This window comes from Impatiens glandulifera, chromosome 2 (assembly GCF_907164915.1).
Source record: "Impatiens glandulifera chromosome 2, dImpGla2.1, whole genome shotgun sequence".
Taxonomy (NCBI): Eukaryota; Viridiplantae; Streptophyta; class Magnoliopsida; order Ericales; family Balsaminaceae; genus Impatiens; species Impatiens glandulifera.
In genome coordinates, this window is record NC_061863.1 from 5,641,330 (window position 1) to 5,713,418 (window position 72,089).

General features: G+C 28.0%; 3 protein-coding genes, 1 non-coding gene and 1 pseudogene across 4 annotated transcripts; 2 read left to right on the forward strand and 3 right to left on the reverse strand.

Annotated features, from left to right (window-relative positions):
- Positions 1-5,267: 5,267 nt before the first annotated feature.
- On the reverse strand, positions 5,268-7,046 carry LOC124926477 (WAT1-related protein At1g43650). The gene is made up of 7 exons (XM_047466708.1): positions 6,827-7,046; positions 6,695-6,757; positions 6,510-6,626; positions 6,169-6,418; positions 5,932-6,090; positions 5,683-5,834; positions 5,268-5,458 (listed from the first exon to the last, which is right to left on the reverse strand). The coding sequence occupies exons 1-7, from the start codon at positions 6,997-6,999 to the stop codon at positions 5,323-5,325; spliced, it is 1,050 nt and encodes a 349-aa protein (XP_047322664.1). The 5' UTR covers positions 7,000-7,046; the 3' UTR covers positions 5,268-5,322.
- A 17,966-nt stretch (positions 7,047-25,012) lies between these two features.
- Positions 25,013-32,951, reverse strand: LOC124925675 (putative transcription elongation factor SPT5 homolog 1). The gene is made up of 21 exons (XM_047465747.1): positions 32,584-32,951; positions 31,693-31,934; positions 31,467-31,613; positions 30,944-31,105; positions 30,728-30,811; positions 30,345-30,415; positions 29,902-30,256; positions 29,528-29,683; positions 29,342-29,439; positions 29,064-29,112; positions 28,818-28,970; positions 28,590-28,733; positions 28,417-28,510; positions 27,740-27,913; positions 27,604-27,652; positions 27,421-27,515; positions 27,243-27,321; positions 26,476-26,530; positions 26,250-26,367; positions 25,913-26,154; positions 25,013-25,503 (listed from the first exon to the last, which is right to left on the reverse strand). Exons 1-21 carry the CDS (start codon positions 32,900-32,902, stop codon positions 25,255-25,257), a joined length of 3,135 nt encoding a protein of 1,044 aa, XP_047321703.1. The 5' UTR covers positions 32,903-32,951; the 3' UTR covers positions 25,013-25,254.
- Positions 32,952-40,353: 7,402 nt separating this feature from the next.
- On the forward strand, positions 40,354-40,426 carry TRNAF-GAA. The gene has a single exon. It is a non-coding gene; the product is annotated as a tRNA-Phe (tRNA).
- Positions 40,427-43,680: 3,254 nt separating this feature from the next.
- On the forward strand, positions 43,681-45,339 carry LOC124925676 (tyrosine--tRNA ligase, chloroplastic/mitochondrial). The gene has a single exon (XM_047465748.1). The coding sequence runs from the start codon at positions 43,739-43,741 to the stop codon at positions 45,254-45,256; it is 1,518 nt and encodes a 505-aa protein (XP_047321704.1). The 5' UTR covers positions 43,681-43,738; the 3' UTR covers positions 45,257-45,339.
- Positions 45,340-48,488: 3,149 nt separating this feature from the next.
- LOC124924224 lies at positions 48,489-51,529 on the reverse strand (annotated as a pseudogene).
- Between the last annotated feature and the right edge of the window lie 20,560 nt (positions 51,530-72,089).

Genomic DNA, 72,089 nt, shown 5'->3' on the forward strand with positions numbered 1-72,089 from the left:
ATGCTAATTTGAATTTAAGTTCACCTAGAAACAAGATTCATTTATGGTATTGAATTCAATTTATGGTATTGATTATCAAATTGACCATCAAATACACAGTAACAGTGTCATGTTATGTGTATTATAATTAGTCATAGGCATACACAATTCAAATTATAGTAAATAAGAAATACGAATGTTAATCAACACAAACCCATAAGCTTAAGTTGAACTATGTGCATTATAACTTCATCAAAGTTCAAAATTGACAGTATACTGGCATAACCAATCTTATCAAATATGACTATTCTTAAATGTTATATAACATTTTATTCTACTATTTTAGGATTTGGTTGGATCAAACTTGATCTTGCATATTTAGGTACAGCCAACAAAGATGGGAATCGAGTATAATTTGTCAACCATCAACAAAATATATCATTACACTTTTGTTACAGCTCTAGATTATGACTTGTGAGTTCTTATTCTTGCTGGTGTAAACTGTACCTTGTGTCACTCCATCTCCGTAGGCTGTGATACTATTTTCTTTTATTAATTACTAAGAAGGATGTTTTGTTGGTGCTGAGTACCCGTCATGAATTGCAATTTTCCCAGGTTATCAATAGATGTCTACCCACATGTGCTTGCCGAAGAATGTTAGACTATTAGATAACATTATATTCTAACAATAGAATTTGACTCGGGAGCTCAGGATTTTATTAAGATACATTAGATCATCCTTATCTTGATGTAGTTTATAGATACAATACCAAATATCTAAATAAAGTCAACCACACATAAAATATATTATTACAATTGCAAAATCTTGAACACTTTGGTAAGGTTTGATGCTAAATAATCTGTTGACCCTTAGTTCATTATTTTCATCTGCTCTCAATTATGTATGCTAGTTGACGTTCTCTAAATAATCAATTTGTTATATGAAGCTCTTTATCTCCCCCTGCCTACATTTAATGACATCCTTAAGATTTTGAAGTCAGTTTTAAGGAGTGGTGGCATGAAATTACTTATGACCAAAAAATAGCTTTAAAAGTAAATAGAGGTAAAAGTAAGTAATGATCATAATCAAGTTTAATAAATAGTGGAGTCCAGGGTTGACGAAAGAGAAAATTATTGTTAATGAAAAGGTAGATGAGAGTAATATGAATTGTAATATTAAATAGTGAATGAATTAACCCAAATGTCAAATAATTTGGAACTTGCTTTCTAAATTAAAGATCTTGTAAAATGGGCAGGGAAGTAGTATATAGTCTTCTTTGACTTCAAATGCATGTACCGTTTATACTGCATTTGAATTATTTTTTTGTAGTAACTATTTGCAAGTAAAAAAGAAAAAAGCGACATAAATACTGTGCTTGTGATATTGAAAGTGTACAGATAACTAAAATTTTAGTAGATAATTTAATAAGTTCAAGTTGCTTAGAAGTAAAGGGCTTCCTGATCTTAAAGTTTAGATAATTCAATAACTTTATGAGAAGCTTCCAAAATGGATTGAGCAAAAATCTAACAGATTCAAGGGCTTATCAAGCCAAAAGAGGAAGAATTTTTTAATGATAGTTTGTTGCCAAATTAGCTTAGATAATGAAAATGGAGATTGAAAGCACACTTCAATTAAAATTTATTGTACAATTCAATATCTTAAAATGGAAGAAACTCAAAGGCTTCTTGATCTTTTGTGAAGTTTCAATATGGGATGAGCATAGTACAACAGTTTTGTGGCTTTTCAAGTAAAAATAAATTAACAATAACTCTTTTGCCAAATTTCGAAGGAATGGGAAATGTGTCAATTCTTTTAAACTAGTTTACTTTGCAAAACATATTCATACAAAAAGTGGAACTTTCTCGACAGGTACATAGATTCGTTTTTCAAACATTTAATCCACTTCAAGCTAGAAACGGTGAAGTCCTTCCTTAGCTCATTCAAAATGGTGATTCTTATGTTTCACTTTTTCATATTAATTTAGCAAAGGCAACCTACTCTCAATGCTCAAAATAAAAATTTAAGGACTACAAAATTTGGGAGACAAAAAACCATTGAGAAAAATAAAAAGCCATAAACATGATTGCCATTTTACACGAGCAAATGGAAGTTTAGCCAAATAAGAAATCAATGATTCACAAACGACCCTCCATCAAAACGTTAAAAAGGACACAGTTAGCAAACACTTCCAAGAACCAACAACTATATCTTATAAAATTAGTTCCACCTATAGGACAGTTTCATGATACTGAATTTGGATCATTTTATTTTAGTAACTATCACAGGTACATGTATATTTGTGAATCAATTTCTTCATGCAGCGACTGAAATTTATTGTCAAAGAGTCTGCCTAAACTATCAATAAGCTGTGATTGCAAAGTATAAAAGCTTTTAGGCTCTAAAAAGAACAAATGCCTAACATGAGTTCACCATATGGTCATTATACATAAATGAAGCCAAGTATGCAAAAGAGTTGACAATTGAGAATGTTCTCATCGAATATCCAATCAAAAAGCCAGTTCAGAATGGTGACATGTATAGTAATAATCTTCATGCAAAAGAGAAGGAATAAAAGCCGAACATACCATCCAAATACTAAACACCTATTTTTCGGGATCACTGCTGTTTCAGCTGTTTGATAAAAGAATTTCATCCTGCAATACTGCCCATCATAAACCCTGGTCATAAAGAAATTGAGTTGTATCAAATAAAATAAATAAGTGTAAACAATCTCAATAGAGAGAGTAAGAACCCTAAAAACTAATAGGGGATTGTCATTTGTCACAAGAAAATCTACAGATAATGCAAATGCCAAAATGTTTCCTTAATCGTTTACACCTAGTTGAAACTTGATTCTGACATACATTCAACTCTGTCTTATTAACTCGTAAGGAATAAAAACAAGAAAGAGCTAACAAAGATCACAGTATCAGTTTCTCTCTGAAAGCTTCAAAATCAATTAAAATTCCTGAAATCAGTACAGTTAAATGTTCAAAAGCAATAGAACAATTCCTAAGGAGATAATGCGATGGAGAGAAGCATGAAACTGCAAAATTGAGAGACAAACAAGACAACACTCAAAAAACGCGTGTACCTGATGAATGATGATGTATGTCTTCTTGCGTGTACCAATTCCTTCACGTGACTTGAAGAAGAAGAAAGAAAAGAACTCTGAGCAGCTCTGCTTCCTGGAGAATGGAATCGCCATTTTTGTATGACCTTTCCTTATGAGAGCGAGGTTTCAGACTAAATATTTATTTTTCCTTTCTAAATCTATATTGAAACCATGATTTATTTGAATTTTATTAAATAAACCAATTTCCCATCAATAATCACTTTTATTTTATCAAATCATAGACCAATATATATTGTAATATTTAAAAAATTAAATAAACTATTTTTCTTGAATTTTTATTTTTTCGAAAAAAATAAACTCTTTTTATTTAGAGAGATTACAAAACTTATTGATATATTCTCTAATAATTTCTAAAGTGTTTTCAAATAGGGTCATTTCAGCTAAACAAACGTACTTACATGTAAAACTGAAAATAAAAAATATTAGTTGATTATACAGCGAATAAAAGTGTTAAGAAATAGTTACAGCGAGACTAAATTTGGACAGACACAAATTATAAATTTATTAACAATTTAATCAAGAAAGTAGACCTACTTAAAAGAAAATTATTGTAAAAATATAACATTATCTTTTATTTTTTTAAATTTATAAAATTTTAATGATAATTTATTGTTTATATGAGGTAATAACTATAATTCAATATACATTTCATTATGTTTTAATATCTCCTTTTACATCATTTTGTTTGAAATTATTTATTGTATATTTATTTTTGTTTGAAATAGTTAAACTCTTTGAAGAGGTATAAAATGAAAAACTTAACTTTAAGTATAAACCATTCGTATTTTATAATCAAAATTTGAACTATCTTAATATTAATTTAAAATCATCAATCACCTAACTTTTCAACTATGTTGTGTTTCTTAAATTTTAATGGTATATTTTCACTAATAAACTCATTTCATTTCGTCTTCAAATTAAATTACATATATTCTCACTAAAAAATAACTGTCATTTTGGTGTAAGCCTTGTTTAGTCGTCCGATTCAAATATATTACGGGTTTTGTATTACAATATCATATTTATACTTCATAATACATATCATATTATTTACATTTTAATTATATGACTATCGGATATCTTTCCCTCCTCCAACATCAATATTATTTATGTTTATGGATGATTTTGAAGGTATAACACAAACATACAATATCTAAATATGGAGAAGACAAATGAGTAACAAGTTTGTTGCCCCCTTAATATGCAACATCGTTGTCTGGAAATAAAATAAAGCACATGCGTCTTCGTTTGAGAATGTAGTTGAAGAAGCAATTTCAAAACAAATGTGAAAGATTGGTCCGCGGTAAGACTTAGAAAAATAAAAAATGAATATAACATGTATAAGAGGGATGTGTGCATATTTTTCACATAAATTAACGATTGTATAACATTTTAAATTATTTTAGATATTTATACTATACATTTAAACAAAAATAAATGTATAAATGAACCATTTTAAATTAAAATAAATGTATAAGAAATAATTTCAAATAAAAATAAATGTATAAAGAAATATTTAAAATAAGATATGTATAGAAATATATTAAAATCATCTTTTAATTGTTAAAATTTTATTTTTTTTAAAAACATGTTAAATTTTATAATAATAGCTTGCGTGTACTCTTAATGGTTTCTAATAATTGGTCAATCATGAGGTAATATAACTTATTCATTAACATATGGTCAACTTTTAAAATTTGAACAATTCACTTATATTACTATATTTATAAAGAATATAACTAATCAATTAAGTTAAATTATGTTTTTTTTTTTAATTTTAACACTCAAATATTATTTATCTTTATATTGTCAAAGAATTCAAATTAATTTTTGAAAAAAAAAATTATATAAGATTTCTAACTCTGCCCAAACCTTTGAGGCCACAAAAACTGGCAAGCCCAACACCCACAAAAAATTAAATGAACATGAAATCTGAAACCCAAAATAGCTTGTATTTTGCTTTTATCATCATTATAAATGGAGAGTATGTTATTTTAGTACATTGATTTAAGATATAAAAATTAATTAATTTATTTATTTACATTTGTTAGCTAGGTTGAAGTGTATCACAATTAATAAAAATAAAAATATATTGTTTATGTTAGTTTGACTCAAATTTACTACTAATTAATGAATAACATTGATTTATATTTTACAATTAATATATTAATAATTAATTTTGTTTTATATACATATAAATATATAATTAATTTGTTGTAGTAATGCTCTCCAACTCCTTGGTTTCTTCTGTCTTTTGTTGAATTGTTTCCAATTTAATTTCTTTGCTCTTCCCCCATAAAACACCATAGAGCCCACCCACCAGCAAAAGAACTCCACAAACACTGAAAATATTAAAGATTAAAAATAAATAAATGAAATAAATATCTTTTTTAGTTTAAAATGTTCAATTTTGTTGTATAATAATTGAACACTTACATAAACATTGAGTTTCTAATTAATTATTGAGAAAAAATATATATATTTTTTTAATTTGATCACTGTAACGATTCATGACGTTTAAGTGAGAATTGAAATCGTGAGATTAAAACGTTATGTTTGTGTATACCTTCCCAAGTGAAAAATCTCATTCCATAGAAGTGCTGAGAAGATGGCAGTTAAGAGGAGTGCTAATGGAGTGAATATGGCTGTGAAAACAGGACCTCTCTTCTCTATTACCCATACTTGCAACCAATATGTAATTCCAGTCACCACCACTCCCTAAAACATTAGAAAAAATTGAAATATATATTAAATAACATTACTAATACAATTCAAATATTATAATTACATTTCGATTAAAAACTAGTTTACATACACAATATGCGACGGAGAGAAGATGAATATCCCATCCAATCTTCCAATCCGAAACATCTCTAACCATCGCGACCGCGAAAACAGTAGACTGCAAGCAACTTAACAAACATTGAAGAGCTGTCAACCTTAGTTTCATCGGGTATTGTTTGACTATAGGAACCTGAAAAAATTAAATAAAATAACTAATCCATCCTTTTACAAATAAAAACAAAAACATTAGTTAATTAATTAATTAAACCTGAATAACAAGCCAAAAAGACCATGCAGTGTTAGCCAGAAGCATGAGCAATGATCCTTTCACCCATTCATGATCACCTTTTGAATTAATATCATTATTATTATTATTATTCTTTATATTTTGATTGGTCTTGAAAAAATTCAAAGTTGGACCCTTTACAAAAGCAAACACCAAAGCTCCACAAACACCCATAACTGTGCCCATGATCTTAGCCACTCCATTCCATTTCTTGATATTTATGGTTTCCAATCTTAATCAACACCCAAAAAAATTATTAGAATTATTCGCAATTTTCTCACAAACAATTTGAAAAAATAAGTGTATGTGCATGCATTAATTACCCGAAGATAAACGCGATGATAAAGGTGATGGAGGGGATCATGTTTGTCGTGGCGGCAGCATATGTGGCAGATGTGTATGTCATCGCGTAGTAATAAAGATTCAAGCTCAAAGTAATCCTAGAATTAAACCGAATATATGGTCATAAAAGGAAATGAATATAAAGATCGATTGAAAAGAAAAATACCCGAACAAGGAAACTAGGAATATCTTGAACAACAAGGTGAAGGACATGGGACAAGACTTGTTCCTTCAACAAAAATGGAAAGATGTTAATGGACAAATGACTATTGAAAAGAGAATATTGTTTAGATGATACCTTTCAACAAGTAAAGCAAAAGGAGCCAAGGCAGTGGTGGCAAAGGCTTGTCTATAAACAACAAAAACATAAGGGTTCATTCCTTTGGAAATGGCTGCTTTGGAGAATAAGGCCATGCCTGCATAAACACATTGAATGAAGAACACTATAGCATAAACCTTATTTCTCTCCATTAATTATGATCAAAGTTAGTAACTTTTCTTCTTCTCTTCCTCTTCCCTTTTTAAGTTTGGCCTTCTTTGGTGATATATATGGACCTTTAAAGCTAATTATTAGGACCTGTTTGGAATTAGTTTATGTTTAGTTAGTTTTGTTTTGATTTTGTGATGTTCGAGTGATCGATGTGACGTCTTAAGTCGGAAAATCATTAAAGAACAAAAAATAATGATTAAATGTGATATAGCTAAATGTGTTTTGTGAGCCTATAAACCATAAACAAATAATAACATCAATTAATATAAACCATGTTAGGAAATAAATAATTATAACATTAATTATCATAAGTTAATTAAAAAGTAAAAATGGTAAACAAACAAAACCTTGAAGAAAATGAGACAAAATGGACAAACAAAGTCATTAATATTACACCAACTAGAAAATCTCAAATGGATTTTGTGATGTCCATTGTTTTTTATTTTGGTGTTTTCATATTTCAAATGATGAATTTTGTACTTTGTAAACTTGTCAGAATAACAAAATAATTTACATGTATATAAACGCACGTTTAGTGAAAATTCTAAAAATTAAATTGTAACAAGTACATTTAGTGGAGCACAAACAAAAAGGAAAATGAAATTATAAATTAGCCACAACCCGTACTACAAACCCAAAAGAAAAAAAAAAGAAAAAAAAAGTAAAGCAATATAAATTCTGTGGTTTGATGAGTTTGTCTCTCTTAGTTAATGTAAATCTCAACAAAGATAAATTATTTTTTTCAATTTTTAAAAAATGTGCCACCATCCGGTAGCCATGGTTCATGTCCTCACTTTCCTTTACAACATTTTTATTATAAATGGTAAAAAAAATGTAAATAAAACTGAATCGAAATCGTTCAAACCAAACCGAAGTAGTTAAACCGAATTCATTGCGCGATTTCATGCTTATCTAACTAATTTCAACGGTTCGATTTGTCGGTTCAATGTCAATAATACCGTTCAAATCAACCAAATATTTAAATAATACGGAAACAAAAACTTAACTTTAAACCGACAATGATGAGTAATATATATTATAACTATTATGTAATAACACACATTTATACTAATAATAACCAGAAAATATCATTCATTTAAAGACTTTATTAGTAGATTATCAAAAATATTATTAATAGTACAAATTTAATCTCAAAATTTTTAATTTATTTTTTGTGTGATGTTTAATAATAAAAAAATCATTTTTTTTTGGAAATTAGGCTAATTCATTCATTATATTACCGTATTTTATTCATAATATATGTATTTGTTTATATACATCAAAATATATATAGATTGTTATTATATATATATATATATATATATCAAAATTGAACCAATCAAACCGACAAAATGACTGTTTGAAATTTGACGTTAACGATTTGAACGTTCATTTCGGTCAATAAACCGACCAAATCAGCCACTTAATAAATATAATAAAAAAAACTTTGGTATCTAAGAAGGCAATAATTCATTTTTTTTATAATACAAAAGTTTTATATTTCAATGTATATGAAGTTCAAAGCATTTCTATTAAATATAATTGCTTTCCACCGAATAATGTCACTTGAGTGGGACATTTCCCTGTTAGAAAACCACTTGCAAAGGGATAGTCTCAATGCGTTTTATATGTAGAAGTTTCCAACATCCATAAATCCACTGATTTTGTCATCTAAAAAATGCTTACTAAAATAGTAATTAGGTATTTTTTTTTAATTTATTAAAAGATATATAACTAAAAGACCAAATATTACAAATTCGATTCATAAAATTTATGGGGGTAAGTTTTAAGAATGGTCTTAGAATAAAAAAAAAAGTTTTAAGAATGGGATAATATAAATTATTGTGGACTTCACCTCATTTATTTGAATAAATGCTTGTATTTTCATCAAAAATAAATGCTTGTATATACTAAAGTTAAGTTTGTGACAAATTCAATTTTGTAACACACTTTTTCTAAAAAAGCTTCAACTAATTTTAGGATATTGTAAATTTAAAAATACAAATGTATCATCCCATTTCAATTTAAATCATTAATTGTGTTCATCAAAATTAAGACTTTTACTTGAGTTATTAGTGAATTTTGTCTTCTTCTTTGTAAAATTATTATTGTATTTAGAGTAGTCATTTTCCTAAATGCAATTATCATACAAACTTTAAATTTTTCAAAAAGAAAAAAGATACAAAATAAAAGATCTTATAGATCAAAGGGTATCTCAAAATAGATTTTCTTTTGATTGTTTCTCACTTTATTTACCATACAAAAGCTGGTTGAGATTTTAGGCCTAGTGTGTGACTGGACTATCATAAGGTAATTTATTGTTTAAATTTAATTTTGAATGCCAAACATCATTATTTTAAGTGACTTTTCTTTAATTTAATCAACAATAAACATGGAAATCACATTTATAATAGAAAAAAAAAACAAGTCAGATACAAATCATTTATTGCATGAGTTAATCAAGGAAAAGATACAAAAATATCATTCCACTCATAAACTTAACCATAAATAATAAAAAAATTGGTTAGTCTTCCCACTCAAACTTAAAAATAAAACAAATTTAAAAAATAAAATTATTATTAATGTAAAAAACATGCATTAACTATTTGGAAAATAACAATAAAAAATATAAGTCCAATGCTCGCAACGAAAAACATACATACAATCTAACATTAACGAGCTCGGAGTTACTCAAAAAGATCAACGAGTTCCCTCAACAATTTCCACCGATTTTTCAAAAGAGATCTCCCATATAGCGTTAATTCATTCAACTATTAATTCATTATTATTAGGACAATGAATCCGTATATAGGTGAATTCATTTATCCTTTTAAGGATTTTTAGTTCGTTAACGATGATTTTTTAAGGATTTGACAGTGAGCATTTTATTATTTTATGTTTTCATGGTTATTTTCTAAATGGTTAACTTTTATTGTGTTTTAGTGTTAGTTGCATTTGGGATTAATTTAATTTATACCATATTACATACCATCTTTAATTTATATAATTGTGTGGGATATATTTTCTCACACAAATTGCAATGAGTATTAATATATTGTAATTATCAACTTCCTAAAATACATCTACAAATTCTTATTATCGTTTTTCATAATCATTATACTCTCATATAAACTTTTATAAATTTATAGACAATGAATTTAAAAGATTGTAATAATTAAAATATATAAGACTTTTTGTTGATACTATAAAATAATATGATTAGTAATTAAATTGAGAAATATATATGTTTTTATTTATATAAAAAATTTACTAGTTTTTACTATTTCAATATCTATTTAAGAAATATATAATTTTTATTTACTAAAGAAATATCAATTTGTTGTACTTCAGCATAGATCTAGAGGGAAGATGATACATATATTCGAACAAGAAATTATTAATAAATTTTTTTAACACATTAAATTCATGTTCTAAATGTGAAATTTTTGATAGAGAAACTTTTCAAATGAACTCTATATTATAGTTAATCCATTGCCTTTTTTTTCTTTGAATTTTATTTGGCTGGAAGTGACAAAATTTGATTATAACAAATCAAATGTCATTGATTCGATTATCTCTTATAATGTCCTAAATTAAAATACGGTAATACTAACTTTTTAAATTAAAAATAAATTATAATTTTTTTTAACCAATTAAACTTTCAGAAATCACTCTTTTTGCGTAAGTTCAAGTCAATTGATTGAATCAAGGCTTATGGGTGACCCTTGAGATCTATAATCCTTGCGATTTCTAAAGTTTGAGAATAGAGCACTAGTAAAAAAGGGACCTTTACCGACGGTTTTTCCCGAAGGTTTTGTAAACCTCTCCTAAATACTCCCGAGAGGAACAAACCCTTCGGGATTAAAAATGGATTCCGAGTGGGGTGTAAAACCTTCGTTTTTATTAATTATTACCGAAAGTTCAGTAAAGAACTTTCGGTTTTAACATTTCCAAAAAACCCAAAAAAATTCTAAGTGTTGGATGTGGGTTAATTGCGAAGGTTTTTGTCAAAACCTTCGGTTTTGAAATCCCTTGGTTTTTTAATTCCGAAAGTTTTACAAAGAACCTTCGTTTTGGAAATCCCTTGGTTTTTTAATTCCGAAAGTTTTACAAAGAACCGTCGGTTTTGCTCATTAAAAAAAAATCATAATTTTTGAAATTGTTTTTTCCGAAGGTTCTTTAATAAACCCTCGGTTTTGACTAATATCAAAACCGAAAGTTTTATAAAACCTTCGGCCTCAACCTCTATAAATACAAACCCTAACCCTTCTCTTTTTCATTCCGCTTCTCTCCTTTCTCTCTCTTCCGCCTCCGCCGCCGCCTGCCTCCTCCAAGCCGCGGGTTCTTCTCCTCTCTTCAGGTATTTTGTTTGATTTGGTTTTTTTGTTTTGTTTATTGTAAGATTTAGATTTTTCTTAAGTTTGTATATATACATTGTAGATCTAGATTTATTATAGTTTACGATTTTTTGTTTGATGAATATATATATATACATATATCTGAAATGCATTTAGGATATGGGTGATGATTCGACATGGAAGAGACTTCGGCGTACACCGGAGAAACTGCATCCGTGTTACCAGAATCTGATAACACAATCAGAAATTGCGGCACGTGAGGAAGAGGTCAGAAAGATGACGCTGGAAATGGAACAAATCCGACTAAGGGATGCCGAAAGAGGTCGTTTGCTCAGTGAAATCAAAGCGGACCGGGCCGAAATGTCTCAGAGATTAGAGAATCTCGAACAGGAACTTGTCTTGTTGAGGAGTCGACTAAATCAACCACCCCCTCCTTCCACCCCATCTAATAATTAATTTGTAGATTTATTATGGATTTATTATGGGTTTATGACAGTTATGTTTTAATATTTATGAATTATTGTTATTATGTTTGTTTGGTTTGGTGTAATATGTTTTATTAAATAATTATGTGTTGTTTACTTTTCATATTTTTTAAAAAAAAAAACGCATCGCCAAAACCGAAAGTTTTCAAATAAACCTTCGGTTTTGACCCCTCTTTTAAAAAATCAGATTTTTTTCTAAGTATGGGGAAGGGTAAAAACCGAAGGTTTATTAGAAAACCTTCGGTTTTTACCTTACATTAAAAAAATCAGATTTTTTTCTAAGTATGGGGAAGGGTAAAAACCGAGGGTTTATTAGAAAACCTTCGGTTTTGACCCCTCTTTTAAAAAATCAGATTTTTTTCTAAGTATGGGGAAGGGTAAAAACCGAGGGTTTATTAGAAAACCTTCGGTTTTTACCTTACATTAAAAAAATCAGATTTTTTTCTAAGTATGGGGAAGGGTAAAAACCGAGGGTTTATTAGAAAACCTTCGGTTTTTACCTTACATTAAAAAAATCAGATTTTTTTCTAAGTATGGGGAAGGGTAAAAACCGAAGGTTTATTAGAAAACCATCGGTTTTTACCTTACATTAAAAAAATCAGATTTTTTTCTAAGTATGGGGAAGGGTAAAAACCGAGGGTTTATTAGAAAACCTTCGGTTTTTACCTTACATTAAAAAAAATCAGATTTTTTTCTAAGTATGGGGAAGGGTAAAAACCGAAGGTTTATTAGAAAACCTTCGGTTTTTACCTTACATTAAAAAAATCAGATTTTTCTAAGTATGGGGAAGGGTAAAAACCGAGGGTTTATTAGAAAACCTTCGGTTTTGACCCCTCTTTTAAAAAATCAGATTTTTTTCTAAGTATGGGGAAGGGTAAAAACCGAGGGTTTATTAGAAAACCTTCGGTTTTTACCTTACATTAAAAAAATCAGATTTTTTTCTAAGTATGGGGAAGGGTAAAAACCGAGGGTTTATTAGAAAACCTTCGGTTTTGACCCCTCTTTTAAAAAATCAGATTTTTTTCTAAGTATGGGGAAGGGTAAAAACCGAGGGTTTATTAGAAAACCTTCGGTATTTACCTTACATTAAAAAAATCAGATTTTTTTCTAAGTATGGGGAAGGGTAAAAACCGAAGGTTTATTAGAAAACCTTCGGTTTTTACCTTACATTAAAAAAATCAGATTTTTATTAGAAAACCTTCACAAATACCAATCAAAACCGACAGTTATACTATTCACTTTCGGTTTTAACACTACCTGATTTGTTAAATTATTTTGTTTTAAACCTACTAATCTAGACCCTTAACTAATATAATCAAGTGTGTGTTACATTTTGAAAATGAAGATTGTTTTTGGTGTTAAAATTTTTATGATTGTGTTTGATTATATAAAGAAGTGTATATGTAGGTTTGTGTTTGATGATCATATGAATGTGTACAAATTTTGATCATGTAGATTTTGAAATGTTTGAAGGATATCAAATAAGTTAAAACAATGACCTTCAAAGTCATTAGAAGGTTAAAGACCTATTAATTTAGCGATTTTTCAAATTGTAATTCCGAAAGTTAATTGTATAACTTTCGGAAATAACAATCAAAACCGAAAGTTATACAATTAACTTTCGTTTTTACCTAATTAAATTAAATTGTACACCTTTCAAAACCGAGAGATTTGGACATATCTCTCGGAATGTTAATTGAACAAAACCGAGAGGTTTATTCAAAACCTTCGCAAATACCAATAAAAACCGAAAGTTATACTATTAACTTTCGGTTTTACCACTACCTAATTTGTTAAATTATTTTGTTTTAAACCTAATAATCTAGACTCTTAACTAATATAATCAAGTGTGTGTTATATTTTGAAAATGAAGATTGTGTTTGATGTTAAACTTTTTATGATTGTGTTTGATTATATAAAGAAGTGTATATGTATATATGTTTGTGTTTGATGATCATATGAATGTGTACAAAATTTGATTATATAGATTGTGTAATGTTTTAAAGATATCAAATAAGTTAAAATAATGACCTTGAAAGTCATTAGAAGGTTAAAGACCTATTAATTTAGCAATTTTTCAAATTGTAATTCCGAAAGTTAATTGTATAACTTTCGGAAATAACAATCAAAACCGAAAGTTATACAATTAACTTTCGTTTTTATCTAATTAAATTAAATTGTACACCTTTCAAAACCGAGAGATTTAGACATATCTCTCGGAATTTTAATTGATCAAAACCGAGAGATATATGATTAACTCTCGGAAATTAATCAAATGATCAAAACCGAGAGGTAATCATATAACTCTCGGAAATTAATAGTCAAAAACCGAGAGTTATATGATTAACTCTTGGAAATGACCTATAAAAAAAACATAACCCGCTTTTTTTCCTTTCTTTTTCCCCGTTTTATTTCTCCCCGCTTTCTCTCTCCCATTCGATCTTCTTCCGCGCCGCCTCCTGCCTAGCCGCGTCCTCCATCTATCAATCGAAGACGAAGCCGCGCTGCCCTCCTCCAATTGACGACGCCGCGCTGCCCTCCTCCGATTGACGCCGCCGCAGATTGAAGAAGCATTTCCGCCGCCAAGTCGCTGCCTCCGCTTGGATCGACGCCGTACTTTGCTGCCCACGCTTGGATCGACGACGCCGGTGATTGAAGACTGCCGCCGTCGATTGAAGACAGTCGCCGCCTCCTGCTGCAGCCATCCGATTCAACCTACAGCCGCAAAGGTTAGTTTGATATATAGGTTTGATTTGGGATTTTAGGTTAGATTGATTTTGGATTTTAGGTTTGATTGATTTTGGATTTTAGGTTAGATTGATTTTGGATTTTAGGTTAGATTGATTTTGGATTTTAGGTTAGATTGATTTCTTAAATTAGTGAGATTTTAGGTTATATGAGTTAGATTGTTCAATTAGTTAGATTTTGGATTTTAGGTTAGTTTGATTGATTGTTAAATTAGTTGGATTTTAGGTTTTCTATTGGTTTGTTTAATTGTTAATTTAGTCTGAATTTATGTTTGATATTGATTTGCTTGATTGTTAAATTTGTTTGATTTTAGGTTTGATATTGGTTTGATGAATTGTTAAATTGGTGAGATTTTAGGTTATATGAGTTAGATTGTTCAATTAGTTAGATTTTGGATTTTAGGTTATATGAGTTAGATTGTTCAATTAGTTAGATTTTGGATTTTAGGTTATATGAGTTAGATTGTTCAATTAGTTAGATTTTGGATTTTAGGTTAGTTTGATTGACTGTTAAAGTAGTTTGATTTTAGGTTTTCTATTGGATTGTTTAATTGTTAATTTAGTTTGAATTTAGGTTTGATATTGATTTGCTTGATTGTTAATTAAGTTTGATTTTAGGTTTGATATTGGTTTGATTTGTTAGGTTAGGTTTGTTAGATTATATTTTGTTTGGTATATGATATATATAGTTTGAACTTAGTTGGATTTATGTAAAATTTAAGTTAGATAATATGGTTTGATTTTGTCTGATTTTTGATTAGGACCGTCCGTCTCTTGAAGATCGCCGAGGTTATTCCACCTTCAGCTGCCTCTCCACCGTCGCTGCCACAACTGCTGAAAAAGGTCAGTTTTTACGTATTTTTATGTTGTTAGAATTACATTGGATTTTATGTATTAATAAATTAGATTTTAGGCTAGAATTGCATTGTTTGTATTATATTGGTTAGATTAATGATGATTGGTTTGAAATGTATATGAATAAAATGTTAATGTTTGTTTAGGTGAAATTTGGCTTGGATAATGTTAGATATATTGGCGAGTCAAGCAAAACAAGTATTCTACGCCCCTGATATGTCAGCCCGACCCGGTTGGAAGATTGTGACAAAAATAAAACCGCGGTTTACAAACATATAGTTCAGATTAATTAATTAGGTAGATTTAATAATGTTTTTAACTTTATATTCATTTTTATTACTACTTTATTTCAATTATTCACTCATTTTTATTAATGGTGTGAATTAAGAATGTCAGAAGGTCCTAAAACAACTTGGAAGAGTATGAGGAAGACACCCAAGAAATTGGATAAGAGTTACCAAAACCTACTTGCCCAATCCGAGTTGTTAAAGCAACGAGGATCGTCTTCGAAAGACCAACCACCGATTCCTGTGGTCCCGATAGCTACTGCGCCTCCCTGAACATACGAGACTGAAGACGATATTGATGACTTCGCAGAGTATATAGAGAGCACATTCGCTGATAACCTGCCTACCGATGAGGCTGAAGACGAGGGTCTTGAGGAGCCTATAGAGGAGCAGGATGACGAGGAGGAGCACGGGACCACTCCCGACCCATCATCGACAGGTATTTCGTTTACAAATTAGTTAGTGTTTCAATTGATTGACATATTTAATTAAGATTTTGATAATTTTGAAGAATCTTCTGCCCGTAAAAGACGGGGGAAGAACAAGAATATTGCGCTGTCTAAGAGGCTAGCGGGGACGAGGATTCCTCTAACGTTTAGAGAGAAGGATGGGAGGCCAGGCGGTACAGACGTGGGAAGGACAAGGTGGTCTAGACATGTGGGGTCGATTATCCGGGACCCCGCAGCCGTCTCACACCGTCTTCTCAAGTGGAAGGCTTTAAGTGCAGACCAATTGGATTCACTGTGGACTGCTATCAAGGTAATACTTATAACTTGATTAATATACATTACGTCATTAAATAATTATTTGTAACATTTGGATGTTATTTTTTTCAGGATCCGTTCGAAGCGACTAATGGCGACATTGAGTATTTTCGAAAGACCGGGTTGGGACACGCCAATCAGATATGGGATAGATGGCGGTCGGATTTGAACAAGAATTATATCCGCGTCCACAAAGGAGACGAGGCGGCGGTACTGGCTAATCCTCCACCGGACTACGATCGAGATGATTGGGAGTTTGTGTGTCGCAACCATTTCTTCACAGAAACGTTTAAGGTACGGTTTCATAATTCAAATAAAAGTTGATATTAATTAATCTAACTTCATTTGTTATTTCAAATACAGAGACACAGTTCTACAAATATGAAGAATCGGAAGAATCTAAAATTCCCGCATCGAACGGGAAGTAGACCGTTTGCACAAATTGAAGACGAGTTGGTAAGTACATTATTTGTAATAACTTAATATGTAGATTGTTATTATTTATATAAATCATTTATTTCAATAGGCGATTGAGATGGGACGGCCACCGTCTGTAATTGAAGTATTCAAGAGGACCCGTACACCAAAACCGACACAAGAAAACCCAACACCCGTCCCGGACGAACACGTGCAAGAGAAAATTGTAAGTGAATTGAATAAGTCTAGTTTTTTATTATAGAAATGATATTTTATTTGAATTGTGCAGGCTGAGATGGAAGAGGTTGTTAGTAACGAACCGGGAATATCGGATTTTGAATTGACGGAGAGGGTGTTCGGACAACAAAAACACGGGGTAGTGTTCGGAATGGGATCAAGCGTCCGACCCACACACTTTCGTGAGGATCGTCGTAGTGGAAACAGTTCACAGCGAAACAGTGAGCGATTGTTAGAAGAGAATCAAATAATGAAGCTCAAGCTGGAGGAACTGGAGAAGAGAGATGAAGAAAGAAGGCAGAAAATGGAAGAATTGCAATCGGAAAAGAAAGAAATTGTGGAAAGAATGGAGAGGGAGAAGTTAGAGATTACCGAAAAAATGGAGAGGGAGAAGACAGAGATTACAGAAAAAATGGAGAGGGAGAAGTCAGAGATGAACGCGAGAATGGAGAGAATCGAATTATATATGACGCAACAACCACCTCCTCCCCCCACAAGCTAAGTTTGTTTCGATTATGAACATGTTTTCATTATAGTAGTTACATTTATAACAGATTGTTCGGAATATTTGTTTGTTTTCGAATTTTGTAATGTTCACGATCAATTAATGTGATCGTTTAATGTATGCTGCATTTCTTTTATCATTAATATATTGGTTTGGCTGAACAGGTTTTGGTTAGGTTTGGTTGCGAGCAAAATAATCCGCACATTTTTAAAAATTTAGGGGAAAAAACCGAAAGTAATATTGAAATCTCTCGGTTTTTCTCTTTTTGGAAAAACCGAGAGTTATATGACAAACCCTCGGTTTTTATCCTAAAGAGGAAAACCGAGAGTTATTTACAAAACTTTCGGTTTTCCTCTTCGGGTAAAAACCGAGAGTTTTAATATAACTTTCGGTTTTCTTGAAAAGGAGAAAATCGAGAGTTAGTGGAAAACTCTCGGTTTTACAAGAAGAGGAAAACCGAGAGTTATTTACAAAACTTTCGGTTTTATCCGAAGAGGAAAACCGAAAGTTTTGTAAATAACTCTCGGTTTTCCTCTTCGGGTAAAACCGAAAGTTCTTTGCAAAACCCTCGGTTTTTCCACAGAGAAAAACCGAAAGTTATTTGTAAAAAGAGGAAAACCGAAAGGTCTTTATAAAACCCTCTCTTTTTCCACAAAAGAGGAAACCCGAGAGGTCTTTGTAAAACCCTCGGCTTTTCCAAAAGAGAAAAACCGAAAGTTCTTGTAAAACCCTCGGTTTTTCCACAAAGAGAAAAACCCGAAAGCTTTCATATAACTCTCGGTTTTTCTCTTTGTGGAAATCCCGAGAGAGTCAATACCGAGGGATGGCGAGAGTTACTAAAACCTTCGGTAAGGTGTCTTTACCGAGAGTTATAGGGTCAAAACCGAGAGTTTTAACTCTCGGTTTTGACCCCTTTTTCACCAGTGGAGTAAGTGGTTGCAACTAATAGGGTTAAACCTAGCTAGGTTTATCAATAAGTATACTTTTTTCCAAGAAAAGAAGGGTGGCATCTTTTCATCTTTTTGATGAGTTTATCTTCAAGCTCTTTTAATTAACTGTTGATAACTAAAAAGATGATAATGTTTTAATAAGTAGCCAACAAAGGCAATGTAAAGGATGAAAAATTAGTCCAAAAGAAAATAACTTTTTTTCTTGTTTCCTTTTTTTCCTTCATGATATTTACTTGACCAAAAACTTTATTTTCTTGGTATGAGATGACAGCCATTAAATTTGTGACTAAAAAAAATTAAGAATTGACAACTCCAACACCAATATTACATAATCATTATATTTTCTCCACACACAAAAAAAAAATTGGGATAACAGTAAGCACTCTTACTTTTTTCACAATTTTATTATATTATTCTAAATTCATATTATACACCAATTAATTCTAAGTGACAAATATTCTTACCTAAAAAAAAATAAAACATTTCAAATTTGTAAATCCAGCATGTGTAGTGTGAAAGTTATGTTAGTCATCTCTTAATTGAGAAATGTGGTTTTTTAAATTATCCAAAAATATCAATTAAATGATTGTTTATTTTGAAAAGAAAAGGAGATTTAATTTTGTAAGTTATTCAAAAGTATCAATTTGTATCCAATTAAAGAGCTGTAAAAAGAAATTCAATATTTTTTTATTTCGAGTCTTTTATTTTATTTTTATTAGGTTGAGTTTGAGCATATATGAGTTTATCAAATTATCTAAAATTAACTATTTCAGTAAGATATTTCGTCAAGTTTAGTTGAATTTAGATTGGATTAAATTTTCGGTTGAATTGAGGTTATTCAAATTACTCAAGTTAAATCATTTTGTAATCTTCTAACAGTATTTATTTATTTAATATATATATATATATATATATATATATATATTCCTTTTATAATGTGTAAGTATAACTATAAAAAATTAATTTTTTAGTTGATAAAATACTTTATATTTATTATTTTATTAAAAATAAAGTGTATAATTTATTTAAAATTACAATAATTTTAATACTTTATATTTATTATTTTATTAAAAATAAAGTATATAATTTATTTAAAATTACAATAAGTTTAATACTTTATATTTATTATTTTATTATTTGAAATTGCTCCTAGTATATTTATTTTTATTTAAATTTACTTTATAAATATATAAAATATTATAACACTATTAATTTAGGTCGAAAATACTCACACATTTCTCTAATACGTGGTATATCTATTTTTATTTTTGTAAATTCTATCGCGGAAAAAAAAATCAACTACATCTGTAGATGATTTATTTAACTACATTCTCAAACGACGACGCAACTGTTTAACTTCATTTCTAGACAACGAAGTTGTTTCTCTTTCGTCTCATTCATATTTAGATGTTGTTTGTTTGTGGTGTGTCTCTAAAATCATCTCTAAACAATCAGATAATATTGAAGAAAGCATTGATATTATTTTAATCTGCAACCTCATTGTTTGGAAATGAGACAGAGCAAATGTATTGTCTTGTAAAAATGAAACTGAAGAAGTCATACGAAGAAAGATGTGGGTTTTGCCCACAGTATAATTTTTAAAATATATATATATATATATATATATATATATATATATATATATTATGTATATGAGAAATATATAGATATTTTAATTATAAATTAATGGTGATATGACATTTTAAATGTTTAGAAAGTAAATTAATGGTGATACGACATTTTAAATGTTTAGTAAGTAAATTCAATCAAAAATAAATATGTAACAAGGAATCATTATACATATTATCTCTTATTTAAATAATATATTTAATTAGCCTACTTACTATTTTATAATTTATAAAATAATATTAACCACATGATATTGAGACCTAACAATCCTTAAATTCATCCTTAAATTAATAAATAATTATCCTTTATGACACCTAGAGGACTTGATTGATTTATTTTGTAGGGTAGCAAAATGGGAATTCCACATATTTTTGTCTGATAATATCAAATGACCAAATACATTTGTAACTTATATGTGCTCTTTATCATTGGCAAGTGGAATTAGTGTACATCATTGATTTCATAAGATCCCTTCATTATGTCCCTTGATAAACCTTTTAAAACAATGTCTCAAATAAATTTGTACTTAGTTTCCAACAATCCTAATTTGAAAACACTTATTCCAATCTTCTAGCTAGAACAACCATCAATGAATTATTGAATTCATATACAACTTGTTTGAAAATATGATTTTATCTTAATTGATATTAAATATAACTTAATTTGGTCAAATAAATCAAATATTTAAAAACCCACTTGCTTAGTTCAAGTGGTAAATATCGTGTCTAAAAGACCCATAGTCACATATTGCATTCTCACTAAAAAATATATCTTAAATTAAAGTGAATATCATAATTTAAGATTTTATTAACCTCTTAAATTTTTTTTTTTTTAAATAGCATCATTCTCTGGCTGAATTAAAATGATTTTTTATTTATTTATTAATATAATTCTAGTTAAGCATAATATTGACTCATATTATTCCACCAAGGTAGCTCAGTGGTAAGCACCGATTTAAGATGCCAAAATGTCACGTGTTAGAATTTATCTAGGAGCATTTTGAGTTTAACCGAGAGACATAACTGTGGAGTGTAATGCTAGTTCTTCCTCAATTCAAAAATATATATTGACTTGTATTATTCTGTAACGAAATCAATAAGCGTCTTTTTCTTTCTAACCTGACACCAAGTTGAACCATCATTCTATTTTTTTTTCTTTTTATTAAAACTTGTATTGCTAATTTTTGATCCATCATTGTAACGTTTTTAAATAATAGAACCCAAAGAATTTCATTTGAAAAACCATTTTTTCTCAACAATTGTTTTTGATAAATCAAAATCATGGAATAAAATATCTTTCCCCATAATGTTTAATCATCCAAAATAATGGGATGGAATTAAATGAACAAATGATAAGGTTAACTGACTTTTAAGCTTATCTGAATTTCAACATCATGTAAATTGGAATCCTTATAGGAAAATCTAGAAATATTTCAGTTCGACAAATTATTTTGTAATGGTTTTATCTTTGTCTATTTGTCTCATCGTAAATATATCGTAAACATGGTGGAATCCGCATAGAAAAGTTTGTTTTTTTTTTCGATAGTAATATTTTTTTTCCTTACATGGTCCTTATTAGCAGGCTTAGTCTCATCAACATGTCAGAATTCAAGATCCATTGTCTCGGTGGAATCCTTATTGGAAAATTTTGCAAAATTGGTGTGTCTATAAAAGCCTCCACCATTATGAAAAGACTTTTAAATATGGATTGTGACAAATCAATTTATAAAAAAAGTTGATTAATAAAGATATTTTTATATGATTTTTATAAACATTTATTTTATTTTGTAAATTTATATTTTCTTTTCATGTCCTGTTTGGGGTGGACATAAGAACAACAAAATGTTTGTCTTTGTGTATAACTTTACATGAGATATAAAAATTCAATTGTTGCACTTCAATTCAATAATTTTCTTATTCCATATTAGAACCTTAACTTGTGTGAGACTCACGGAACATGTCAATGTAGGGGTGGATTGAAGATCACTCAAAAAAAAAAAAAAATCACTCTAAAAAAAATCGATAAAAATGTGGTATTACCCAATAATTTCTTAAATTTTTTAATTTAATTCATGATTAGTTTATTTAATTTTAAAAAAAATGGCAAAATTCACATTTATCTATAATTTTCTCATTATTATTTTTAAAGTGTAACTATTTTTTTTCAATTACACCCAACTCAAATTCCTAGATCCTTCCCGGATTAAATTCAATTATTCGGTTTGAACTTTCTGGACAAAGATGGTTATAGGACTTTTTTTAATACAAAAAAAAAAAAAATAGTTATGGATATATATATCCTTAAAAAATAGATAAGCCTGATTTTCCTAATATTATTCTAGTTGAAAATACTCTCAAAATGAATATGAATTTGGAAAAAAAAAATAGACTAGACATAAAGAAAATTATAAATTTTCAAATAAATATTTGTTTTGAAAATGGTTAAAAAAACACATATATATATATATATATATATATATATATATTAACGTGTACATTCTCTAAAAGACTATAACCCAAACAAATCAATTTCTTTTTAATCAAATAATTCTATCATCATAATTATTTTATTAAAAAAATTGTTCTAATAATCAAAAAAAAGAAAAAATCTTATTTTATTTTTATAATATTTTAAATATTAATAGAAAAGATATTAGTCATTGTACTCCAATAACCTATTTTATTTATTAATATTCAAGAATTTTTTTAAAAACAAATAATGACATTATTATGAAAAAAAAAATATTAATTCTATTTTATGCCTGAATTATTACCAAATGACAAACCACAAATCAAAGTTTCACTCAACTTTTATCTTCTTTTCATAAATACATACTGGGTTAGTTGGAAATCATTTTATTTTTTGATAAAAAATATTTAATTATTTTTATAAATTCATAAAAACTAAAATTTTAATAAAAAAATCAAGAATTTAGTAACTTTTTTAAAGATAAATTAATTTGAGTTCCGTAACGATTAGTGATGAAGTAGAGTAAGTCAATCAAACAATATCGAAAGAATTTTTACGAATATAATTTGCAACAATAAAAAATGGTTTTGCACGTGAATTGTTAAACGATGCTAGAAAAAAATTATGTTACGTAAATTGATAACTAAGTGTATGTAATATATATATATATAATTAATTATAATGATTTTTTATTAGACAAACAAAATAACTACAAATTCGTCTAAAGAGGAGACTAACACAACATTGAAAAAATAGCAGTAACACAATTGGTAGAAATTTAAAGTTAGGAGCAATAAATGACCCACACAACGGTTAAATGAAAAAAAAAAAAAAAAACTATACCAATTCTATTATTTAAAAAAATGATTTTTTTATTGAAATAAAATAGAATATTACATTTTAAAAGCTTATCTCATCAAAGTATAAAACAATTTATTAATAATCTGTCCTCAGAATAATCTGGAAGGTTTTCTTTTTTCATTTTTCTAAATGGCCTATTTAAATTGAAGAGAGTGATTGTGGGAAGATAATATTATTTATTTTAGCATGTTGTTTTTTCTGTTTGGAGACACAATCATCACTTCATTGATTAGATAAACTATTTAATATTCTTCAATAATTGGAATCCAAACGAGTCCTACCACTTCTAATTGTAGGTCCTAAAAAAAGAGAAATTAAGTGCTCTTATATAGTTAAAAATATCTTAATTAAAAGTTTAGATTATGTTGGGATAGTTGTATTAGTGACCTAATAGATGCAATATAAATTGAACTGTCTCAAATTTAAATCGCCAAATAATAATAAAAAAAAATATGTTCATTTTAATAATCAAACTCATGAATACTTGTAATTTCTTTTTTAAATAGTTTGTTTCTTAAAAATAATTGACCACTATTTGTGCATAAAATGAATATTAAATAACTAGAGCAAAGGTTGGATCAATAAAATAAAATAAATATTTAATAATCCACTAGAATGAATAAATTGGAATAAATAAATAATATATATATATATATATTATTATTATTATTATTATTATGTAATTTTAACTCTTTAAAAAGTTAAAGTTACTATTTTAGCCTAACGAATAAAAATTGGTTGAACGCGAAAATTAATCGTACTAAGCGGAAACATCTAATAAAACTACTCTTTTAGTCATAAAAATCTGTTAATATCAGCTCTAAACTTTTGCAAATTATTCATATATACAATCAATTAAAAAAAAACATACAGAAAATAACCCAAATTACTTGTAAGTTGTATCCTTGAATTTACCAAATCAAAAATGAAACAACACCTTCCATTTTTTTTTTTAAATTTGAAACTCTGTAATGAAGAAAAACATTAAAAATATATATAATTAAATCATTTTAAAAAAAAATCCTCTAATAGTTGAGAATTTATAAGATATAGAGTTAACTTAAAATTGTAAAAATTCCTTTACAAACTATTAGTTAGTTATATATTATTATTATTTATATATATAATTAGTTATAAAAATAATAAACAAATAACATTAAAAAAATAATAATTATAAAATTAAATAAATAATCAAATTTTGTTAGAATTTATAAATATAAATTCATTCTATTTCTTTAAAATCGAAATAATTCCTATTTAACAAAGGTAGACATAGGCAAGAAATGAAGCAAATCTCATTTAAAAATATAGATGTTTTATTTAAATAGTGAAGAACATGAAAGCATACAATCAATAGGATGATGTATGATAAAAAAAAAATCAAAAAACATGAATTCTCATATTTGGGTACATAAAATGTGAATAAGATATAGAAAAACAGATATGAATATGAATAATGTTGAAAGTAAAAGAAATAACATATATCTGATTATCCATAGAATAGAATATCCAAAACTTGAATTTAAAATAGATGAAATATATATTACTCTACTACCACCACCGCAATAACAAGAATAACAACAAAGGAGGAAGAGATCCCTACAACTCATTTTACACACATAACCCACAAACTGACGACCTATAAGAGAGAATATCATTGATTATATCATCATCATGGAATTGCTGCTGCTTTCGCCAAATAGGTCATGTCCAAAATCTTCACGTCAAGAGTCACATCCAGCTTCACGATTCCATCGCTCCCATCAACTCCGATTAGTTTTCCTAATGCCCCGCGATGTGAACCGCCCAGTATTTTTATCATGTCGTTCTTTCTCGGGACAACTGTCTCAATATCGCCAGCACTTGCGGTTATTGTTTCCCCATTTCCGCTAGACCCCATTGCTATGCGACAACTTCCATCCTGCAGCAAAACATAATTATTATAAATCAATAAAATTGTTGAAATTATTTGAAATCTAATCCTGAACCCATTATTTAAAATGATATTTGTTGATTCAATGTGAGTTGAGTTAAATTAATTCTAAATAACCCATTATCCAATCAACAATCCACAAATCTATATATTTGTACCCGAATAGCTAACCTAATTTTCAATAACCTACATCAAACAAGGTTATTTGAAAATAATCCAAGATCAAACAAGGCCTTGATATTTAGAGTTGTTTCAAAGAACAATGTCCTAGTCACTTCCGAAAACTCTATTAGTACACTTTAATTTATTTTGTAAAACAAAATTGCTAATGGAAACAATCAAAATTGTGCATAAATTTTCACCTGCTAAACAAGTCTTAAAAAAGTGTAATACATACCGAAAGCACATCTTTAATAACTCCAATAGCGGTGTTCTCCCCAGATCTATGCACGTTAACCAAGATATCCGGAAGCAACCATGGCCCTTCGTGCTCTCCACCTACAGCAGGAGACATCATATCCAAACCACCTCCACCTGGCGTCATCGGTTGACCACCTGGAGTGCCAGGTAGATACAAAGCTGAACTTGGGGTCATGGGCTGGCCTGGAGTTGAAGGCAAATAAGGGCTAGGAGCATTTGCTGCACATATCATAAACAAATTAATAATCAAGTCTCTCGATTTCTATTAAGGCTAAAAAATTAACTACGCTAAAGAAAATTATGCAAACGTATACCATAAGCCTGACCACCATCTCTCGGAGTTCCAGCCTCACCATAGTTGCCACTAGGAGTGTTTGCCCAGCCTGAACCGGGAGTAGGGGCTTCATATGCCCTAGAAGGAGGGCTTCCAGGCTACAAATGATACACCAATGCATTAGTAGTTTACCACTAACACTAGTAGTGACAAAAGAAAAGTTCTAACATTTTTTGGAAAGGAAAAGGAAAAAGAATGTCACTGACCTGATATTGTGGACTAGCCCCCCAGGAACCAGGGTTAGCTTCATCCCAGCTATCCCTAATTATTTTTTATTAATGGTTAGCACTTAGAAGCTAGAACCCACAATCAAATGCACAACTTAGAAACACAACCATAAGATTGTACAAGAAATAATCGTTATCTATAACCTTTACAGTTCAAAACAATGGATTAAAAGAACGCAAGGGCAAAATATTTGGGAAAATTTAAATAATCAACACTTTGATTTTGGCTTTCATGGAAAGAATGTGGGATCAGTCAAAAACTACTATCAAAGCTGGCTTCCACGGATGTTTATGTTTCACCATGATAGATCTGTCTGTCCTAGTTTGTTTGTTAGTCTCTCTTTTAGGTTTGTGATTGTCAACCTTGAGCATCATTTCTTTTTGTTTTTTTTACTATGTAATTATTGTTGGTTATTTATTAAAAGAATAAAACATTGACTTTTCCCACAAATTAAAAGATTATGAATAACTATAATAACTACAAGTGTTAAGAAAAAGGGTTCCTGGCAAACTAAGGACTTGTTTGAGTTATTTAAGATTATATCTATATCTAATTTACCATCAGCACATTCAAATTATCAACTAAAATATCCTCCATTTTTTAAAATTGATTTATTCTAAAGTTTTTCTACTCAAATAGCCCTACATCAAACGGGGTTATTTGGAAAATAAATGGTTATTCAAATAACCCCAGATCAAACAAGGCCTAAGTAACAAAACATTGTTTGTACTCTAAAATCACTAACCTTGGTGGACTCATAGGCGTGTAAGGATTCCATGCTCTATCACGCATTGGTGTCCTCATGCCATCATGTATCGGGGTTACTGTTAACACAATTTCAAGCAAGTCAGAAAGAAGTTGTGTTAGTTATGTATCATACACCAAAAATCTCTCTAAAATTATAACCTAGAGCTTAAACCAACCTCCAGAATCTCTCATTGGAGTCATGTAAGGATGTAATGGAGTTCGTGAAGGATGCATAGGAGTCTCACTTCCAGAACCATAACGAGATACCTCTCTGATTTTGAAAAATGGATATCGAAACGTTAGAAAATACTTGCTGGATAAGTAGTCATTGATAACAATTTAAGACTATAATTCATTACCTGTTTGGTGCCGTAATATTAATATTATCAGAAATATGATTGCGGTCCACTGTAAAGTAATCAACATATTACGTCATAATACATTATTAAGAACAGGCTATATATAATTATGGAAATTGAAGTAAATGAAACTTGCCTGTAACAACCTTCATCAGTGATTCCAATTCAATCCTGACAGTGGTTCCTTTAATATCTTTCACCAGGCCACGATATCCCTTAAATGGCCCCAAACGGATTTTTACCATTTTATTAATCAATGAATCATGATGATGTCCCCCTCCTCCAAAACCTCTATTATTCCTTCCACCAGCTAAGCATGAGAACAAGCATCAGCATAAGCAGTCAGCAAACCAAACTAAAGTTGTTGAGTGATCAAAAAATAAATGTTAGAATAAACCAAAAGAAATATATCTCAATATTTTTGGTCAGATAAAACATGAAACTAATGTCGAAAATTTTATTTAATAACGTTTTACACTTATAGTGATGTAACTTAATTAACTTATCGGTTAAAGTTGTCTTTTGCAGACTCTTCTATATTACCAAGTTAAATCATTCATAGAAATAATTAAGTTATTTTTGTGAATATTTTTGTAATTAAGTGTATTAAATGTAGAGGGTTAGACTTGTAGTAGTGGTAATGATATATAACATTGTGAAGGACTTTATTTTACAATTAACGACAAAACACAAATAGAGAGTCTGCTCCACCTCTAAAATAATAGCTAACAAATAAACTTAATTATTTATATCTGCCTAACATGGATGTCTAGACTTGTTGTAACCATCAAAAGAGTAAAAGAAATGACATACAGTCTGATTGAGGGCCTCTAGAAAATCTTCCTGATGATTGGGGTATGCGAGGTGGTTGTCTTAAATTAGAAAATCTTGAGGGCACCTGACCACCCTGAAAATAATAAGAAATAAAAAAAAAGTCTGTTTAGTTTTACACAAAAGGTAATTGGACAAGAAATTAAAAGCCATACATTTCTATCATCATGGCCACGTGATCCACCAACTACCAAACAAGCCTGAGATTTAGCACAAATAAAGCCAGCATGCTCAAGGTGATGTCGATCGTATACAAACAGAACTCCGCGGAAGATATGTTCCACAGGGCCTTGCTTTCCCTGCACAGGAATGTGTTAATCACTCTATTTCACATATCATTAACATATGACAAAGTGAATCAAAGATCAAGTTTCATATCTTACTTTGCATGGACCTTCTAGAATCCTAACTACATCTTTTACCCATATTGTGTTTTTGGATCTATCTTGGGCATGGATTTTCTTATCAATCTTACATTTGATGTCCCTTATTCTAACGAGAGTAACCTCAGCTCTTTCTGGAACGCCTTTTAAAACCTGCAGAAGAAACTCAAGTGCAAGGATGATCAAGTTACCTATAAGCAGAGAGACAGTAACAAACTGCAAAAGTATCATTCACTGTCACTTTACCTGAAAAGCTTCACTTTCAACTCGAATGATAACTCCAAAAGTCAAATTGCTGCAACAGAGTCAACAACAGTTGTCAAAATTACACATCACTTATCAAAAACACTCAAAATAAAGGCCATCAGTTGGAAATAAATTCAAATTTGTTTCTGTAACTGGATCCGGAAACAGAAACAAAAATTTAATGCGTCTCTGCCTAAGTCTAGTTTCCAAACGTATTTGTATCTAGATCAGAAAAACAAATAAAGTGTTTCCAAATGTATGAACAGAAAGTATCTTACTCCAAAAGCACAAGATCGTGAAGCTCATAATCACCAATCCGGGTAACGCCAGCAGTTACCTCTGAACTCTTAACAACGTTGTCTGCAAATACACGAACCTAAAGAACAGCATATATTATTACTGTGATATCCTAGGGAAAAGATGCTAATATTCATTACCATATTAATCACATAACAATGACTCACATGATCCTTCGTAGTGTCTGACAAAATGATTATTACATGGCTCTCCACCTTAACAACCATACCAGTGGCTCCTTCTGATGCACCAGATACAACTTTTACGTGATTGCCAGGTTCGAAATACTTGCAAAGCTCCTTTTCATTAACTGCTAGAGTTTTCTGCAAGTAAACAAAAAAAATCATTTGCTATACCAAATCACTTTCACCTAATGACTGAAATGTCTTTAGTTTTATTGGGCAAGTGATGGTAGTTATAAGGACAAATGGGCCCAAAAAATCAGTTGAAAGATATGAGGGGGAATTCTATAAATTTTTAGAGTAAAATCAGTAATGAGGATATTTATATCATACAAAATGGGATATAGTGTAAAAATTACCGGAAGGCCAGCCTCTTTCGGCCTAATGAAGACGTTTTCTTGCTCAACTTTTTCAACCCATCCTCTTAAATTTTTCAGATCACCCTTGACAACAATAACTTGGTCACCTTTCATAAAATGTCCTTTCTTTCTATTTGCAAACAAGGTGGTCAAACTAGCCACATCTCCATCTCCATTCTCAGGTTGTCGAAACTTCTCCAGCTCATCAAAAGTGGGTTGTATGTTCATTGTACTGATAGATTTCATAGATACATTTTTGTACAAGAAACCATCCTTGAACATCATTCCCTCTATGTTCTCAAAGTAATCACCAGTCCCAGGGTCTCGTCTACGCTCCACACGCAAATGCATTTCTCTGAAGATAGTAAATATACCAATAAATGAAAATGTAAGATCTTACAAGGTTCATTGTGCTGTCAATGAATATAAAAGTTGAAGTTTACCTAGCCTCTTCAACATTCATGAAGCGTGGAGGTGGAACAATAGCCTTTTTCTTTGGAACTTCCCTTCCTTCCTGAAATAGAAAAATAAGAACTTTTAGAGAGGTCCACCTATAGCCTTTTTTCGTGAAACAATAGCTTTTTTGATGGGTTCACCAGCTTTTTGTGCACTCAACAAAAATTTGGATTAATGAAATAAGGTTTCATCCTTTAAAAAAAAAAACTTTAGAGTTGAATGTGTTGGTGTATAAAACTGAACAAAATTCTTTCAGGATTCTCCTTGCTTTTGATATAATGTCAAGTTAATGGAAGACAGTATAATGGATTCTCAAAGCCTTTAAGCCATAAAAAGGAATGTTTAGGAAAAAAACATTGTAGAAGCATACCAATTTATTTGCAAGGGCTTGCAAGTCTATACGTGGAATCAATTTGACAGTAACCCTCTGACGCACATTATCTACATCCACAACCTTCAAGGAACACACATTGAAAGGTTAGAAAAAGAGTATCAGAACAAACAAGACCATTAGCCATAGTAACAATAGAAGGAAAAAATCTCAAACATGATGACATAAAGAAACAAGGGATAGAAACTGTGGTACCTTTGCAAGATCCCCTTTGTACATTCCAAGTTTCATTCTAACCCAAGAATCTCTAGAGAGATCAACTGTTTTGCTCTCTACAGAGAGGACATCTGTCATTTCTTTGATTGGTACAAGGGTTATCTTTGCTTGTGAAAATATTATACGTAGACCTCTGCATGCCTGAAACAGGGAAATATTAGAATTCCATGACACTTAAAAATATGTCAGATTACCCAACCAGCATTATCATGCAGAAATAATACATACCCAGAATTTACATATAAATATATTCTTCCTATATTGGGGGCTGTGGAAGTAAAGGAGAAGTAATAGCATCCTCTTGGTCTAACAAGAATATAATTATTGCTCCCTTACTCTCAAAATCTAATATACACTACGGTCCAAAATATATTCATCAGCTAGGTCTAGAGAGAAGTTATACGTATTACACTCATGCATAACTTCCATACTAAGGTTAGGACAGATAAAGATATCACTTTCCAACTTTGTTAGTTTTAATGATTCAACAATAAGTTCATACCTCTTTCACATGGGCTTCTTTATCAGCCTCTACATAAATAAAATTCTTGAGATGATCAAGGGCTATAGCAGATCGAATTTGCAGTTCAGATCCTTTATCAAGAGATTTCTGCATTAGGCAAACAGCTGCCTCTCGCTCACGACCAATCTAAATGCATATTACAAAATCCTACATTAGTAGATGTAAAAGAAACCTTAAAATAATAACAACATTGTTATATGCATACCGCACATTTCACCATCCATAATTTAGGATCCCTAACGGATGGCAAAAGCGCTTGTTGTTCTACTTCTGTTGTCTCTTCGTCGTATTCTGTGTTGTAACTGGATCTGGCATATCGCGCCTGGATGCTTCTTTCGAGAGCTTCCACGTCTTCCTGTTCATCTTCAGGCCGTAACAGTGGCCTGCGATGCATCCTTCTGTTGTCATCTTCCTCCTGCAATTCCGCTCCACCATCTACTATGAAATCTGCTTAATTCAACATGAATAATCAGTGGCTAGAAAACCTGATATAATTGTGGTTGAAGATAGAATTGAATGCGTTTAAGAAAATATTAGAAATACAATATCATTGATACATGTCGATGCAATTGTACATCCATACCTTGACCAGAGAACAGTTATTATTATGAAATTCTAATATACAGATCTTAGTCGCTTACAAGTTCCCAAGATAACTTTAATTATTACTTGCATATTAACCCTAGGAAAGAACATCTTAAGATCTCTTATATCTTTACCACAAAAGTAGAATGAATTTAATAAGAAATGTGCAATACATCTGCAGTAAATCTTTCAAAACTCGTCTGCAGCTACATTATATGAACGAGGAACAAATTTCTAATAAGTTGTTGGTAAAACCAATTCCCAACATCTTAATAAAAATCGAGCTGTATTCTGAAAATGAATGATCAAGAGGCGTTCAGATAGCTCAGAGTAACTTTTCTATGCAATTAGGAACCAATTTACAGACAAGAATGTTCCATGACCTAATTCTTTACCAAATTGAACGAACAAATCAATCAGCTATTCTATTCGCAATAGAAAACAATTCAATAACAGGCTATCTTCAAGAATGAAAAAATAGAGATGCTATATGAAATTAGAAAACCCTAACCGTCTTCGCCTTCATCCTCCTCTTCTTCATCGTCACTATCCACCTGCGCTTCGTAATCGATGAATTCTGAAGCCGGTCGTCTAGCTTTGGTAGCACGACGGCTTCCGCCTCCTCCTTTTCTGCCGCCGCCGCCACGGTATTCCTCCTCGTCGTCATCTTCTTCTTCTTCCTCCTCTTCATCGTCATCTTCCTCAGCAGCGTCGTCGATAAACTCGTTACGACGTCGCTTACGGCTGCCGTGTTGTTCCTCTTCCTCCTCATCGAGCTCCTCTTCATCTTCCTCGTCGTATTCGTCTTCGACTTGCCGCCGGCGAGACATGACGAATATAGTCCGATGGATCGATGGCTCAACAAAATAAAGCTGCTTGTATTGAAGAAGCGCTCACGCATATCTATTTATATATACGGCAGTATAAGTCTCATCTGATTAAATATTATAAATAATTTTAAATCTTACATTACAGTATAAAATATTTAATTAGCCCTTTTAAATAAATCTATTTCAAAATTAATAGAGTATAAATTCATATATTTTGTTTATTTTTAAAATATGTCTGTAATAATTTTATTTATTTTAATCATATTTTTTATTTTTTTAATTACAAAATTACGGCATTCTCTTGAAAAATATTAAATGCCTGAAAAATATTATTTAGTTAATATTTTTTTTCATAAACAAAAATTAAGTAATGCAATTATTTTTTTGTCATCATACATTAGTATTTAAAATAAATAAAACTAATAATATGTTTTGTTCCCTTTAAAAATCAGATTTCACTTAAAATTATTATTTGTTTTATTTGTTATCTAGATTCTTTTGGTGTAGATTTTGATTTAAATTTAATATATTTATTTTACTTATTTGAGAGAAATATAAATTTTAAATTTGATTCAAATTATAATATGAATTTTAATTTTATTTGACATTTTTTTCATAAATACAAAAAGAACATATAATAGAAAATTTTAAGTTAATTAAAAATTAATGAGAGAGCAAAATTATTAACATTTCATTATTATCGTTAGGCGAGCCTTCCATCCACTTAAAAAAATATTTTTTTTTATAATATTTAAAACTAAGATATAAAACTCTTTCCAAAAATAAACCAACTGTATTAAATAATTTTTATTAAGTTTTAATATTATAATATTATATATCCCAATTTATTTCTTAAAAATACTTAACAAATTTACAAAATAAAATAAAATATTTAGCAATATCATGGTTGTAAAAATAATTGATTGTGCAAATTGAATATCTCCTACAACAGAATTTTCATATTTATTAAGTCATTTATTATGGTTTAAATAAAACTATTATTTTAAATATATATATATATATATATATATATATATATATTTCTACAAATGTACAAGATTTTCTAAAAAAAAACATAATCTCCTTAATATTTAAAATTGCAAGAACTCATTATTTTTTAATTAATTTAATATTTAAATCACTAAGGTTTGTTTGTATTTATTTGACAATTTTAAATTTTATAAAATGTTGCATGTAACGAATTGACCTCAAAATATTGGGAAATCTTAGTTTAGACAAAAAGAAATCACAAAACAAATACATGTCTTATTTTACTCTGAAATAAACCAAGGTTTTGATTTTACAAATCACATTAAAAAAAAAATATCAGCCTAAATTAAATTGTAAATTTTCGATCAAAAACAATACTTTACCCTCAATTAATTAAGTAATGTTGCATTTGTTAAATTTAAGTTAGTTACTCTTCTTCTTATTTATTTTGAACGAGAACATATTATAAGTAGGAGTAAAGGATAAATTTAGTATTTTTTTGTTGAAAAGATTTGTAAAATTTAAAACTCTCATAATTTTTTTTTCATTTAAAGAACTATTATTATAATATTTTGTTATATTGGGTACTTCATTTTAACACTATTAAATTTATTACTATTTCATTTAATTTTAATTTAACATTATTTCTCTTCTTCTTTATTCTAAAATATTTTTACAAGACTACATCAAACCTCTCAAAGAAGAAGATTACCAAATCCAAACCAATTCACTATTTTTATCTCCTTCAATCGTCAATTGACTCTATAAGTAATTATAAGTAAAGTAAAAATATATATATATTTTATGACTTATTTAAATAAAAAAACACTCAAATTTAATATGATTTTTTTCATTTGTTGAAAATCAAAATAAAATGTATTTAATAAAATAATAATCAAACAAACATCTTCACAACATAATTTAAATTTTATTAGCAAAGAATTTTTATTTATTTAGCTATTGCCTAACAAATTTTCATATATATCACATTCTTATACGAAATGAAAATAAAATACATTTAAACTCACTATAATAATAATTTAAATGATAAAAATTGTGTCTATCAAATTTACAAGCCATTGTCACATTATTATTAATTTTTATCACATTTTTTTGACATTATAAAGCAATGACCAAATTAAAAATTGTATCTAAAATTGATTAACATTGGCTTTATTATTAATTTTCTACAAATAAACGTTAGTTAATCATTTATGAGAAAAAGGGCTTTCTATCTTTACCAACATAATAACATTCAAATTCATCATCAATAGCCAATGTTTTGTCCTTTACAAGGAGAAAATTGATTTTTGTCTTTAGGTTGTCAAGTGTGGATAACTTAGTTGGGAGAGTGTCAAAATGAAGATTTATTGATCCGCCTTCACTGTAATATTATTTTTTCGGTGATATCGATCTTTACTAACATTCATATTTATCTTTAAATACAAGAGGTTATAGTTTTAAAAACAAATTGACTCCTCAAAAAATGATGAATGAGTGACTTTGGGATAGTGTCATATTGAAGATCTGAAAGTTAGATGTTCGATTCACCTTCGTCACATTATTTTCTTTCTATAAATAAACGTTGATTGTTATTATTTGGTGTCAAAGAATGACCATTAATCTTCACCAACATCTATATTCAACTTTAAAATAAGAGATCAACCTCCATGAATTGAGTGATTTCTAAATAGAAACGAATACTCCTAAAAAATGATAAGTGATGTCAACCTGATTGAGTAACTTTGATGACTAAGTTGTAAAAGCATTAGATCGAAGATTTGAAATTTTGAATGTCAGATTTCGATATACTTTCATTAAAAGGATTATTAATCTTATTTTTATTGACATTGATATTCATATACCAGGGTGCTTCTTAATTAAACAAATGTAATGAGTTCAATATTTTAATTTTGATTTTAAAAATTAGTCAATTTATAAGTCTCGCCCATTTAATAAATTATAATTCAAAAGAAAAGAAAAAGAATGAAGTTCTCATCTTATTGCGAGAGATAAATGGTAACTCCTAAATAATTGAATATTATATTTACTAACATAAATTTCGTGCTAAGAATATATATAAAATATTATTTATTTATAAATATTTTAGATAAAATTAATATTATTTAAATTTAATAAATTTAAAATTTGTTTTAGATTGTAAAAATTAAGTTTAATCTAAACTTAATATTAACATTTTTTTTATCCTCTCGACATCACTTAACCCCTCAATTGACCATCATCTTGTGACTCGCACTATTTCATACGACTCTTTTATCTCATCGGTAAATCACTTATCAATTTTAGTCGATGTCAATTGATAACACCTCTTATCTCTCGTCAAACTCAATCATCAACCCCTTAATTGACCCTCGTCTTGTGACTCACACCTTTTCATATGACTATTTATCACTCGACAAACCACTCATCAATCTTAGTCGACCTCTCTTTTACTCTCACCTCAACAAATTAACAACCAATCTCAATTGATCACACACCTCTTATTCATCGTCAAAACCCAACCACTAACCCCCCAATTACTAACCCCCAATTATTTTTATCTTGTGACTCACTTTTTTTTATGTCTCTTAATTTATCCCCTCATATGTCTCTTTATTCCCCCGACAAACCATCCACTGATCTTAATCTCGTGACTCACACTTTTTCATATCTCTATTTATCCTTCGATAAACCACTCACCAAATCTTAGACGACATCTCTTTTACTCCCACTTCAATAAATCAACAACCAATCTCAATTGATCACAGACCTTTTATTCAACGTCAAACCAACCACTAACCCTTAATTGACCATCATCTTATGACCCAAACTTTTTCATATGTCTCTTTATCTCCTTGGTCGATAAACCACCCACTACCCGATCTCCATCTCGTGACCTCACACTTTCAAATACTCGTCAAACCAACCACTAATTTCGACCTCACATTCGATAAACCACCCACCACCCCGACCTTCATCTTGTGACCTCACACTTTCAAATATTTGCCAAACCAACCACTAATTATGACCTCACACATTTAAATTTAAATGCATTGTATCCTTTGTTTGCGTCACCATATATTTTAATAAAAAATGCATTCTTGAAATCTATATTTGAATGTTTTGGAATTCGAACCCTAGTCTTAAACATGAGATGTTAATTTTTAATCGCTAAACCACTTGAGAGGATTGAAATAATTTTATTATTTTGTGTATGTATATATATATATTTTGTATTTAATATTTATTATCATTAGTTATTTTTATATTAATCAAAAAATTATTTATACTCATAAAGATAAAATATTATATATATATATATATATAATTAATGAGAGAAAAAATATATGATAAAAGATAATATAAAATTAATAATGAAAAATAATATAATATATATATATAATTAATTAAATAAAAAATAATAAAAAAAATTTAGTTATTATTATTTATTATTTATTTATATATATATATATATATAATGTTATTATATATATAATTATTTGATTAGTGAAAGAAAAAAAATATAAGATAAAATATATTTATATAAAATTAATAATGGATGAAAATATATATAATATAGTCTTTTATTTATATTTTTATATATAAATATATATTTTCTCATTAATTATATAAAATTTATATTTTTTCATTCATAGTTTATATATTTATATATAATATTACATATTTATTTTATTTATATATATAATATTATATATTTTTTATTTATAAATTTATTAATTAAATATTCATATATTTTTTCTCTCTTTTTTTTCATTAATTAAACCAGTTAAATTTATTTTATTCATAGATTTTTTATTATTTTAATATTAATTTTTCTTTTTTATTTAATTTTTTTATCAGTTTTTATTTCTCTTAAAGAAATTTTAACAACTTATTTATCAATTTTGTGTTTTATTATAATATTATTTTTTAAGGTTTCTTTCTTATTTAATTTAATATGAACAAAAATAAAATTAATAATTTTTTTATTTAATTTTTTATTATAACTTATAGTAATAGTATGGAATATTGTTTTTCTAATATTTGAGTATTATTCTTTTTTTATTATTATTTTTTTTTGTTGTTTGATGAATAAATTATTATTATTATCTAATTCTTGATTATTAATTAATTTATTTTTGTGTTGAAGGATTTTTATTATTGAAAAAATAAGTCATTGTTATATTCAACCATTGAGACCAAATAATTTTAAAATAATTAATGTTAATATAAAAAAAACATAAAAATATATAAAATTAAAATAATTAATGATAAATATTCGTATATATAAGATAAAATTAAAATAATCAATAATATATACTCGTATAGAAATAATAAAAAATTTATTAAAAAGATAAAAATAAAGAGTTTATTAATTAATGAAAAAAAAATATTATTTAATTAATAAATATATAAATTAAAAAATAAAAAATAATTATAATTTACTAAAATAGGCTAATGAGACACAAGTAAATAAATAAATTTAAATGAGATAATTGTATAAATAATTATAAGTGAGACAGTTGTATAAGAGGAGTTTTTTTTTTTTTAATAAAATTGTTAGAGGTACTTCTCCTGCATTTTTTTTCTCCCTTCTGTAAACCAAAAGGCTCAAGAAATTGGGGAATTCTGCTGGGAACCTTGGGGAGACAAGGGAATCCCAAAATTCTTGATAGATTAGAGAAGAAGATGGGAGATTTGGGTTTATCATGGACTGTAGTATTGATGTCTGAGTTATCACCAGCTAGAATTGCATTGTTTGGTGATTCTGTTGATGCTTGGGATTCAAATAGCCTGTCCTAGGCTTTCCATAGATTGGGGTGATGCTTTTGTGAAACCACTATTAACACCATTTGAAGCAGAGATTGCTCTTGGTGATCTACATGGCTAGTGGAAAAGAAAGCCAATGGATTGTTCAAAGAATGAAACTTGTTGTCAAGGTAACAATGGAGGTTGTATGAAAGAAAAGGAGGGAGAGGTTGATGGTGATTATCCAATGGATTACTATTCTCAGGATGAAGGGAATGGAATTCGAGCTATTCAAAGAAGCCTTCACAGACTATAAGGAGAAATAAAGCATTATTATCAGCTGGTTAAAAGTATGTTCTAAATTCTTAACCTTGCTGATTTACTTTCATTGTTTTTCAGTTTTTGTTTTTGATTGAGATCGCAATCATGGTCTAAGCCGAAGAAACAAAATAGAGTTCCTTATGTAAGTTGACTCAAGATTGTTGTTTTAATTTCTAGTAACTTATTTGAAAGAAAATTTTGGTTCATCAATTTCAACTTTGTTCTTTTATCTAGGTTACTATTGGTTTGCAGATTGTTATGATCATGTTGGTTGGTTGGTTGGATGTAGTTCAGGGGATTCTGATACAAATTGTGATATATCTAACTATCTTCAACCGATAGAAATGAAATAAATTGTTTCATCTGAAAAAACTATTTCGGTCTGATTACATTTAAAAAAGGAAATTAGTCCGTCCCAAATTCTGAAATTTATTGGCGGTATCTTTCAAGTATGTGGATCTCAGATACACAAGTGTATTGAATATACAGGTTATGTAAAGTCGGTTTTAGGAAGCTTTAGCATCAAAGTGAATAGTTATAAACTTCATATAAGAATCTTCAGCCAAATAGGGAGATAAAAAAACATTATAACCTACTAAACTAAGAAAACTATCTTCATAGAGCTTTCACTATTTTTGTCAAAGTTTTCTTAAAATTTTCTTTTAAACAAGATTTACAAATAAACGTCAGATTGATATCATTTTGTGTGAAAGAATAACTTTGAGGAGCAAATTGACTTCTTGAAAATAATAACTTCTAAAACTCTGCTACCAATTGACATTGTTTAACCAATGTTTTGTTGCTTCTAAATAAAGAATTGTTAAGAACTTTATGAGGTTGCAAACCGGGGATAGCTCAGCTCAGTTGGGAGACCATCAAATTGAAATTTGAAGGTTAAGTCTTTGATCTACCTTTGTCACTATCACCCATTAATGTTGTTTAACCAATGTTTTGTCGTTTCTAAGGTGAGAGTCTTTAAGGACTTTATGTCAGGTGTTCGATTCATGTTCATTGTATTAGTTTTTTTATTACAATTAAACGTCAAATTGTAATCATTTTGCGTGAAAGAAGGGCTATCTATCTTTAGTCATTACCAATATCTAGTCAAAACAATAGCTTTTACTTTGAGGAGCAAATTGACTTCTCGAAAATAATAACTTCTAAAACTTGGCTATCAATTGACTTTGTTTAACCAATGTTTTGTTGCTTCTAAGAGAACTTTATGAGGTTGCAAACCGGGGATAGATCGGCTCAGTTGGGAGACCATCAAATTGAAATTTGAAGGTTAAGTCTTTGATCTACCTTAGTCACTATCACCCCATTGATAATGTTTAACCAATGTTTTTCCGTTTCTAAGGTGAGAATATTTAAGGACCTTATGATAACACAAAGCGGGGATAGCTCAGTTGGGAGAGCGTCAGACTGAAGATCTGAAGGTCAGGTGTTCGATCCACCTTCACCGCATTATTTTTTATTTTTACAAATAATCGTCGGATTGTTATCATTTTGTGTGAAAGAATAATTTTGAAGAATACAAGGGAATCCCAAATTCTTGATAGATGAGAGAAAAGAGTTTATCATGTAGTATTGATGTCTGAGCTATGACCAGCTAGAATTGCATTGTTTGGTGATTCTATTGATGTTTGGATTCAAATAGCCTGTCCTAGGCTCTCCATAGATTGGGGTGATGCTTTTGTGAAACCACTATTAACACCATTTGAAGCGGAGATTGCTCTTGGTGGTCTACATGGCTTGTGGGAAAGAAAGTCAATGGATTGTTCAAAGAATGAAACTTGTTGCCAAGGTAACAATGGATGGAGAAGTTGATGGTGATTATCCAATGGATTACTATTCTCAGGATGAAGGGGAATGGACTTCGAGCTATTCAAAGAAGCCTTCACAGATTATAAGGAGAAATAAAGCTCTACTATCTGTTGGTTAAAACTTAAAAGTATGTTCTAAACTCTTAACCTTGCTGATTTACTTTCAATGTTTTTGATTGAGAAAATAGAATTCCTTATATAATCTGAACTCAAAAAGATTGTTGTTTTCTAGTAACTTATTTGGAAGCAAATTTGGGTTCATCAATTTCAACTTGGTTCTTTAATTTATCTATGTTATTATTGGTTTCAGATTGTTATGATCATGTTGGTTGGTTGGATTCTGATATTTATCCAATGATCTTCAACTGATAGATATGAAAATATTAGTTTTATCTGAAAATACTCTTTTTGTCCAATCATATTTAAAAACTGAAATTAGTCCTACCAAAATTCGGAAATTTATTGGAGGTATATTTCAAGTATGTGGATTTCATGTAAACTCTCTATGAATTCCGATCCTTCCAAGACGGTATACTGAACTCATTTTACCTGCGTGTTTGCAATTTTTGGGCGGAATCAAATGAACTTTCTGATATTTCTCTTCGCATGCTGTTTTCTGTTGGTTACTTACATAGTCTATATACATATTATTTACTACATTTGGATTGGAAGAGAAAACAGACCTTCCATTTTTCTCCCATTACTTTTCCTATGGTTTCTCCATTCCATATTATTACATACTATATTTGACACAAACAGGGAACTTTACCAAACAAACTGGGCTAACCTTGATAAGGGGAGTGATTAGAGGATTCAAAGAAAGGAGATGACATATATATGTATTGAGAGAATGAAGTGCAAGGAGAAAAAGGAAAGCATTTGAAATGAAATATATTGAATATTGTTCTCTCTTTTATCATTTGGGTGTATATAGTTGTTTTTTCCTCTTTTAATGAGAATTGAAACATCATGTTTAAAGGGGTTTTGTTGTTCTGGTTGATCTGTATTCGTAAATGGGAGAATTGAGGATGAGAGGGTTCTATGTCACGCATATCGTATACAAGTCTAGTGTTGTAAAATAGAACTGAGGATTAGAAATAGAGAAAAAAAATCGAGGATGAAAGGATGTAGACTAACTTTCTATTAATATCAAACCGGATTAGTTAGTGCATATCTACAAGTCTTGGAACAGGTTCATTCAAATCTGTTTATTAAGGGTACAAGTCTTCTATCATTTGTTTATACACATCTTAATAAAAAATACCAATTGGATTTCTAACTAACTTGTGTACTTGTTATTCAAAACTATTCCATTCCTTATCTTCTTTCATCTCAAGCCTCTATTAGGACTTATTTTGTGATTGTTTTATTTTGCAGAGGTGCAGTCAAGGTGAGTTCCAACAGGTCCATTGGAAGCATGATAATGGACAAAGACAATCTAAGTATGCTTATATTGATAGTGCAAAGTCAAGTAACTAATCAAACTCAGAAAGCTGCGACAGGACTCGGAACATCTTCATCAAGCATTGTATTTTGATTAGAATGCACGCTGGCGTGAGGGTGGGGTAAAGATACATGCTGTCGTCTCTGACTCACCAGACACGTATACAACTTCATCAAGCAACAAAACATTCAAGAAAAGTGTTGATATTGATTAGTTTTGTAATAAGTGTTGATATTGATTAGTGTTGTAATATTGTCTTTATGTTATATAGGTAAAGCGGATGTTATTGGCCTAGGCTATGATGGACAATTTTAAAACCATATTATTCAAGTATTGCTCTTTTGAGAGGTTTTATGCATTTGTTTTTGTTGTTCTTGTTATTTTTCTTGTAAAAGTTGAGGAATCATTCGTCAGTAGTTGTGAATAATTAATTTTTTTAGTATTTTCGACTTCATTCTACACTCAAAATAATTACATCAAATTCCTTGATAACACGCATTCAACTTTTTTGTATGAGATTTTGAGAAGAATTGCTCTCCAAATTACGGTACGATGAAAGTTGTAAGCTGTGTTCAGGAGAGTTATTGTCTATTGTTGGCCTGTATAGTATATTCAGTCGGGGTCCAGAAACCCATGTGTGGTATTTGAAACGTCTTCCTACTTATATTGCGAATCTTTTAGCTTTTGATTTTTTTATATTATCAAAGAGTTAGTTGAACAAGATTTTTCCGTGTTCTCTATGAAATGAGATGAGGTACGAAAGGGAGACATTACAGAGAAATTTCGGGAGTTAGTATAAGATCTTGGGAACTTGAAACCCTAGTCGCCGTTTTAATATCTGGTTTATTGAGAATTTTGAAGTGTGTAACATAATTATGAAGTTATTTGTTTTGGAATTGCTTAATGTTTTCATTCTATTTTCATACATTAAAATTCTAATTCTATTTTTTTTTTTCAAATTATAATTTTCTTTACCCTCTATTATTTTAGTTATCGACAAGTGAGTTTGTTAAAAATTTATTGTATAATACTAAAAATAAAAGATAATCTTCTTTTAGCTTTTAATATATTTGAAAATTTTGAAGGTGAGTAATTTTGTTTTGATATTTGTTAGGTGAGAAACAAAGATTAGAAAAATAATCTAATTGATCAATGTTTTATTAGATAATGTTTTTAGGTTATTTAAATAACATAATCTAATTAATATTATTTCACCTATTTTCTTTTATTATATCACACAATTCATTAAATAAAAATATTAAAATATATTATATTTAAATAAATTTAATTATTTAATTATTATATATTAATATAATTTTATTTTAAATAAATCAATTATTATTATTTAAATAATCATGTTATTTAAATAATAAGGTCTTAGGTTATAATTATATTTTGGTTATACAATATTGAATGGTTAAGATTTAACTGCTGCCTCTATCCATGGTTGCTGTGATTTAAGTCTGAAATTCAATCCGCTCGCAAAGCTCTTAGCTTTCTCCAGCAACAATGGCGGCGGCGACTACATTTCGAACCTTCATATTCCAATCTTCAACAACAGCAACAGCAACAGCAGCAGCATTCAGATTCAAACCTATATATTCATCATCATCTCTCTTACTTCCATCTTCATTTTCATTATTCTCATCTTCTCCCAGATTCACTCATTATTCAAACCTAGCCGCCGCAACTCAACCATCACTCAACCAACAGATTACTCATCGTCCTAACGTTATCGACATTCTCGAAAAAAGAGGCTTACTTGACTCACTTACAAGCGATAATCTCCGCTTGAATTGCACCGATCCAACTCGACCACCTCTTAGGGTTTACTGCGGCTTTGATCCAACAGCGGAGAGTCTTCATCTCGGTAATCTCCTCGGTATCATCGTTCTCTCATGGTTTCTCCGATGCGGACACAGTGCAGTCGCTCTCATCGGCGGCGCCACCGGTAGAATCGGCGATCCATCTGGTAAAAGCTCCGAGAGGCCGGAACTGGATTCCGTTACATTAGAAAGGAACATCGCAGGAATCTCCGCAACGACTCGACGGATCTTATGTCGAATTCCGGCAGCGGATACCAATGTTGCGATTCTGAATAACTATGATTGGTGGAAGGATGTTAAACTGCTTGATTTCTTGAAAGATGTAGGTCGGTATGCTAGAATCGGGACGATGATGTCGAAGGAAAGCGTTCGTAAGCGATTGGAATCAGAACAGGGAATTAGCTATACTGAATTCACTTATCAGTTACTCCAGGGTTACGATTTTCTCCATCTTTTTCAGAACGAAGGGATTAACGTTCAGATCGGCGGCAGCGATCAGTGGGGTAACATTACCGCCGGAACCGACTTAATCGGCCGGATATTAGTCAACAACAACAACAACGATAACAGAGCATACGGATTGACATTTCCTCTCCTACTGAAAAGCGACGGCACCAAATTCGGAAAATCAGAGGACGGTGCAATATGGCTATCTCCATCCATGCTATCTCCATACAAATTCTATCAGCATTTTTTCACAGTTCCTGATACAGACGTGATTAGATTCATGAAAACCTTAACATTCTTAAGTTTGGAAGAGATAGCAGAGATGGAGATTGAAATGGGTAAGAGGGATTACGCAGTGAATTCGATCCAAAAGAGGCTAGCAGAGGAAGTGACTCGATTTGTTCATGGAGAAGAAGGATTGGAACAGGCAATGAAAGCAACTGAAGTGATGAGACCTGGTTCTGGTACTAAACTTGATTGGAAAACAATTGAACAGATTGCAGGGGATGTTCCTTCTTGTACTCTTTGTCATGATAAGGTGATGAATCTGTCTTTAATGGAGCTTTCAGTGACGACTGGATTGATGGAAAGTAAATCTGCAGCTCGACGGCTGTTGAAACAAGGTGGGTTATATCTTAACAATTGTAGAATAGATGATGAGGGGAAGAAGATTGAGTTTGATGATATTGTTGATGGTAAAATTCTACTCCTTTCTGCTGGTAAGAAGAACAAAGTTCTTGTAAGAGTATCTTAAAAACTCATCTTATGAAATTGTTGTATGAACCCTAATTATTTTGTAAACAATTTTGTTTCTGAATATGAAATTGGGTTTCTTGAGGCTTAAATGTATGTTTTGTTCTATTTATTCATAACAAATTTACTATATTGTTTTCAAGATACCTTAATCATTAGTTAAACTAAAATTTATATAAATAAAAGTTGGTAAATTAATATTTTATATTACAATTTTAAAAGATATCTTTCAATTTTAAATTAATAATGAAGATAAAATGTTTTAATAAATATTGAATTAAATTGATAAATATTATATTATATTATAATAACTTTTAAAAAATTAATATAATGAAAAAATTAATATAAATGTTTATATTATTTAGTTGAATAGTTAAATATGTCAAAGTTAAAGTTGATAGTATATAACAAATAACATAAAAAAATAATAGTATAACTAATCGAGAATCACGTGACGAAAAAATATAAAAAAAAATATATTGTTTCTAAAATATTATTCTCACCCTTTTAATTCGAACTCACATTAATTATTTAGACTTACCTATACCATTATATATTATTCTTACCACATATACATAGATTCTCAATTAATAACATTATTAATACTCTCTCAATTTGATTCACCGTTCTCTTCCCTAAAATTCATCGGACTCGAACCATAAACAAGTTTAAAATATGAAACACTTAACCACTAGAACACAGGTGATTGTGAATTAAATTTACAATTATATATATATATATTTATACTCATATTTGTATATAAGTTTGGATCCTCTAGTTAATCCATAATCTCTATCACTAAAAACTAGGCCTTAGGATCGAGTTTCAAAAACCTAGAAAAGTCAAATAGTGAGAGTTAAAACGAGTGTTGAACTAGTCAAGTTTAATTAATAGAAAGATGTTAAATGAGTTCTAAAGCGAGACGAGTCTCATCTTTCGAAAGAACACGTCCCTTTTCCCAAAAGTCTATTGTCAAGAAGAACTCGACTTAGCAAGAACATCACGTTTAATTGTTTCTAAGTCATATAAGTCTCATCTTTGAACAAAACACGTAGTCCAAAAGTCTATCGACGATAAGAACTCTACGTAGCAAAAGAAAGACGTTAAACAGTTTTAAAGTTAGATGAGTCTCATCTTTGAACAAGACACGTTGCCCAAAAGTCTATCATTTAGAAGAACTCGACTTAGCAAGAGAAAAATGTTAAACTGTTTCAAAGTGAGATGAGTATCATTTTTTAATAAGACTTGTTGCCCAAAAGTCTATCATCGAGAAGAACTCAACTTAGTAAGAGCAAGACGTTAAATAATTTCAATGTGAGATGAGTCTCATCTTTGAACAAGGCACGTCACCCAAAAGTCTATCGTCGAGAAGAACTCGACTTAGCAAGAGAAAGACGTTAAATTGTTTCAAAGTGAGATGAGTCTCATCTTTGAACAAGACACGCGCCCAAAAGTTTATCGTTGAGAAGAACTCGACTTAGTAAGAGCAAGTCGTTAAATGATTTCAAAGTGAAATGAGTCTCATCTTTGAATGAGACACGTCGTCCAAAAGTTTATGTCCAGAAGAACTCGATTTAGCAAGAGCAAAGTGTTAAACGGTTTCAAAGTGAATCGAGTCTCATATTTGAACAAGATACGTTGCCCAAAAGTTTATCGTCAAAAAGAATTCAACTTAGCAAAAGAAAGACGTTAAACGGTTTCAAAATGAGACGAGCCTCATCTTTGAACAAAACACGTAGCCCAAAAATCTATCGTCGAGAAGAACTTGACTTAGCAAGAGCAAGACGTTAAATAGTTTCAAAATGAGACGAGTCTCATTTTGAAACGAAACACGTTGTCCAAAAGTCTATGTCGAGAAAAAAAATCGATTTAGCTAGATCAAAGCATCAAACGGTTTCAAAGTGAGATGATTTTTATTTTGAACAAGATACGTCGCCCACAAGTTTACGTCGAGAAGAACTCAACTTAGCAAGAACAAGACGTTAAAAAATTTCCAAGTGAGATAAGTTTCATCTTTGAACAAGACACATCGCCCAAGAATCTATGTTGAGAAATCGTATTACTTTGAATCCTTGAGTAAGACGTTAAACGATTTATAAGTGAGACGAGTCTCATATTTGAATAAGACACTTCGCCCAAATTCTACGATGCAAATTTTTGACTTAACAAGAACAAGACGTTTAACTGTTTCAAAGTGATACGAGTCTCATTATTGAACAAGACACAGTCCATAAGTCTATGTTAAAAAGACTCAACATAGCATGACTCTCGAATGAAAGTCATAATGATGTACCAAAGGCACCAAGAAACACAAGTCTCTTGCGAGATTTGTCAGTTTAGTCTTTCTACCTTTATACAACTTTTAGTTTATGTCAAAAGCTAACCCTAGTCGGGTAAAAAACTAGATTATAATGTACTTTTAGTTTACGTGAAAAACTAATCATAACCGATTAAAACTATTGTTAGTTTGATGATGTACTTTTAGTTTATGTGGAAAATTAATCTTTAAAGCTAGTTAAATGGTTAGATATTTTAATTTATATTTTCTCTTCATAATTTTATATATATATATATATATTTATTTATTTATTTTATATTTTCCATATTTAATCTAACTAAAAATTAATAAAGTGATAAAAATAAATAATTTTTTTTATTAATTTTTATTTATTATCAATTTATAATATAATATTTGTTAATTTAATTGAATAGTTATTAACTATTTTTTTTAACTATGTATCTTGATTATTAATTTTAAATTGAAAATATATTTTTAAAATTATAATATAATGTATCAATATTTAGTAATTTATTTGATTAATTTTTGTAATGTGAGGTGTCTATACTAGTATTCTTAATGATATTAAAAATTATGTTTACACTTAGAAGATTGTTAAGCAACGTCGGAAAAATATAATAATAATTATTACCTAACTATCTTTATATATATATAAGAAATTTATATGGAGGTATTAATAAAAAAGAATTACACATACATCTACTAAGAAAACAACAGTTATAGACTTAATAAAATATCAACAATACAATCTTGATAGTACTAAAAAAAATGACTAAAATCTCAAACCAAATATCAAAGGAAGAGATCGCTACAACTGATTTTACACCTAATCCACAAACTGACATAAAAGAGAATGATTATATCATGATTCATGATCATGGAATTGCTGCTGCTTTCGCCAAATAGGTCATGTCCAAAATCTTCACATCAAGAGTCACATCCAGCTTGACGACTCCATCGCTCTCATAGGCGTGTAAGGATTCCATGCTCTATCACGCATTGGTGTCCTCATGCCATCATGTATCGGGATTACTATTAACACAATTTCAAACAAGTCAAAATGAAGTTTGTGTTAGGTAATAAGTATCATACATACACCTAAAATATCTCTAAATATATAACCTAGAGCTTAAACCAACCTCCAGAATCTCGCATTGGAGTCATGTAAGATGTAATGGAGTCTCACTTCCAGAACCATAACTATACATCTCTCTGATTTTTAAAAATCAATATTGAATAGAAATGTTAAAAAAGACTTACTGGATAAGTAGTAATTGATAACAATTTATAAAGAACATAATTCATTACCTGTTTGATGCCATAATATTCATATTATCAGAAATATGATTGCGGTTCACTGTAAAGTAATCAACATATATATTATGTCATAATACAATATCAAGAAAATTGAAGTAACATGAAACTTACCTGTAACTACTTTCATTAGTGATTCCAACTCAATCCTAATTGTGGTTCCTTTAATATCTTTCACAATGCCACGGTAACCCTTAAAAGGTCCCAAACAGATTTTTACCATTTTATTAATCAATGAATCACGATTCCTTCCACTAGGCCACCAGTTGGAAGTACATTCAATTTTGTTTCTGAATTTGGATACAAAAACAATTAGTTTATCTTGTCAGTTTAGATCAAAAAAACAAATATAAAGTGTTTAATACATTCATAATGTATCTTACTTCAAAAGCACAAGATCGTGGGTAACGCCAGCAGTTACCTCTGAACTCATAACAACGTTGTCTGAAAATACACGAACCTGAAAAACATCATATATTATTATTATTCTGTAGGAAAGATGATATTTTGTTTAACCATTTGAATCATATAACAATGACTCACATGGTTCTTAGTAGCATCTGACAAAATTATTATGGCATGGTTCTCCACCTTAAGAACTATGCCAGTGTCGCCTTCTGATGCACCGGATATAACTTTGACATTAGTACCAGGTTCGAAAAACTTACAAATCTGTTTTTCATTTATTACTAATGTTTTCTGCAATAAGAATACAAAAATACGAATCCAATAATGATTGAAAAAGATAGTTAACTAAAGATAAATGGATTCAAAAAAATCAGTTATAAAATATAGTGTAAATTATTACCGGGAGGCCAGCCTCCTTGGGCCGAATGAAGACATTTTCTTGCTCAACCTTTTCAACAGATCCTCTTAAGTTTTGAAGATCGCCTTTGACAACGATAACTTGGTCGTCTTTCATAAAATGACATTTCTTTCTATTTGCAATCAAAGTTGTCAAACTAGCCGCATCTCCATCTCCACTCTCAGGTGATTGTCTAAACATGTCCAGCTCATCAAGAGTAGGCTGCATGTTAATTGCACTGATAGATTTCATAGATACATTTTTGTACAAGAAACCATCCTTGAACATCATGCCATCTATGCTGTAAAAGTAATCACCACCAGTCCCTCGTCTACGCTCCACGCGCAAATGCATTTCTCTGGAGATGGTAAATGAAAATGTAAGATCGATTTTACAAGGTTCAATGTAAGAGTTGAATTAGTTTACCTAGCCTGATCAATATTCATGAAGCGTGGAGGTGGAACATTAATAGTCTTTTTCTTTGGAACATCCCTTCCTTGCTGAAATAGAAGAATAATTAAGAACCTTTAGAATTGAATGTGTTAACATAGAACTGAACAAAATTACTTATTTTTTATATATGATAATGGATTCTCAAAAAAGAAAACATTATCGTTATTAAAGAAGCATATGTATATATATATATACCAATTTATTTGCAAGGGCTTGTAAGTCTATACGTGGAATCAATTTGACAGTAAGCCTTTGACGCACATTATCTACATCCACAACCTTTAAGAAGAAAGGAACACATGAACATACATTGAAATGAGTATCATAATTCAGAAAAAGATTTGTCAAACATAATAAAGAAACATTAAACTGGTTTGCAGTACCTTTGCAAGATCCCCTTTGTAATTAGTTCGAAGCTTGATTCTAACCCAAGAATCTCTAGAGAGATCATTAAGGTTTTGGTCTGTACAGAGAGAACATCCGTCATTTCTTTGATTGGTACAAGGGTTATCTTGGCTTCTGAAAATATTATACGTAGACCTCTGCATGCCTGATACATTATCGTTCATCATCAATTTCCAACTTTTGTATTGATCACCAGTAGGGAGTAGTAAGTAAAGTTGATACGTACCTCTTTGACATGGGATTCTTTATGAGCCTCAACATAAATAAAACTCTTGAGATGATCAAGGGCTATAGCAGATCGAATTTGCAGTTGGAGTTGTTGAGGAGATGATCCTTTATGACCATAAAGAGATTTCTGCATTAGGCAAAAAGCTGCCTCTCGCTCACGACCAATCTATTGCATATTAATTAATTATGTTAATTAGTAAGTAGATCTTATTAAAAGATAATAACTTATATGTATGCATACCGCACATTTCACCATCCACAATTTAGGATTCCTAACGCATGGCAAAAGCGCTTGTTCTGTTGTCTCTTCTTCTTCTAATTCTTCGTCATATTCTGCTGTTTTGTTATTGTAACCGGATGATCTTATGGCGGCATATCGTGCCTTGATGCTTCTTTCGAGATCCTCCACGTCTAATTCCTCTTTATCTTCTTCAGGTAGTGGCCTGACATGATTTTGCATACCATCTACTATAAAATCATCTGCAGCAGCATTCAGTCACAACAACAATCAACATGCATGCATGCCAGCCAAAACATGTGTTTAGTTACAAAAATATAACAAAACACTAACCGACGTCTTCTCCTTCATCCTCTTCTTCTTCTTCTTCACTATCAGCCTCCGCCGCTTCGTATTCTATAAATTCAGAAGCCCGAAGCATCCTCCTAGCCTTGGTACCACCACGCCTTCCTCCGCCGCCACGGTATTCCTCATCTGCGTCTCGTGCCATGTCCATATGCCGACGCTTGCAGAGTTCTTGGGTGTTCTTCATCCTCTAGAAAGAAATAGGGAGTCTACTCTGTCTCTACTTACTTAGAACCTATAATAATATATATATATTATATATATATAGAAACTCTTGTTTCTATAAAAAAAGTATCCTAGTTTCTAAAATCTTATAAAAATAATATATATATATATATATATATATATTATAGAAACTTATATATATATATATATATACTTCTGTATTATAGAAAGTTTAATACATATATACACTTCTATAAAAGTTTTGGAACCTTCTATAATATATATATATACTTGTATAAAATCAGTTTTTTTTTGTAAAGTTTAAACGCGGTTTTGAGTTGAATTGTGAAATAATTTATTCGGATCGAGCATCGGTGTTTCAGTTGATCTTATTGTGATAGTTGGAAGGCAGTGAACTGATCCTTATGCAATGAAGAGTGTGTTTGATTGATTGGAACGTCAATATTGGAAAAAAAGAAAAGAAAAAGTAAAATGTGATAGGATGAAGGTGTTGCAGGGCTGCTGGAGGAAGAAGACACCAGAAGCTGGCTCATTTCCTGACCGAGTCGACCAGAAGCTTGGTTCTGGTTTCGACGCTGGCGACCGAGAGAGCCTGTTGTTCGACCGATCGAGGTAGGCTGCTTCGAGGAAGAGAAGACGACAAGAAGCTGACTCATTTTGCATATTTTATTCTTTTAATCAATTTTAAGGCCTGATTGATTTTATAAAAAAAAAAATCAAATAAATAGAAAATACTTTTAAATCATTTTTATAATAAAAACACAAAAAAAAAAAAACTATTTTCGTTGGGGCATGTTTGGTTTCTTTTCTTTACTTCTCACATTCAATTGTGAGTTATATTGATTTAATATAACTCACTCACTACTAGATTTTTGTGAGTAACTCAAATATATATAATAATGTTTCATTAAAACGGATAGAATATAATTAAGCAATTAACATCCAAATGTAGATCAATTATAATCCTCCTTGTAGGTCAGAAACAAAGACTAAATATTATTTATTTATTTATTTAGTCAAATTGAAGTAGAATGAATTTCCAGCTAATTAAATAAGCACTACGTAAGAGATCAAACAGCCATTCCAAATAACATTACGACAATCTAATGCTGAAATCATGTCCACCCACAGGGGCAGAGCCAGTATTTGAAACCTACTCGGGCTAATTTTTTATTAAAAAAATTTATCCGGGCTAGTTTTATAGTTTGCTGTCACCAATATCTTTCAGCGACAGGAAATAACCAATAACGACGGTAATTCACCGTCGTTATTGATAAAATACATACAGGCTGTTTAAGGCTACCCGGGCCGGCTTGTACTTGGCTCCGCCCCTGTCCACCCAGGAAAATCAATGAAAACGTTCTGAATTTTTTATCCTTGATTGTCCTCATCGAAGAATGGGAATAATTCGTTGATGAAATTTTCATTCACTTCCCAATTCCAAGAAGCATCTTCATCAAACTTTGTTGAGGTGTTCCTTACCATTACAGGTGGATTTTAAATTCCGGGTAAACGGATCATGTTTTTCTATTATGAAAACGGGTTAGAGTGTAAATATTTTTTTTTGGATATTTTTCTCATAACAGAGTAAGGTTAAGAGAGAGTGAACAAATTTAGGGTTTTCTAGTTTCCTTCTTTTATTTGGCTGATCCAGAGAGAAAGATTGGGGGAGCTTTTGATTGTGGAGTATTCCAATCATTCCTAGTGTAATCAATTCTTTAATTTGAGAGCGGGGCTTATTTGATTTCTAAGAAGATCTGTAGTTTTACTGTTGTAAAACCCAATAGTGGTATCATAGCAGTATTGATTGGTTATCTGTTTAAACATTGGAGCAGAGTGCTTTATTGGTTACCCGACGAAATTCAAAGAGGAGATCAACTGGTTTCTATGCTGGAGTTTTTGTTAGTTGTTAAGGAAGTAATAATGGGGAAATCTAGACTTGATATGGTGAGTCTGAATGGTACAAACTACAAGCAATGAAAACTGATGATTAGTGATCTATTAGTTTCATATGATTTGAATGAAGCAATTGAAAATGAGGGTGTTAAACCTGAGAGTACAAAAGAAGCTGATTGGAAAAAGACAAATAGAAAGGCGTGTAACTTTATTCGTTTCTAGGTTGGTGTAAATGTTGTGCACCATGTTGAGAACGAGACTACGGCGTATGGTGTCTGAAGAAGACTTGAAGCTCTTTACGTTGGGAGTTCAACAAAGAATAAAGCAACATTGATACGAAGACTGGTGAATCTGAAGTACATTAATAATAAATCAATTGCTGAGCACTTGAATGAATTTCAAAATATTTTGAATTAGTTGAGTAGTATGAAGATAAAATTTGATGATGAGGTGCAAACACTTTTAGTCCTTGGATCTTTGCCTACAAGTTGGGAGACACTATTATTACTCTTTGCAACTTAGCACTAAATGGTAAAGTGAACATGACATTTGTCACCGGTTCCTTACTTGATGAGGAGAATCGAAAGAAGGATAAACCCTCTAAGTCTGATATGTTGGTTACTAATAGAGGAAGATCAAATGATAATAGAAGTCTAGAAGTAAGTCTAAAGCTCCAAAAAAAGGATGGTGTTTATCATTACTGTGGCAAAATGAGTCATTGGAAAAACGAGTGCTGACAATTTAAAAATGATAAAACAAAGGGTACAGTGAAGCCTAGAGAAAAGAAGGAACATAATTAAACTTAAACTTGGAGTCTAATCTATTATTGGAATATATATATATATATATATATATATATATATATATATATATATATAAATAAACTCTCTAGTTTCTATAAAAGTACTTAGTTTCTAAAATTTTATAAAAATAATATAATATATATGTTTCTATAAAAGTTATATATTTTTATAAATTCAGTTTATATATACAGTTTCAATAATTTATATTACATATTTTATTTCTCTAATCAATTTTACTCCCGGAAAAAATAGTTTTTCAGTTTTTTAGTTTTTTCTCTGTGTTTTCTTAATATTGTTTTTTAATTCGGTATTTAGTTACATGCGTGCGTACTGTCTTTAATTTTAGACGGAGACATTTTACATATATTTTTTTTAAAAACTTTAATAAATGTGTTATAAATTAAAATTAATTTCTAGTCTGTATTGTGCTTAATTTCGATCTTAAATAATGTTTCTGCATTATATAATAAATGACTAAAAATAGATTTAAAAAATCCATTTAGGAGCATATATGTTAAATTATCGAAAACTGAAATTGTTCAAAAATTAATGTTAGTGCATAATATTTTGAGGTTTTATTCTAGGAGCATATAAATATTTTAAAATTTTAAATTTTGGAGTCACCAAAACAGGATTTACATGCAAGTTGGAAAAAATAATAAAACTCAGTCAAATATACCTAAAAGATAATGTTTATGTTATTCTAATCTATATACAAAAAAATATGGTGAGTCATTCTCTCTAATTTTTTTTTTCATAATTTAATAAAATGGTTAGTCACTTAAATAATTAAAACGGATAGAATATAATTAAGCAATTAACATCTAAATGCATATCAATTAATCCTCCACGCAGCAGATCAGAACCAAAGAATAATTATTATTTATTTATTTTAGTCAAATTGAGCTTCTAGAATGAACTTTTAGCTAATTAAATAAAAGCATTACACAATCTAATGTTACGAGAATCTAATGTGCTGAAATCAGGTCCACCTAGGAGAATCAATGAAGACGATCTGATTTTTTTTTTTTATTATAAACGGAAGTTAGAAAAATTCACATATATATATATATATATATATTCAACCTAACAAAATTATATATCTACCTATCTTATTATGAGTTCATGTTCACAATTGATCAGTAATTCAAAATTCAATTTCATATCAAACCGTTCATTGATTAATCACTATTTTGTTTCTATAATCATCCATATGTTTCCACAATTAATTATATCATAGGCTAAGTTCTTGAGCCAAGCTCAAGAACAAAACCTAGGTATCACCGACGTTATCGGTCAAATCTCGACTAGATGATTATAGCTGAAGAACGATCAGATAAACGAGTGTCTAAAGGTCTCGACGTTCAGTTTTTTAGAACATTTTATATAGAGCTTCTAAGCTTGATTTTGACTCAACCAAAAGCTTCAACAATTGTCTAAGGGTATGTTATGAACAAAACTTAAAATTTATACCTTTGTTTATTTGTTATTTAATAATGCATGATTATTCGATTTTCTTGTTTTGAATTTGCTCATAAGATTATTTCCAAGTTTTATATCAAAACAAAATTGAATCAAATGACTTAAATAAAAATAACTAAATTTGATTTAATATTTTTTTGAGTTAGGTTATTATTCTTCAACTCTAGCTAAAAAAGACTACCCAATAAACTTGTTAACAATTTGTAAATAATTTTGGGAGCATTTTAAAATCAATCCCAGGATTTGAGACCTTTTTTTTCTTCTCAAAATCAATTTTTTTCTACAAAACATCGAATTTAGGATTTAGATTTTGAAATTGGCCTAAAGATTAATACAGTCTGTTTTAATTGATTGGCTTTGATCATAATGAGCTTGAGGAAGCTCTTTGTAGGATTAGAATTCGAGCTAAAACCCGAAATTGAAAAATTCATTTTTCGGCGAGGCTCCTTTCTCCTATTAAATGAGAACTTTGGAACATTAAAAAAATATTTTAAACAGTCATGAGAAGTTTCCTATGTATTTCGTTTAGTGTTTGGAGCTGGAGCGTAAAACCAAAACATGCAATTTTATGATTTTGTCGAATATCTTGCCGACCGAAGAATTTGGCCTTGTTTAGTTTTTTACTGAGAAAATCAGCCATACTACTAAGAGACAGGGTGATTGGCATGTCATCCGACTGAATGAGTCTCCTATCTGCATCGTGACCGAAGAATTACGCATGTGACCGAGAATGCCTTGCGTGCGTTCCTGTTGTCCCTGACCCAGAACGCGCCAAACCTTGTCCTAAATTGCATCCACAAATCAGTTGTTTTTATTGGTGTCCTGGGGTCTCTTTGTTTTGTTTTGTTTTTTTTATTATCTTTATGTTTTTAATATTTTCAAGGTTTTAAATTACTTTTAAAAATTAAAATATATATATAAAATGCCTTTAAAACATTTTTGAAATAAAAACAAAAAATAATATTTTATTTGAGACTAGTTTGGATTTATTTTTAACTTTAAATCTCTTTTGATTGATATTTTTTAAGTAAATTTTTCTATAATTCTCGAGATCAATAGTATATATCGATAATTATTTTAATATTTCAAAATTAAAATATAAAAACATAAATACATGTTTAAAATTTAGAAAAATAATTGTATAAATAAAATATAAAATCTAAATTATTAAATAACCAAAATTTTGTAAATTGAAGACCGTTTTTAACTGACACGGAGGATATAATCGAAAATTTTATTTCGAGTGTCAGCAAACAACGAACCAAAAGAATTTTGTTGGATATATATTTATACACGTAAAATATTTTCTTTATTTTAAATAATGTAACGAATCTATAACTCAAATACCAACTATTTTTTTATTTTAAATCAAATTAAAGGATCTATAAATCTAATGTCAACTATTTTCTTTATTTTAAAAAATCTATAATTCTAAGGTCAGTTATTTTCTTTATTTTAACGAATTTATAACTCAAAGGATGAGTTATTGTAAATAAAAGAAAATAAAAAAATGTCCTTAATCAAAAATATATGATTCAGTTCCTTATATATGATTGATAAAAAATGAGATTTTAATTATTGAAATAATTTAAAATTGATTAAATATTTTTTTAAATAAATTACTTTTTTATTAATATTAAATTTAATCATTTATAAAAATAATACGCTTTATAATTTTCTCTTTTTTTTATTTGTTTTATAATTATTTCTTTTTTTCTGTAAATATTTATTAACTCAATTATTTGTTCAAATATTAACTTTTATTTCATTAAATAATTTTTTTTATTACTTCATTTATAAAAATTGATTAATGGTACAAATAATTTTGTGAAACTTTTATTTTAAAAATGCAAAATATATTTAATATTTTTCAAAAATAAAATCAAAATTCATACAAAGTTTAATTTTATAGGTACTAATATATTAAATTTATAAGCATTCAAATTACTGTTTAACAAATATATTTAAAATATAAAACTTTAATATTATTTTATTAATTATTTTTTTTTAAATATTTATTTATATAAAAATATTTATTTATTATTTATTAGGTGTAAAAAATTACTGTAATTAAATGAAAACATATATTATAAATATAAATAAATTCTATCGTAATTATTAATAAAAAAAATTTATATAAAATAAATTAAAAACAATTAAAATAATTATATATTATGATTTAAAAAAAATCTTTAAAAAAAATCAATTATATTTTATTTTATTAATTTAATTAAAATTTTAGAAATAAGATAATAAATTAGGTAAAATAGAAAATATTTATAATATAATTATTTTTAAATTTAGTTATTTATTTAAAAGATTATTACAAATTTTATTTTGCTAGTTTTATTATAATTTAAATTATTTTGGTTAGTGTAAATATAAATAATTGGAAATTTTAGTTTTTATTTTAAATTATAACTCTTTAAAAAAACAAAACAAAATATAAATACATTATTTATTGTTCTATTAATTAATAAAAATATTACTCATTTTTCACAATTTAATCAAATATAATTTTTTTTAAAACCCATTAAATTAAAAAATAAAATTTATTATTTTTAGGTTATATTTTTATTAAATATAATTTTATTTTTTATAATATTATAAATTAATAACATATTTATATTTAATATATTTTTTAAGAAATATTAAAATATATTTTTAATATTAATTTAATTTATTATTTATTTAAACAAATATATATACCTAATTTATTTTTTAAAAAATAAAATTTATTATTTTTAGGTTATATTTTTATTAAATATAATTTTATTTTTTATAATATTATAAATTAATAACATATTTATATTGAATATATTTTTTAAGAAATATTAAAATATATTTTTAATATTAATTTAATTTATTATTTATTTAAACAAATATATATACCTAATTTATTTTTTAGAATTATATAATTTTGTCTGAATGGAATGGAGATTGGGATGGAGTTCTTTCAGAGAAAATTAGACCTATTTTCTATAATCTTATAAAAATAATATAATCTAATTATAATCTTATAAAAATAATATAATCTAATTTGTTTCTTTATTTATTTCATAAAAAATTAATATATATTAATTAAATAATATAAATTGTAAATAAAAAATAAAAAATTATTAAATATATATTTATTTTATATGATATGATAAAAGTAATTAATAACTTATTTATTTAAATTTATTAAAATATCTTTTGTAATGTTAATTTATTAATATTAAAAATAATTAAATTAATAAAATAATACATTAATTAATTTTAAAAAATAATTTATAATTAATCAAAATTATATATAATATAATTTATTATTAATAAAAATTATATATAATATATGTTTTCAAGATATATAAACATTAACATATATATAATTATTATTATTTAAAAACAATTGTTTTTTTAAATTTAATTAAAAATACTATAAATAGTAAATAAATTTACATATAATCTATAATTTCAAATTTTTCATAATTATTATTTTACAATTTATTTACTTTTATTTTTATATTATATATATTTAATTGTTTTCATGTAAATTAAAAAAATTTAAAAATAATAAATTTAAAATAATATTTCATGAATATTTACAATTATATATTTCATAAATTATAAAATATTTTTTATTACTTTATTAATGAAAAATATTTATATAAATTAAAGTAACCAGAGTTACAATAATACTTCTATAATATTATTAAAATATCATAAATATTTATTCAACAATTATTTTCAAATTTATTTATTTATTTAAAATTTTATTATTAATTTTATTAGTTTTATTATTATTTTTAAATTAAAAATAAATCTAATTCAAAATTTTGGTTTTTTAAAAAGATATAATAGTTTCAAAAAATAATTAAAATATAAAACAATTATTATTCTATAAATTAATAATTTTTTAATTGTATCTTAATTTTTTAATATATATAATTAATTATTTAATAGTTTTTATTGATTTATTTTATTTTATCATTTTAATAAAAATTTGTTTTTATTTATTTAAATAAATAATTAAATAATTTTAAAAATATTACTTATTATTTTAAAAATAAATTGATTTTGTTTGATGTATATTAAATTTATTATTCAAATAATTTTATTAGTTATTTAAACAACATTATATAATTATATAAATAATATAGAAATAAATTTATATTTTATGTAAAAAATATAAATAAATATTTATTTTAATAATATGATTATAAAATAAAATCTAAAATATTATAATTACACAAATCTTAAAAACATTAAAAACAAAAAAAAAATGTTTTTAAATTATATACTTTTTATTTTACAGTTTTTAAAATAAATATTTTTTATTAACTAATTCATTAAACTAACTTATTAATTAAAACAACTTACAAATTCATATAATTATTTATAAAATTCTTAAAAATTAAATTGATTAGTTTGTAAGAATTCGATCCAATTCATAATAATAAAATAATTATTTTAATTTATTTTTAAATAAATAAAATTAAAATAATTAAAATAATAGTCAAAAACCCAATAAAAAAAATTAATTAAGATTGATTATTATGATAATTAAATCTAATTAAGTAAGAGTAGAAACCAAAACAAAGAAATAAAATTATTTGGGATAAATGTTATACTCATTTTATCTTAAAATAATTTTAAAAAATTAAGGGATAAAAAATAATTAATTTTGATTTCATCTAAAAAAAATTATTTATTTAAACCTAAAATATGAAAAAATTATCATATTTATTTTAATATTTCTTGTATTTAAAAGGTTAAAATTAAAGTCAAGAAGGTGAAAAAAAATTAATTTTGATCAAAACCCTTAAGGTTTTAAAATAAAAATAAAATTAGTAATCGGGAATAGTCGAAACTCAAAGAGGAATGTACAACCGAAAACACAACTGCTAGATGAGCATCTAACGCTCTAAATGTGCCCGCGTAGCCATTTGTAACCGAAGGAGCGCGCCCACCCCTCACTAAATCGGCTAACGCCTATTATCTGAGACGTAGACAGAACACCCGATCACCAACGACGCTTGACGGATCACTGACGGGACATACTGCGGTCGCCAAATGTGCATGAAACGACGTCGTTTTGAGTCTTGGTCGTCTTCCTCGTCGCGATGTCGGAGGGATAAGGATGAAGTCTCATCCTTTGATTCTCCAAACTTGGAATATAGCTGATAGTCAACCAAATCGGCTGATTCAAAAACTTAAATGATCACCCTACTTCGATAATCATTTCTCATACATCAATAAGTATGAATCATCTCTATTCTAGCAAGTAAAATGAAGAAAAACTAAAATATCATAATTATATTTTGGCTAATTCAATCCACTTGATTCATCCAACCGACTTCGGCTATAAATAGACTCCCTAAACAAAGTCGAAGTCAAGAGATCAAGTCTTCAGCCTCAAATCGCGATTTACAGAATATCCACCACTGAAGCTCAAAACTTCTAGTTTTTTCGAAAATCCGTGTAAGACCTTAAAGTTTGGATCTAAGCATCCCAAAAGCTTCCCTAAGGTCTTAAGAGTGTTCTCCAATCCTTGGTACGACTCCAATCATCCTCTAATTCATATTTACAATTTACAATTTACAATTTACAATTTACAATTTTATTATTTTAAATTGCATAAACTTGTGTGTTGTCTGGTTATCGAATTTTATGATTGGAAATCGATTCTATGATCATTTCCAAGCATTCTATTTAGGTAGAAACAATCAATCAACCTTAAACAGAAAATATCCAAATTTGAATTTGAAAAATTAAAAAATCGGGTTTGTTGTTTTGGGGATAATCCTCATGGATCACATCCCAGAAAGCTTCCCAACATGATTGTAATGATGTTGGATAACTATTTGAATCATGTTTGATCCATCCCAATCATGTTTGATCAAAATCCAAATTTTCTAATTAATTGAATTTTTTTAGTTCTTGAATTGGTCCAAACAAATCGCCAATATTCTTGTTTTGTTATCAATCAAGTATATGAGATATAAGGAAGTTATTGGATAGCTCATTTCTCTTTAAAACAGTCTAAAACCAAAAACACGAATTTTTGCTACAAACTATTTTGAACAAATTATCATCGTCCAGGTCGATTGATACCTTCAGATGATGATCTGCATGTTACTGAGAGCTTTGTGAAGCACTCTTAGGCCCTTAGATCGAAGAATCCAAACTCCAATCAAAATTGTAAAACCTGCAATTTTGGTGTTCTTGAGGACCAAAAGGTCCGACCGAGAATTTCGACAGGACCAAGAGGTCCAACTGATGTTCTTCAGCTAGGACTGAGAGGTCGACTGGTGTTCTTCACCTAAGACCGATGAATCTCGATCTTGATCGAGAATTCCCGAACCTATGACCGAATGGGTTAGCCTAAGGCAAACCCAGAACCGATGGTATTTTTACCCTGAACGATAAACCCAGTTAAGGACCGAGAGTCCTTAGCAACTCGACCGAGGCTTCTAAGCCTGGACCGATGGGTCCGACCAAGGGTCCCAGACCCCGATTGAGAAAAACGAACTCAAAGCCTAGGACACTGTTCTTAAGGCATGTTTGGTTCACATTTTCAACCCATTTTCTAAAAATCTAAAAAAAATAGAAAATGATTTCAAAATATTTTTGGTATATTTCCACAAAAAGTATTTTGACAAAGACTTGTTTGGGATTTATGTTTAAACTTCAATGCCTTTAAATGACTGATATTTTTCAGGTATTTTCCTCCCTAGTTGTCATTAGTAACAAGTACCAGCATTAAAACATTGTTGTTACAATATTTTAAATAACAATAAACCTAGAAGCATGACTAGGACCGGAAAAATAATCGGTTAAAATGCAAACGATATACAACCGATTTTTAAAAGCCAAGTTTATAAGTAGATACCGTTTTAAAACGAATATAAAAGATAAAGAGCGAAAGCTCGTTCCCGAGTATCACCAAACTTTAAACCCAAACAAATCTCTGTTGAAAAATATGTTTATACATGTACACATTTTTATTGATTTTTCAAAAATCAATTAGCGACACTCTTCAAATAAATAATCTTTTAAATTAATTATGTTTTATTAATTTAAGTTAATGGATTTCACAGAAATCAAATTCTTATTCGATTACCGCAAATCTCTAAATTATTAAAATTTGAACAAAAATTAATCATCAAAATATTTTAAAATGTTGTTTTATTTTAAAACAATGCCTAACCCGCAAACCAAGGTTGAAATTATCGAACATCGATTCACCCTAGGCCCGCACGCCTTCGAGTGCGGGATTCCCGAGGGTTACAAACTTAGAAATATGTAAAAATTTATTTAAAAAAATATATAATAACAAGATTAATATTTTAAATCTAAATTAAATAAAATGTAAAATATTTTATTTAATTATTTGAAACTCAAGTCTTAAATAATAAATTATTTTTTATTATATTTGTAATCACTAAAATTTACATACTTAATTTATGAATTTTAATATAATTATTTTGAATAAATAAATTTTAAATAATTAAACTCATAGGTAAAACCTAATTAAACAATTAATTGAATTAATTATTTTAATAATTATTAAACCCTAATTAATTAAGGATAATGGTCAAGGGAAATAAATAAAATAATTTGGGATAACATTATACTCATTTTATCTCAAATAATTATAGAAAAATCAAAAGGGATTAAAAAATAATTTAGGATGAATGTTATATCTATTTTATCCCAAATAAATTATATATTTAAACCAAAAATATAATGAATTGGCAAAATATTGTCATATTTAATTTTTTTTTTTGTATATTTTTAAAATAATATAAATATAAAACCAAAAGAGTAAAAGAAAAATAAATTTCAAATAAACCTTTAAGGTTTTAAATAAAAAATAAATATGTGATCCTGGGTGGCCAAAATTCAGAGGAATTGCTGTAGTAGGAACCAAATTCATCGGATAGGCGTTGTATTTTTATCCAACGCTCCAGCGTTGCCCGCGTCGCCCGTTGCAACAGAAGGAGTGCGCATCGGCGAAGTAGTGAATTAATTAACACGTGCCCCAACGACGTTAGCTGAAACGCAGTGGACCGTTCGTTCGCGGATAGAATGCTCTGCGTCCGAATTTTTGCCCGAAACGACGTCGTTTTTTTTTAAGATGGAACTCTGTCATTTCTCAACCTTTTGACTCCGTTTAAAAGCTGAAATTATCACTCTGTTTCGGTGATTATTTCCCCTACATCTAGGTGCAAACTGTTTTGAACAAATTATTATCATCCATGTAGATTGATACCTTGAGAAGATGATCTACATGTTCTGGGAGATTTGTGAAGCACTCTTAGGCCTTTGGATCGAAGAATCCAAACTCCAATCAAAATTGCAAGACCTCCAATTTTGGTGTTCTTGAGAATCGGGAGGTCCGATCGAGAATTTCGACAAGACCAAGAGGTCCAACCGATGTTCTTCAGCTAGGACCGAGAGGCCAACTGGTGTTCTTCACCTAGGACCGAAAAGTCTAACCTAGGACTGGTGAATATCGACCTCGATCGAGAATTCCCAAACCTATGACCGAATGGGTTAGCCCAAGGCTAACCTAGAACCGGTTGTTTTTATACCCCGATCGATAAACACAGCCAAGGACCAAGAGTCCTTAGCACCTCGACCAAGGCTTCTTAGTCTGGACCGATGGGTCCGACCGAGGGTCACAAACCCCGACTGAGAAAAACGAACCCAAGGCCTAGGACACTGGTCCTAAGGCTTGTTTGGTTCAAATTTTCAAAATCCAAAACACCAAGCCATTTTCTAAAAATCTCAAAAAATTAGAAAATGATTTCAAAATATTTTTGGGATATTTCTATAAAAAGTATTTTGATAAAGACTTGTTTGGGATTTATGTTTAAACCCCAATGCCTTTACATGACTAGTATTTTTATGGTATTTTCCTCCCTAGTTGTTATCAGAACAAGTACCAGCATTAAAATATTGTTACAATATTTTAAATAATGCTAAACCTAGAAGTATGACTAGGACCAGAAGAATAATCGGTTAAAACGCAAACGTTATACAACCGGTTTTTAAGAAACAAGTTTATATGTAGATATCATTTTTAAAACAAATATAAAGGATAAATAGCGAAAACCCTTTCCCGAGTATCACCAAACTTCGAATCAAAACAAAACTCTGTTGAAAAATATGTTTGTACACGTACACATTTTTATTGATTTTTCAAAAATCAATTAGCGACACTTTTCAAATAAATAATCTTTTAAATTAATTATGTTTAATTAATTTAAGTTAATGGATTTCACAAAAAGTCAAATTGTTATTTGATTACCGCAAATTTCTAGATTATTAAAATTTGAACAAAAATTAATCATCAAAATATTTTAAAATGTTGTTTTATTTTAAAACAACGCATAACCCGCAAACCAATGTTGAAACTATCGAATATCGAGTCACCCCAGACCCGCACGCCTTCGATTGCAGGATTCCCAAGAGTTACAGAGTTAGGAATATGTAAAAGTTTATTTTAAAAAATATATAATAACAAGATTAATATTTTAAATCTAAATTAAATAAAATGTAAAATATATTATTTAATTATTAGAAACTCAAATCTTAAATCTTAAAATATTTTTTATTATATTTGTAATCACTAAAATTTACATATCTAATTTATGAATTTTAATTAATTATTTTGAATAAATAAATTTAAAATGATTAAACCCAAAGGTCAAACCTAATTAAATAATTTATTAGATTAATTATTGTGATAATTATTAAATTTTAATTAATTAATGATAATGGTCAAGGAAAATAAATAAAATAATTTAAGATAAATGTTGTACTCATTTAAACAGTCAGTGTTCATATTTGGTACCAACTAATCATATGAAATATAAGGAAGCTATTGGAAAATTTATTACACTTCATTATAGCTTAAAATCAAAAACCCGATTTTGGTCCCTAAATTGTATTGATGAAATTGAACATCATCCTGGTTGAATCAAACCTTGAGATGATGTTCATAAAGTTCTTAGGAGTTTTGTGAAGTTACCCAAACCCTTGAATCAAAGAATTCAAGTTAAAACTGCAAAATTTGCAGTTTTGATGTTTTTGAAGATCGAGAGATCCGAACAAGAAATTCCAACTAGGACCGAGTGGTCCGACCGAGAATTTTTTACTATGATCGAGAGGTCCGACCGTGAAAATTACAACCATGACCAGAAGGTCCGACCGAGAATTTTGGCACCCGACCGAGAGGCCTTAGCACCCTGACCGAGAATTCTAAGCCAAGACCGATGGAGTTCTGACTTAGGACCGAGGGCTTTTTAGCCTGGCCGATAAAAACAAACCAAGGACCGAGGAGATCGGTCCTAAGGTCTGTTTGGTTACAGTTTTAAAATTTTTAAATTATTTTTATAATTTTGGGATTTCAAACCATTTTCTAAAAATCCCAAAAAAAATAGAAAATGATTACAAAATATTTTTTTGATATTTCCACACAAAAATATTTGATAAGGGCTTATTTGAGGATTTATTTCTAAACTCTAATGCCTTTTAAACTGATGTTTTTCAAGTATTTCTCCCTAGTCATCGTCATTAGCAACATGTACCCGCATTTAAATATTATTGTTATAAATGTAAATACACAAAATCATGTGCATGTCTAGAACCGGAAGAATAATTTTTAAAATAAAATGTTATACAACCAATTTTCAAAAGCCCAAGATTTTATAAAGTATAGACCATTTATAAACGGGTACGGAAAATGGAGCGCTAAAATCTTTCTCAAGTATCACCAAACTACGAACTAAAAGAAACTCTGGTAAAAAATATGTTTGTACCTATACACTTTTTTATTATTTAAAAAGAAATCAATTGACGTCTTATTTGTCTTTTGCCTTCAGTTTTCTTCAAATTAGCTTCTTCTATTTCAAGAGTTTTTTTTTGAGTTTTTTATTTTTTTTTAATTAATATCACTAAAATTCTGTTTTAAATAAATAATCTTTTAAATTACTTATTTTAAATTAATTCAAAATAATTCAAATTTTAAGAATTATTTAAACGTAAGCCTAAATTAATTATTTTCATAATTAATTATTTTTATAATTAATATTTTATTTTAAAAAGATTTTGACCATAAAAACCATTAAACTTCGAGTTGGAAAAGGTTTTTGGGTTTACAATATTATTTATTTAAATTTTAATAAAGATTTGTTAAATTATATTATAAACTAAAATTTATTAATATTTTTTAACTATATTATAATTATATATATATTAAAAATGTTATTATATGAATTAATATTTTTTAATTATTTTATAAACTAAATTTTTAACTATAATTTATTAATATTGTTTTAACTATAATATAATTATGTGAATATATTAAAACTGTTATTATATTAATAAGTTATTTTTAACTTTATTATTAAATTAATTAATATTCCATAACTACTAATATAAATATAAATAATAATATTAAATATGAAAAATTAATTTTATTCTAAATTTTATATTAAAATTTATAAATTTTATTCTAAACCTAATTTTTTAAAGTAATTTCTTTTATAATTTTGATTATTTTTATTTCAAAAATTAATGTATTTTTAAAAAAATAGTATTAATTATTTTTAATTAAATTTTTATATATTAATAAAATTATTGATTATTATACATTTATAAATAAAAATATATTTTATTATAATATTGAATTAAATATAAATCAAATAAAATTATTTTATTAAATTTAAAAAAAAAATATTTGTAATAATAAAATTTAATAAATGTTTTGTTTAACATTTCTTCATTTTTCTTTGTTTTAATAAAAAATAATTGAAAACTTATACCTAAAATTTGTTTTAATAAAAAAAATAATAATTATAATAAATTGTATATAAATTAATTTAACAAAAAAATAAAACACTTTATAATATTTGTTTTTGTTATACATGGTAGTTGAATGAATGTGTTAAGTGCTCATTTCACATATCTCATTTTTATTCATTCAAAACATATATAAAAAATGTGTTTACTTCATTTACTTTTTAAAATTTTAAATATAAATAATAATTTAATTCAAATAATTTTAAATATGAATTTTTTTATGTAACAAAATTTAATTTATTATTTATTTATTTTTAAATACAACAATATCAACTTAGTAAAACTATGTATTCATTCACAAACATTTGAAGAAAATAAAATTTATTTACAAGTTAATATATATCACAATATTTTAAATTAGTAAAAGTTATATACTAATTGTCTAATACTTTGTATAACAAACTTTTAAAATCAAATTCTAAGTTTGATTCTTTCCAACAAAATTGTATTGTTCTAAAGAAATTTCAATCATACTTCTCTTATCTTAATATCTTACTTTCTATACATTTGTTGTTGTGGATGTCTTCCAATAATTTGTTTTGAGCTTATCCATTTAGTCTTGTTTATTTATTTGATGATTTCAATTCTTTATAGTTGTCATAATGGGTTCATAAAATAAGTATTATGTTTAATGAAATAGAATGTGAGTTATATAAATGTGATTAATTTTTAGCCACATCTTATTTTTCAATAAAAAAATTATATTAAGTTAAGATATTTTAATTGTTTTAATAATTGTATTAATTATAGACAATGACTAACACATGTATCTGTCTCATCTAACATCTATATTTTTTTATATCAAGAAAATAAACGTATATCAGTTGACCTCTTTCCTTAAAAAGGTCCTAATAATTTCTTAAACTTGGTTTGTGGGCCCACTCATTTGATAATAAATATAGTTTGGTTTCAATAAAAAAAATATCTAGTTAAAAAAAAAGGTAAGGATACTTATATATAATAAAAATAATAATTTAAAATATAATATATTTTAGCATTTTTTTTTAATAAATTCAGTGATACGATAAAGGAGAATAAATAAATAATATTTTTTAAATAATTCAAATCACACCAACAACGTGACAAATACACTTTTTAGAATTATAAAATGTTTTGTTTTTATTATCTAAATATAAACTATCCAACTAAAAGGGATGTGGAGGGAGCTAAACAAAATCAAATTTCAATTTTCTTTATTATTTTTGGTGTGACCAGTTAGGTCGAGGCAAATTAGGCTATCTATCATTTTCAGAATTTACTTATTTTTAAATAAATATTTACAATCTTTGAATCTACATAAATTTCTAGTGAGTTTGAATTTTGGATAATAAAAAAAATTAATAGGTAATTTAATCAACTATACTTACACATTTTTATTAATTTATAATGCTATAATATTATATATACTAAAATTTTCTAAACAATTACAAAAAATAAATATTTTATAATAAAATCATTTAAAACTTGATAGTAAAAAATCTTAATTCGTTTCTTAAATTCGTTAATTATGATTTTTTATTTATATATTCTATGTATATAATAAGTTAAAATATTTAAGATCCTTAATAAAAAAAACTTATATACTAATAACACATAACCTCAAGTTGTGAGGATTAAAATAATTAGTTTTAAATCTTAATTACCACCAATAAGTATTTATATATATATATATATATATATATGAATTAAATATATAATATAATATAGAGTTTTTTCATAAATTAAAAATAAAATATAAATAATTTTTATTAATTAATAATATTTTTTATCAAATTTTATTCTATTTTACTATATTTAACTAATATATTTATTAGTTTTTATTATTTTATTTTAGTTTAATAAAAGTTTTACTTTTAAAAAAAATAATTTATTAAAAACATTTATTAACTTAGAATTAAAAAACTAATAAAATAAGATATAATAAATTTATTAGTTTTATTATATATATATATATATATATATATATATAAAAATAAATGAATTTGATTTTTAAAATAATTTTGAATGATTATATACTTTTTTTTAATTATAAAAATTTATTTTATTTTGTTGGGACACATATATTAAATATATATATATATATATATATATATATATATATATATATATATATATATATATATATATATATTCTTTTAAATGTTACATGTATATTAAAAATGAAAAAAAAAATCTTTTAAACACAACGAAAAAATATTTATTAAAATAACAAATAAAAAATAAGAAAAAACAATACTTAAAAGTTATCGAGCTCGTAAATTCTCGAGAAGAACGATTAACTCTCCGACAGAGTCTACTAGTTTTGCTGAACGAATCTTAGAAAGTATCATAATAAGAGTATTATGAATGATACATATCAGACCACTACGACCATTGAAAGTTCGACGATTTATCTCCAACCAGATAGTCCACCAAAGAATAATTAGGATGATAACCCAAATATGTAGGTCTACCATATCAGCCGCATCAATCCAAACTTTCCAGTAACTACCTAAAGACTCGGGCATCACCCAATGAATCTCAGTAATACTCCACAAGGTTTCAAATACTATTCACCCATCAACAATGCAAAAGTAAGTGAGTTGTCGATTCAACCTATTTTTAACACATACGACTAGTCATAATACAATATTTTTCATGCACATATCATCTATTAGAATTTCACCATGAATAACGTTTCATCTAAAGAACGAGATTTTTATGAAATATTTGACTCTCAAAGTTTTTCTCAATAATATTTTATATGGAATCATCGTAGCGAACAACTTGTAACAATGTCTCACATGAAAATTATTCATATCTTGTCAGCGCATGTCTTTTTGGTTATATATATTAAATATATTATTTAAATAACTTTATTAATTATTTAATTTATATATAATTATAAATAATTTAAAAATAAATTTAAATTTTTTATTACAATAAATAAATAAAAATATATTATAATTGATCTGTCTTAAAACTAATGTTTATTATTATTATTTATTATCCAAAAAAACAAGCAAAGGCGAAAATTAAAATAAAAATTAGGTAAAGAAACTACCAGAACCCTAAAATATTCTCAAAGTCAATATTTTGTTCTCAATAAATAAGAAAAATTAATAAGGAGGTAATTGGTTGGGTTCAATATTTGTATACAGTTAAAGTTTGTTTGTGAAAAATCTATTGGTCGGATAAATACAATTTTATTTATTTGTAAAAAAATAATTTATAATTAATAAATTATACTTAAAATTAAATTTGTTTTAATAAAATAACAGTAATAAAAAAATTGCATATAAATTGATTTAACATTTTTTTCAACTATAAATAAAAAAAAACTTTATATTACTATTATTTTTTCTCAATAACCTCTTAGTTAATGTGAAATGAAAAAGATCGTTTTCTTAGTCTTTCGTCTCCAATAACTTCAAATTCCTCTTTATTGTCATAATTTATATATAAAAAAAATCTCATACTGTAGACAAAATTATACTCAAATTAGTTGTAAATTATGGTTTTGATGGTAGTTCGAATCATCATTCATTAATAGAGCATTTTTCATTCAGAAGTTTGTTTGTTTAGTTTTAGATTGTAGTTAGTTTTTATTTGTTAATAGAATTTGTCATTTTCTTAACTAGTTATTTGTTAATAAAATGAATGTGTTACGTTTAATTGTTTGAATTTATTTTATTTATTTCAAATTATTCAGCTTATTCATTTAAAGCTTATGTATATTTTGATTTTATTTATAAACATAGTTTATTTGTTAAAACTTATTGGCACTTTAAAATATAATTAATATTTATTATTTTCAATAGTTACCTTGAAGTTAATATTATTTCATATATTTTTCTTTTTCTAAGTGAATACTTGTTTCTAACCTTAGGTTATTTTTTTATAAAATAAAAACATTTTAATTCTTTAAAAAAATACTGAAATGATTTATATTATTAAAAAATGAAACATTAAAAAAAATATACAACAGATTAAGTATGGAATTCGTAATACACGTCCCGACGCAGAATTTATTGAGGTGATATCTACCCCTTAACAATATAGAGAAAACTAATCCAATATATTGAGAGACTAAGACCTTTTCTATTTTTTTTAATTCAATTATATAACAAATTTTCATTCACTCTTTTATTAATTAAACCAAAATACTTAATTGTCTTCTATTTCTTTTTTAAAAAATTTATTATTATTATTATATATTAATATTTTAAAAAATTTTATTCAAAAAAATCTCACATATTCAAAATTACCAACAATTAACATTATTTTATTTAAATAAACCAATATTTATTTAACCAAAGAAACTCGAAAAATTTGAATATTAAATCTCAACATCTTAAAAAAAAAATCAAATTATCTCAACCTTCAATTAAATTTAAGACTTTCTTGACTTATTTTAAGTTTGAGTTCACTTCTATTTAATATCAAAATAAATAAATAATAATGTGTTATTAATAGGATTCTTAATGCATTATCTATCTTAACCAAAATTTAATTTAACTTTTTAATTAAAAAAAAAAGAATGATAAATTC

What these genes read in the sequence shown, in the direction of transcription:
- LOC124925676 (XM_047465748.1), top strand. Translation starts at nt 43,739, where the DNA reads ATGGCGGCGGCGACTACATTTCGAACCTTCATATTCCAATCTTCAACA.
- LOC124925675 (XM_047465747.1), bottom strand. Translation starts at nt 32,902, where the DNA reads ATGTCTCGCCGGCGGCAAGTCGAAGACGAATACGACGAGGAAGATGAA. An exon ending in ACAAAGGGGATCTTGCAAAG is followed by an intron (nt 30,812 to 30,943) that starts GTACCACAGTTT and finishes TGTTCCTTGAAG; the next exon opens with GTTGTGGATGTAGATAATGT. An exon ending in ACGCCTATGAGTCCACCAAG is followed by an intron (nt 26,531 to 27,242) that starts GTTAGTGATTTT and finishes AAAAATAATTAG; the next exon opens with GGATAGCTGGGATGAAGCTA.
- LOC124926477 (XM_047466708.1), bottom strand. Translation starts at nt 6,999, where the DNA reads ATGGAGAGAAATAAGGTTTATGCTATAGTGTTCTTCATTCAATGTGTT. An exon ending in ATCATCGCGTTTATCTTCGG is followed by an intron (nt 6,419 to 6,509) that starts GTAATTAATGCA and finishes GTGTTGATTAAG; the next exon opens with ATTGGAAACCATAAATATCA. An exon ending in GAGATTTTTCACTTGGGAAG is followed by an intron (nt 5,459 to 5,682) that starts GTATACACAAAC and finishes TAATATTTTCAG; the next exon opens with TGTTTGTGGAGTTCTTTTGC.